Source organism: Strigops habroptila, chromosome 7, assembly GCF_004027225.2.
Source record: "Strigops habroptila isolate Jane chromosome 7, bStrHab1.2.pri, whole genome shotgun sequence".
Taxonomy (NCBI): domain Eukaryota; kingdom Metazoa; phylum Chordata; class Aves; order Psittaciformes; family Psittacidae; genus Strigops; species Strigops habroptila.
In genome coordinates, this window is record NC_044283.2 from 68,836,641 (window position 1) to 68,908,729 (window position 72,089).

General features: G+C 37.3%; 1 long non-coding RNA gene across 3 annotated transcripts; it reads right to left on the reverse strand.

Moving 5' to 3' along the window:
* Window positions 1–23,214: 23,214 nt before the first annotated feature.
* Window positions 23,215–36,792, reverse strand: LOC115610991. 3 transcript variants are annotated; one of them, XR_003992418.1, is made up of 5 exons: window positions 36,233–36,792; window positions 34,223–34,481; window positions 33,953–34,075; window positions 32,534–32,681; window positions 23,215–23,270 (listed from the first exon to the last, which is right to left on the reverse strand). It is a non-coding gene; the product is annotated as an uncharacterized LOC115610991 (long non-coding RNA). The 3 variants fall into 3 exon arrangements; XR_003992417.1 differs by lacking the exon at window positions 23,215–23,270 and adding an exon at window positions 30,168–31,495; XR_003992416.1 differs by lacking the exon at window positions 23,215–23,270 and adding an exon at window positions 31,050–31,495 and having other exon boundaries at window positions 32,420–32,681.
* Between the last annotated feature and the right edge of the window lie 35,297 nt (window positions 36,793–72,089).

Here is a 72,089-nt window from a genome sequence, read left to right on the forward strand (position 1 = left end):
TCTAACACTGCTGCTCAGCCGCATGGCCGGATCGCTCTGCTCTTAGTTAATGGCAGATCCATACCCATCTTCTGGGGTTAAGAGGGCCATTGCTCCTGTGGTGCGCGCTGCCATGGAGGCGCACGCCAGCCCATCTCGCCTGCCCGCGGCTGTGCTTTGTTTGGTGCCGGAGGGGACACCACCAGCCAGTGTCAGCTACTTCACATCTAGGAGACAGCCCCTTCACCCCCCAAACCCTCCATCAAAGCTTTTGTACGCTGTCTTCCTTTGGCTACAATCATCATAGACTGGTTTGGGTTGGAAGGGACCTTAAAGCTCATACAGTTCCAACCCCCTGCCACAGGCAGGGACACCTTCCACTAGAGCAGGTTGCTCCAAGCCCCATCCAACCTGGCCTTAAACACTGCCAGGGATGGGGCAGCCACAGCTTCTACAGGCAACCTGTGCCAGTGTCTCACCACTCTCACAGTAAAGAATTACTCCTAATACGTGACCTGAATCTACTGTCTTACATATTAAATCCATTCCCCTTGTCGTATCCCTACACACCCTTGTAAAAAGTCCCTCACTTTTCTTACAGACCTCCTTTAGGCACTGGAAGCTGCTCCCCAGAGCCTTCCCTCCTCCAGGCTGAAAAAGCCCAGCTCTCTCAGCCTGTCTCCATAGCAGAGGTGCAGCAGCCCTCAGAGCATCTTTGTAGCTTCCTCTGGACTCACTTCAACAGGTCCATGCCCTTTTTATGTTAGAGGCCCCAAAAGCTGGACACAGGACTCCAGGTGCGGTCTCACAAGAGCAGCATGAGAGAGGAAGAACTGCCTCCTTCAACCTGCTGATGTGGCCTAAGGGTCAGCCCCAACAACAGTCCCCCTTCTTTCTCCTCTTTAATTCGTCACAGCACCATATTTGCAAATACCTTCCTTAACTCATGCACAGCTCTGAAATAACTCAGAGGCACAAAGCAGTTTAAGAGGAACCTGCCAACATCCTTGAGCTTCTTGGGGCAACTGAGATGTCCAGGCTCTGCTCCATTCCTGCGGCTGTGTCAGCCCACAAAGAGCAGCTCTGAGTCCCAGGATGTCTGTACATGATTGAACTACAAGCCAAATAGGTGCACAAGCAATGTGTTGGCCAGTAAACAAAGTGACAGGCATGTCAATGCACTGCTCCACAGCAGTTAGGCTGGGGTTTTAATCCTGAAAATAGGATATATTTTGCAGCTTGTTACTAACTCAAGAAGTTATTTCCTTCTAGGAAACAGAGGCAGCTTCTAGGCCTTAGGGAAAATCATGTATAGCCTTTTTTTTTTTTCTTCCCTTCTCTGTTCAAGTATGTTGTTTATGCCTTTTAACAGTGACTCTACATACATACAAGTTGTTAAAGACCCAGCTGAAAGTTGCTAGTCTCTAGGAGCATTTGCTGCAATATGAGTAACTGCTGAACTTTGGGCAGATAATCGTAATGGTTTGTCTTTCATCTACAAGATAACACACAATCTTTGCTGAGTGATGAAAAGTATAGTAAATTAGTATCTTTGAAAGGTTGTTCTAGCATTAACTAAGACATGAGAGAAGTCAGGCTGTTTTGATACCATACAGTTTTAAGATATTAGGAAAGTTAGTGTCTGACAATGCTACAACCCCGGCCAACACGATCATATAAAACACAAAAGTGCCACATAACGAGTATATCTCACTTCAGCAACTCATTCTATGCTGTACTTAGTAACCAATGGGTGTCATTTACAAATGCATACATAAAGCAAATATCAAAGCTGTGAAAGTTTTTTCACAAGTTGTTTCTAAAGCTGTTTTCACACAGTAGGATCTTCACGTGGTCTTAATCTTTACAAGTCAGAGGTTGTGAACACAACTATTTTATTTGGTTGGAACGGTATTCTTATATCAGTAATAAAACATGCTAGTTGTATCTTGCTGAATCCACTGTGAAACATCTAGTATTTCCTGTGTCAAGGTACAGTCATTCATTCTCATGTGAATGTTTAGAAGTATAGGCAGTTTAAAAATAATTTTGGGTAATACCTCCTGGGACTTACTAGTTTAACAATTAGAATTTTACCATTTCGTCGACTAAACTATGTGAATATTCACAAAATGGCTTTGGCCGATGCAGTTAGTCATAATCTACACTATGACGCTGTCTCCCGGAACAATCCTCTACTTTCAAGTACAAGTAAGATTTTGCTCAACTTGGAGACTACCTATTACTTAACTCGTTTCTTTCACTGAAGAATATTACAACATACTATGTAGTTTCAACAGAACATCCGATCTCACTCTGGCACAGCCATTCAGATCTCCCTTCTTTGCACACCTTACACCACTGGTGTCTGTAGGAATACATCCATAATAATGCACCGTACATACATTTGTGGTCCTAGCATCATTAAAAATGTAGTATGATTTCTATGGTTTATATGCAGAATGAAACTGGCACATAAAGAGAATTTCACTGCTGAAAAGAATGGAAAGTCTATACATATTACCTATGTTCTTAGCTAGAGGTAGTGAAAATGTCCCTGAAAAATCTTTCTATTGATTTTCATGACATTTGAATATAACCTTGAACAATATTGTAAAGAAAATCATTTAGGTTGGTAAAGACCTTTAAGATGACCAAGCTCTGCTTCAGTTGCACTGGAGCTGGCAATTTGCTTTATCTGTATCATTAACCTACTTGGTCTGCCCATCTCTACTTCTACATTTCCACTGCTGTCCCTGTCTCAAAGGCAAAAAGATTGTGCACATTTTTGGAAGAGTGAACTGTCTCTTAAAACAAGCATAGAGAGATTCTTTGGAAGTGTGACACTCTATTTTCCAATTCATGTCAAACACAAATTGATTAGTTTGCATTTACTAAGGGTTGAATAATTGTAGCCAAGTCAAAAAGAGGAAGGAGGGAGAATGGCAGAGCAGACTTAAAGTCCACTTTCGATCTGAAGTCCAGATGTCTAACAGCTGATGCCAAGTATATCAGTACAGGCCTGAAGAAGGAGTATCAGTTAGGATAGAAAACAGGAAGAAGAAAGAGGCACAAAAATACAGTGGTGCTGCAAATAGGAAAATGAAGGCAAAGGGGATCGAAGACAATGATTTCCATGCCGGCATCTCATGTATGCGCAGCTAAGACCATCATTTTCAGTGAAGATTTATCCAGAGTGATTTACTGTTCAAGCAGACAGTTTCAGGCTGCTACAGTTCTTATAAGAGATGCAAAAGCAGAGGCCATCTACTAATTTTTTTGTTTATATCCAACATAGTTATAAAAATGCTTTAGATTACCCCACAAAAGTATTTCTGCTTTATCTTGTTACTGATTGCAGTCCATCAAAAAAAATCTAAGCAGAGCAGCTCAACATGCTAGATTTGTATCACAAGTATACAGCTAGCAGAGCATGTAATTTTTACCCTTATTAAAGAAAAGCAACCCAATGGCTAAGATGCCATTTAATCACTAAAGCATATTAAAGAATAATCTTATCAGTAATGTGTTTTTATTTTGCAAAAAAATAGCACTAAGCAGTAGTTATGCTGAACTATGTTTTTTTCATTAAATTATGGCTCTTGTTCCATTAATTACATGAAATATTCTCTAGAAAGATATGTTGTACAGTTTGGTTAACAGTGATGATTTTGATTCAGAAAGTAACACAATTCATCTTGCAGAATATATTTGACCAGGTTAAACATTATCCTGAAGTTAAAATGTGCTTCCCTTTCTCATGTGTAGTGTGACCTATTTGATATTACATTGAAAATGTTTAGACTTCACAAAGGATACAGAATAGGACCCTAAATCAGTACAGTATGCAAAAAAGAAAACAAAAAGTCACACTGCATATTTATCAGGAAAAATTATTTCTTCGCCAGATGAACACGGAATTTGTAAAGGGGATTAGGAGGCGTTATAGGAGAAATATTGCAAATAAATTAATAGAACACAAATTTGCCCTTTACTTCTTGACACTTCATTTGGAAAACACCAGGTAGGTGTTAATTAAGATAACAAGTGACCCATACTTTTCATCTTTTGCTTTAATGACTGATGAGAATTTACGAACTTTAATACTTCTTTACTGATGCAATTAAATATACAGCAAGAGAATAACACACACCTAATTTTAATAGTAAAAAATTAAGTCTCACTTTTGATTTCAACATATGCCTCAAACAAAGGCAAGAATCAAGTCTTCCTTGATTTCATTCCCAGGACATCCTGCTGGGAAGCAGATGACAATTTATCAGCTTTAAAGAGGAATAGTCAGCTGATCGCAGGTTATCGGAAAGGCCGTTCTTACCAAAGGCAGGAATGCTCTGCACTGCATGTAGGAACTAGTACACCTGAGAATATCTGTTGTAAAATGGAGTCTCTATATTTACCTGGCTCAAGTTTCCATTAGAAAGCAGAATCCTGCCTCTCCTCTAAACCAATGAGAAACAAAAATGAACACTTGCTTATTGCCTAAAAAGGACATGCCACCTATTTCTGCATATGGGCTTTATTCCCATGTCATTGGCATGAGCTTATTTATCTCAAAGAAGGGGAATAAATTACCCCTTTGCAATCACAGGGGTTTTGTTTTAGTTTTGCTCTAAAATTTAGTTTTAGTTTTTACACTTCAGTATAAAACATTTAGTTTTGCACTTCCCTTAAAAAAAATATATTCATAACAGGTAATCATTTTTACACAATGTCTATTTCAGAACAACTCCATATCAGATATGCTTAACTCACTGAATGAAAATACCAAGTATTTTTCCAGTGTTTGTACTGTGGTCTTAGCTGTATGTCTGAATACTAGAGTTTCTTGGACTTAACAGAGCTCCATGGTTGTAGAGCTTGCTGAGCTTGAAGGCCAGCAGGCCATTGTGGGAGTGGACCAGCATAAACTGACCCAAAAAATAAGCTTTTGTTTTTTGCATAAAATAGTTTAGTAGCCGTTGGTTTACTGAGAATCATCACTGGCTCCTGAGTAGGTAACTTAAGCGAGTGCTTTTTAGTAGAGCTCTTCACATCAGATGTCACTGTTTTAATTATGTTCCCATTAACCCTATCCCCAAAATACATCCTATTCTGCATTTACCTTTTTCCCCAAAAGAAATGGAACAACATTTGGGTTCTACCTGAGCAATAAAATGTCTGAATATAGTATAGCAACATCCAAAGTTACGTTTAACAGTGCCCAGTAGCAGCAGGAACGTTCGAAACTCCTGCCACGTTTTTTGATGTAGACAATTTCTTTGCAGCTTTCATTTATTGAAGGCATAGGCAGATGAGAAATCAAAAAAAAAAAAAAAAATTAAGAAAGAAAAAAAAAAGTAACACTTTTGTAAACTGCAGTCACGTAACTGGTTGTAGAAATGGCATTTTACCAGTAAGAGACTCTTGTATGCTGCAGAGTACAGAATGGCTGAAGCAAGAGGGCAGCCTTCATCCTGATGCAGTGAACATTAGTAATTCCCATTGTCCTTTTCATAATGTCCACTATCCAGATCAGCTCCAGAAAAACAGTCACATACTGTATTAAACCATCATGGTCTACATTCACAAGTCACTTGGCAAACTTCTGGTCTCCATGGACCTTTGCCTGAATTTCTCCATGATTTGCATATTGCTAATCATTGCATTCAGTAAGGAGTTTTCTTTGTAATTAGTTCTTTAAAGTGATTCAGAGCTTTAGAAGACATTAATTTGACAGTTTTCTAATTGCTTTTTACGTTGTCATCTTTATGGCAAAGGAGCTTTGTGATCTTAAACCTCTAAAACATTTTAATTTTTCCTAAAACTTGATATTAAAGGGCTAAGAGCTTCAGATTAAACAAGTCTAATTTGAAGACACATCAGGTCTTCCCAGTGCATCAGTTCAGGCAGGTGGACATTTTTAACCCTTTCCATGAAATTCTGACTACACAGAAATATGACATCTCACCCTTTCACAGTAAAGATTTGTTTCATATTTATTACTATCTAGACCAGACTAGCTGTTATGATAACAACAATCATCTGGGAATGCTGTAGGAAATTTATTACACATACTAGCAAAATTCATTGTCAAGCAGATTGTTTTCTTTTCATCCATATTAAATGACCTTTTGTTTCATCAGCTGCCTGTGCATATGCCTGACAAGATTCTTTCTTCCCTTTGCAGCATTTGGCTCAGTTATCTGTAGTCTCTTCCCTTCATTAGTACTCAGTGCAGTCATATTTTTCAATCTTAGCAAAAGGCTCCACAAGCCTTTTACTCCAGTAGCACTAATCACTTTTGCCAGTCTACTTTCAACCTTTTTATTAACAAAGGCTGGGTTGACATTAGCCATTCAGCAGAACAGGAGATCAGTAGATCAAAGCAGATGGTGCGAGCGCACTCCATTGCCATCCACTCTTTGAAAATTTCAGAGTTTCACTTCAGACTACATGTCTTCCGGTCTGAGCATCCCAAACACACACTCAGTTCAAGGCTGGCTGAAGGAGCAATGGGTTTGGGCCCTCACATCTCCGTTATGGATCAGAAAGCATTAGGTGAGTTACCAGTCTGACATTCTCCAAAACAGATCTAGTTCATGTGCACTGTATAAATCAAACCTGCCAGGGGATAATGTTTCAAAACACACTGTGTCTCCAAAACAAAATACTAATAAGTGTGCAGGCAAATACTCACACAACAGCAATAAAGTGAAAAACATCCCAGATTGTAAACACCACAAACATACCAGAGATAGACACACTGCTATGACTTTGTTTTGGAAGTTTAATTTTAGGCAATGAACCCTTATTTCCTGATCTCCATGTATGATTCTCTTTTAGTTCAGTCAGTCACCTCAAACTTTGACTATTTTAAATTTCCATATTACTGTCAAATCAAAGTTAGAATGTTGTCTTCTAAGCAAAAGAACAAAGGAGGTCTCAACTGTTTAATAAATTACTGTAGGACGGTAATGCTATTACTGAAGTAATTCTCATCATGAAAGGTGATTTGAGTGTGAAAGCAGTCTTATGTGAAAGCAGGCTTCATGTCCTCTCACTTGGGATATTTTCAGTAAAGTCAAACGTAACCTGAAACAGATCCCCTAGTCAGTACATAAACATATGTTTATTTTCTTTTTCTGATCCATACATGAATGATGCCTTATTTGTATCTCTGAACAAAAAAGTCAACTTAATCCTAGAGTCTTTTATGACTTAGAAATCCATTATTTACTAAAATACAACAAAAACTAACATTGAGGTCTTCAATCAGTGTTAATCAGAATAGTTCCATTGAGGTCCAATTTACGCTAAGAATCCGGACTTAGATTTAATGATCTCATCAGTAATGAAGCAGAAAGATGGGTTTACAAAATCAACAGTGAGGAAATAGAAGAAAAAAAGAAAGAATGAAATATTCTGGCAGCAATCCAGCATTCATAACTGAACTAATGTTCAATTACTGTGAAACGCTTTATGGAAATAAATGTTAGTTCTACATGAATCCCAAATGAGTTTATTACAACCAATGCTATTAAAATGATTAAAGTGTTACTAATATGCCAAACAACTGTGATTGCAATTTCATAAAACTAGTGTTTAATATCCATCAGAGATAAAAACATTCTTTTCCATAATAACTAAACATAATGATGTGCCTAAATCATTTGAAATTATGACATTGATGATAATGTTAATTAGCCTTTTAAAAGGAATTAACATATTGCAATGTGTAAAGTACATTTGAATACCTAAAGGTTACTTAAGTAACACAAAACTACTCTTAGTAGCTGTTTTATATCAGCAGAACAGGAAAATAAAAATCATTGCATCATAAATTCATTTGCTGGTTTTGATTTTTTTTCCTCTAAAATCTATAGTATTTATGAACATATTTTTGCTTAGAAATTTTTGGTTATAAAAAGTACTCAAAGCATTGAATTCAGTCACCATTTTCAGATCCCTAAGTGACAGCTTAAAAATTAAGTGCTTTTACAAATATACACCATTAATAAATAACTGTTCGTCTTAGGGAGAAAAATACGAGATTATGTTCAGTCTGAATATTTCCAAGAGCCTTTTCCAATGGAGAATAGCACATTTTGGTTAGAGCATAATGTGCAATTTTATTAGCAAATATATTTATGAAGCAGCTGTACAGGTGCCACAGTCAGTACTGCAATTTTCCTAATGAAAAGGTTTTACTTAAAACACACACACAACTTAGTGGCAGATTTTAAAGCACATCTATGGAGTTAAGAGGTGAAGCAGAATCAGAAGGATGATACAGGTGGTGCAACTCTTAGCGTATTTTCCAAGATCTGAGTTTCTCAGGAAACCAAATTATTTAACCCAATTAAACATTAGTTTCTTTGCTAATTTCGAACTATGTAAATTTAAATACCATCTTTGCAGTTTGAGTGGAAAATTACCAGCAAGCAATTAGGATACGTATCTATACACTAGTCAGAATTAAATATCTATGTGGACAACCTGAGAAAGAATCATTTTTATAAAAACAGTGATAATGCTGCAGCTAGCTGGCTGCTAGGAAAAGTAACTAAATATTTCATTTGGTGCCTTTTTTGTTTCTTGTTTCAGCTTTACTTAGTATAAATACTCCAAGTTCTGCAACGAAGAAATATATATATATTTCTGCCCTTCACCAGCCACCTGACAGATACATTACCCACAACCTTTTGTGGAACAAAGTGTTTGATAAGCAAGCATGGATCCTCTTTGTTGAATTGATGGTAGTTTTGAAGTCTCTGAAACTCAGATTAACGAATGACTTCACAGCATAACCATACCATTTTTAGACAAGCTCTCTGAAAAGACGGATGTCTTGTAGGAGTCTGCTAAAGTCATAAAACCAAAAGTGACATTAGGCAGATACTGTTCTTCCAACAAAATTCACTTGCCACTCTATAGAGAGATTAAGAGTTCACTTAAAACATGAGGAGAATCCCACATAAGAATTAGATGAGGACAGCAGATGGATGAATGCATCAGAAAGTTCCCACAATCCTTTCATGCCAGGTCAACCAAGTCACGTCTGATTTCATTCCACAGTCAAACATCAAAAGTCACTTAGGAGAGACCAGAAATGACTAAGAAATGAAACACAGTAAGTTATTCCATATGCATGACTAGGACCTAAGTGGCTACAGTACAGAATAGCAACTGAGTGAATTCCCACTATTCCAGCATGTTGATGGAACAGAAACAATGGGGCTTCTGCTTTCTGCTGGCATTGCCACCAACTGCAAAAGGGGTTTCCATATCTACTACCTTCCCTCCCATTTGCACACTTGTCACACGTGCTGGACCAACCAATGGTGAAGGCCGAGCCCATTAGCCACAGTGGTAGCACCTCTGGGAGAACATAGTTGGGGAAGGAAAGAAAAAAAATTGAAAGAAAGAAAAAAAAAAAAAGGAGAAAAATCACAACATTCAGTAATCTCACCAATGCATTCTCCTCCACTTTGAAACGTTCCTCTGACTCAAATTCCAAGACAGGAGGAGGGTGAAATTAATTGACAGATTGGGAACTCCAAGTCAAGTAAGGAAACTGAGGTTTTCCCTCACCAAGCTTTATTTTCCCAGGAAAGGTGGCCAGGCACTGGATGGTTACCCTGCTTCAAACCTACTCACAGAGGCAGAGCCCTGAGATAATATCTCTGTCAAACAAGAAGGTTTCCCTGCCTTCGGTCACGATTCATTCAGGATGTCAGAGACAGGTCATGAGAATAACCAAGAAGATAATTATTAGTACTATGGACTTGGAAAAAAGTTCAGACATCCAACAGCAACAAGCTAACTTTTAGAAACAATATTTCAAACAGTTCTCTTCTTATGAACGGGCTTCAAGACAAAACCAAACAAAAAGACAAGTCAAAACAGCGTACTGGGCTCTTCGGTAAGGTTGATTCCTGTAGAGTAGAAGTTATCTTCTTCTAAGTGATTACTGGTGCACTTAATTGGCCATAGTAGCTGATGCTGCCTGTAGCTTTTTTATCTTAATTGCAGAAACCAGTGACAAATCCTCCAACTAATATGACAAAGAAAGTGTAGGAGATAGTTTACCAACGTGTTTGTCCACAGCCCAGGATTGCGTGTCCTTTCATTAGGTTTTACGTGCTACTTTCTGTAATGACAGAATACAGAAGAGTTCTAAAATTGGGCTAACTGGAACACAGTGCGTCTGAGCCCTATTAGCAGTGCCAATCTGTGCTGGAGCTAAATAATTCTGTTTCCAGACAACATTCAGATCTGACCAATACAAACTATTTTTAAATGCGTAATACACGTAACACTTTTTTCCTCACTCAGTGCTCGAGTTTAAAATTGCCTTATGTGTCAAATGTAAAGTGACTGTATGTGAAAGTGATTGCAAATTACCAGAAGATTCCAAGTACACTTCAAGAACTGTTCGGACATACCAAAAGCTCTGAAAACTGTTTTTCTTAGATCTGTATTTGTACACAAATTTTTTTAAAGTGTATTCTACAATTGTTTCTTCTCTGAGAAATTTACACTACATGTTTTCTAGTTAAAGACATAATTAGCAGTGTGTAAGTACAAAAATTGCTTTGCAAAGGACTGGGATAAGGAAAAGTGGCCTTTCCAACTAGAAAAGGATTTTCATGATTCAAAATATCCTCCAAAAAGAAAAAAAAAAAAAAAAGTCATTGCATAACAGAAACAGGAAAAAATGTATAATTTCAAATGAAAAGCAGTTAGAATAAAGGCAAAATGTCTTGTTCTAGTCTGTAGTGTTGAAGTTCCCCTTTCCCTCTTCCCTCTCCAGAGCTTTTGTTCAAAATTACATTTGGGGAAAATGTTTCATTAAATGAAATTTTATTTTTTTTCCCCCAATCCCAGCAGTCCCACAGTCAACACCAACATTTTTTGAGCTGTGATTTTTATGAGGTTTTAATCACAACCCTGTTACTGAGATGGTTCATAGGAAAGGCCAGTAGAGTATACTAACACCAGAATATACTTTTGTCATTCTGAAAATACCATTGACAAATAAAAAGCCTAAAACCACCCTTCATCCCACAATGGAGCAGATTTAATAGAGTGCACACGCACAAAGAAAGAAAACAGAATGCAAAACACGTATAATTTGGAGACTAAAGATTCAAAACCAGAGTCCAAACAAAGGTCTCTCGCATCTCATGGAATCACTGCCGATGCTGGACTTCAGAATAGGCTGTATCCCAGTAAATAAAGTTTTTGGCATTGCTAGTAAACACACACAGACATTGCACAGAACCAACAGTACCAGATCTCAGGTCCAGGGTGGCATTGCCATGGCGCCAGCTGATTTAGCTGTGATAATAGCTATTAAGCAGGCCAGTGATCATCGCTGCGTCTGCAGGTGCCTGCTCCAGCAGAGCTGGGTGTGGAAGAGGCTGGATACTCTCCAGGCCACCCCTGAGGAACCACCAGCAGTCTCATGGATGCCCAGGGAGATGCTGGGGCAACATACAGATCCCCACAGGCAGTAGGGAGAAGGGTACGTGCTGGAAGGAGGGTACATCCCAGTAAACCCAAGCAAGCCAAGACTGAGGATGGAGGGATCCCCAGCATCCCCACCCCATCATCCTGATGCTGCTCCTTAAAAGGTTAGCAGTATCACCCTTAGGAGAGGGCATCACGATGCTGAGCCAAACATCAGAGAAACAAGGGGTGTTCCCTTTGGCCAGTAATATTTTCAGTGTAACAGTCCCCCCCGACTTTTCTCGTGACCGATGTTTATTTATACTTCAAGAGAGGTTTATTTATTTGAAACTACCAGGTTATTAACTATCAAGGGATTACGAAAATCACCAATAGTTATTAGCAGGGGGGAAAGAAAACAAAAAAAATCATTTTAAGTTTTTCTGATGAAACATCATGTAGCAGAAAAATTTCAACTTCGATCTGATTCCAGTTGTAAATTAAAATTATTTCATAGAATTAGATGACGGTACGTAAAGCAACAGTATCCATACTTTAAGACATTAGACAAAAGTAAAAATTGGCAACAATTATCTGGAGACACATTCAGTTCAGTTTTTTAATTTGTGTCAGCACCCCTACACTTATGAGTGGCCCAACAGCAATATATCAAAATTTTATTGCTAAGAGTAAATAAATCTGTTTAAAAAAAAAATGCTGCAGTGTCAAACTGACAGAAAGTTGTTAGAAAGAATGAAGCTTAAAAAAATTAAATAAATCAATGGGAAACATCCCAAAAAGCCTTTTAAAATGCTAGCAACTTGAATTGTCACACAGCATTAGTAAAATTTTAGTTCATAAACTGAGACAAAACCCACAGAAATATAACCATATAAAGAGTATTTGTGGATGAAAAAATGTTTTCTGGGCTTTCAGAATTGTGGATTTATTTTTTTTTTGTTTTAAAGAAGGAAGTGACAGGCATAAAGTAAGTGTATACAATTGTAATAAGTTTCTCTGCTGTGGAAACTGCTGCTCAGCAGTAAATGGAAGTAAAAATAATTATTTCATGCCAAAATAAATTCAACTTTAAGTTTTATCATTCCAACAGTTTTATTAAAAAGATAGCAGTATTTTGTTCTCAGAACTTTGAAAGCAGAACCATGTGAATTAATAGCTAATTCAGATTTAAAATTAATGAGCTTTGCTGCATTTTTTTCCAGTTTTCTTGAATAGTATTTCCTTTAAATAGTCTTCCACATAATGCACAATCTTATAAGTCCCAATTGAGTAACAATGAAGTCTCGTTAGTCTTTGTCACCTCATAATCATTCATGCTGCATTTTAAACAAGCAACATAAATTGCTGCCTTGGGAAATTATTTTGGAGTTACAGAAGAAATACATGCCAGCTTAAGTTGCAGTTTGTTCTTGTAAAGCATTTTATATTAAAGAAGTTTTAGTGAGTGTACGAGAGTGTTTTCTCATTAAATAACATATTTTGTTCTGCTAAGTGTGGGCTACTTCTCACATGTTAAACCCTAACTGCCTACCTACTCCATAGCAGCTCTATTTAAACCCAACATTTTTCACAGAGGTGATAATGTCAGATTTATTTATTTTAAAGAAACACTTCAAAGGAATTCGAAAAGGGGGAGGAAAGCACAAAGAGAATTTTTCATAAGGAAGGAATTCCACAGGACAAGTGGCTATTTCGAGGGATTTCTTTAATTTTCCCCGTACACCATTGTCAAGTCATCCATTTCTGGCATTTTGACAGCAAATATAATGGAATCAGACCCACGTTTTGTTAACCTACCAATTAAGCAATGTTGACAATTGAATGAAAATCTACCTCTGGGCAGAGGGCCAGCACAAATCTTATGTACCACTTAAGTGTTGTTCATGACTCATTTTGAGACTAGATGAAAGCTAAGTGGTATGTACATCTCACACAGCACAAATTAACCCTTAGTGGATGTTTTCATTTTACACAAAGATTCTTGTTTTACCCTTCAGCAATATTCATTTAGTAATACCTTGTTTCATGTAGTTCACTCTGGTGGCATTAGCGCTATAGGGTCAGAACACGTTTTGCCAAATATAGCCAATCTCCATCACTAAACATGGAAAGAGATCTGTCACTGTGTACAGAATCAAATCACTGTAAACAGGAAAAGTGTTCAGAGTTGGAGGGACAGATGATAGCAAGCAAATTGTACAAAAACGAAGACAGAAGAATAGTTACTTGTTGGTTTACTGCAGAAGTTATGCTATCAGAGAGGAACAAGGTGAAGTGTTGGAAATTTGTGAAGCTTTTGAGCAAAAGCAGCTTTTAATTAAAGCTTCTATGATCTTGTACATCATCTAATACACACTGAGGCTAGTTCAGGTTTAAGCACCCTGAATATATTTATTTCTTGAAAAGAAAGGCTGACAGAGTGCTGTCAGAGTGCTCCCATTAGGGATTAATTTCCCTCCGTTCCTTGAGTACTTCCTTTTCTATCCCTTAGGATGGATGAACAGACCAGCTGGTTAAAAATATGAGGCCTTGGTTCTAAGAGAACAGATCCTTGATCAACCCAAGAAAGATAAAAATACGGAGGGTTAACCCTTACCTTTCTTTGGTCTAAAAAAGAAGAAAGCAATAGGACAAGGATTTCCCCCTCCCCTAGTCCAGCTATACATCTATGTTCATTTATTCCTCTTTAATTTAGATGGAATACTTTTAAGATCTGAACTTTCTAGTTTATCAGTTGACAAAGATAGCAGGCACACATAATAGCCTTGTATCTTGAACTGATCTTTCAGTTCACGCAAGTGTTTAGATGAGGTTTTCACCGAAGTATTTCTTGAAATGGAAATCTCTGTAACCTCACAGAACCATGTTCTCTGACCAGGCAGCATTTAGCCCATACAAAATGCAGCTGCTCTAACATACAACAGAAAGACTCCAGTACTCTAAACCTGATAATTAGCTTATTCCTGCAGAAACGGTTAGATACCAGTCAAGTTCTTCATGCTCTACATCCAGCATCCTAAGAGTGCTGAAAGGATTCTGTCTCTGGTGGGAAACAGTTGCTTTAGGTACACAGTTTTCAGACAGGAATCTGAATAATGAATCTTGAGTGGAAGGACGTACCTTCCTGTAGCCTAAAAGTACAGGGTCTGACATTTTTTCCTCACAGAATTTGCTTTGTGGAGGCTAGGTAGATCCCATCTCAATATGCAGACTTTTGGACATTTCAGTCTTCAGCAGCTAACTCCAAACACATGTCACCACCTGAAACTCCCTGAAACAACAGGAAATTGGTATTCCATGAAAAGCCAGGAAATTTGTTATTTACTGACCGAAAGACTACTTAGATATCTAAACCCCTTTACCAGTCTGAAGTATTAAATAAAATAGGGGGGGGGGGGGGGGGGGGGGGGGAATTGGCATTCGATGCTTTAATGGCTGCTGAGAATCTGAAAAAAGAAAAAAGTAATGGAACATTAAAGCGTGTCAAAGTGGATTACATTCTGAGTTCTGTCACTAAAGTTTACACAAAGGTCATCTTCTATGCCAGGAAATATAGAAATTTTCTGTTCTGGTTAACTTTTCATTTAAGAAACAAATATGCTGGTTTTTCTCATGCATTCAGGTACTTGGCACAAGAACATAAAACAGAACTAAAGATATTTCCCAAAGCAGCTCAGGAAGGGAACTGATGCTTCACACCATCATGAGAAGAAAACCTTCTGTTGTACTTCAGCCACACACAGCATGAGAACAAGCTCCAGCTACAGGACAGTGACACCAACATGCATGAAAACTGACTAGGAGGGAGTTTTCCCTGCAGAAAACTTCGATATTCTGATGCCCCCTACCCCTAAAGGGACAAAAAAAAAAAAAAAAAAGAAAAAAAAAGAAAAAAAAAGAAAAAAAAAAGTCCCTTTCGCATGTTTTTTTTCCAGCAGAAAACACGTGAGAATAGTTAGGAAGCCATTGAGATACATATAGAGAGTTGGTGTGTTTTAAAGAATTGTGGCTTTGCAAGGCATTTTAACTAAAAGAAATAAAAAAAGGTATTTCACAACAAAAATCTTGTTTTGCTGGACAATTCCCTAACTAGCTGTAGTCTAAAGAATCTGTTCCTGACCAAAGTTTCATTGGTTATGTCATTCCATATACTTAAAACAGTTGCAGAAGGATTTTTTCAAACAGCGAAGACTCCTTATTGAAATGTCTTGTGAAACAGAAAAAACAACATCTTTATACAAGAGTTTGGAATTATTCATTGGCTTCGCTTTTAATTACTTAATGATCCAATTCAGCTGTGATCAAAGCACAACAGCTAGATAATTCAGAACAGAAAACAGAGTTAATTTACTCACATATGATACTACTTTCCTAATGACTTTATTTCAATGGAGTTTCAATTAGTTATTAGGATATTTTAGTCATTAGTCCAACAAGATATCTGCAGGCAATTAACATGTCACTCCTTGTGACAACAGAACATATATTTTTTCCAGAGGGATGTCTTTAAGATTTATATTACTGAGATTTTTTAAAAGTTTATGGAAAACCTAATTAAATATTGAACCTCAATGAATTAGCCATTTATTTTTGTTTATTTAGGAGGCTGAATGATTGTAATTTAAAAATATATATATATACAATTAGTAAGAGCCATATATTGATACACAATTTAGTTTTCAGTTCTGCTTGACAGACAAGGATTTCCCCTCACCTAGTAAAGCACAGACCATAAACACTGCAAGACTGGACCACTAATCAAGACATTCCATTTTTGTGATAAACACATTGCCTCCAACAGCTAAACCATATCCCTGAGCAGTGATAAACCCCTATGTTTAAAAAAAAACCAAAAAACCAAAAAAAACCCCCAAAAACCCAAACAATTTTAGCAATTGCTAAATCAGAATTTGTCAGAGGGTTAAAGTCAATAGACACTTCATAGTCTAATATAAGGGAAAAAAGGTCTGTCTTTAATCAGTAATAACTTCATAGCTAATGAGTAAAGACTTCCCTCCATCCAAAGCTCAGTATTTAACTTATTCATTACAAATAATTTTACTTTTCAAATTTACTACATAGTACCATATATTCTACTAATAATATCAAGAATGATTGAATAAGGAGTCTGTTTCACAGCTACAAGCCTAAATCAGTCAAAAAACAAACAAACAACAAAAAAAAAAACCCTCCACAAAAACAAACAAACAAACAAAAAAGCTGGCTTACTGATGTTTTTCCTGGGCACGTACTTTCGGAAGAGAGCTCCAGCATATCACTTTTTACTCCATGCCTTTTCTTAAAAACATGGAAGTACAAACATTTTTTACTTTCTTCTTTCCCAGAGACTCATGCTCTCTAAGTGCATTTCTCTGCTAGTGACTAGAGGAAAATATTTCCTTTCTCAGTTTAATACAGCCGAAAAGCCAGAAATAAAAACCCAAACCCAGTAATTCATGTAGGTTTGGCCAAAATGAACAGCATTTGACTTTGAGCAGCTTCAAAAATCTGACCTTCGTTCCTTCACTGTAGGTGTTTAGCACTGATCCCTAATCACACAGCATGCGAGGTAATGCTAACCTTCTCCAATTGCTATACTCATGTGTAGTAATTATATGCATATTAAAATCTCACTTCCACACCAACTTGTGTTAACAAGCTGAGACTGCAAGTCCCTCTCCTCAAACCTACAGACCATATGAACCACTATGGAGGGCTGGGGTTTTTTTTTCTTATTATTTTTAACCAAGGACAACAGTAGGTCTTCTAGCTGCCTTTTCTTGATTCAGCTGTTCTCAGTGGTTCCTAGGCTCTTAAGTACTCACCACTCACAACAAAATACAGTGGTACAAAGTAGGCTAAGTAGGGAAAGAGATGGGTTTCAGCTGTGGTCTTGCAAACCTTCCTGCTTACAGGATAAATAGTTTAGACAACCCAGACATAGGGACCCTGGAGAAGTCAGGCAGAACTGCTTATTAGAGAGAAGCAGAATTAACTTATCCTTCTAAATGTATTTCCCAAGAGACAAGATCCCACAAACTTCATCAGCCTAGCAAAAGTGCACGAGAATGGGTCAAACCAACTTGGAGGAAGAATAATGAGCTTGACAGCAGCACTGCTGGGAAAGGCACACAGACAGCTGTGGAGACAGCCAGGCTGACAGGCTTTTTTATTGTTTTGTTTTTAATGGTAGTCTGATAAAATAGGACGATCAAACAGAAATGCATGTTTATAAAGTCATTCTCTGACTCACTGAACCCTCTTCTCCATTATTTATGGTGAGATAGGAGGTCAAATCAGAGACGGTTTAGTTGAAGAAAAGCTTTAGGAAGGATTTGCTTAATTCCAAGAAAGGGCAAGTTTTTCTCCATAAAGAAAATTAATTGGCACATCCTTCTTAAGAACTAAGAAGTTCCCAACAAATCTGATTTCCAAATGTAATTTTTCATAGGCTTTTTTTTTTTTTTTTCTCCTCTCTAACTCAGAGTATCTGACTTTTTATTTTTGGAGGAATCCTATGCTTTTAGCCCAAATAGTAATGCTGACCTTGAAGAATTCTTAGATTTATTTCTCCAACAGCAGACTCCTGGTAGTATGGCCCACCTGCAGAAACAATACTTCAGAAGAATTTCAGAAGTTTTCAGAAAAGTGAACTCAATTTGATGCTCTTTTGGGTATTGCAAGACTAAACTTCCTCCCTTGGGTGCCAAGTTCAGGCACAACTGCCATATGACCATAGCAGTAAGAAATTAGGAGATGCTAATCCCCATTTACAGGATTGGATTAGTCAGTTTAACTTTCTCCTGTGAAATTCTTAATGGCTATGTGACCAAATCAATGTTTAACATCATCATCACTCTGTCATCACCCTTTACTGTGTGAAGCACTTGACATATTGTTCAAACATCACTTTGTGTCTTATAGGACAAAAGGGAAATTTTAGGCTTTGGGATGAGAAGAAATTGAGTTCAAATGACCAGTTGGGGAAAAAAACCCAAAGTGTAACTAAATGGGGAAAAAAAAAAAAATTAAAAAAAAACCAAATCTAATACCCTAAGGGTTTAATCACCATGGGGAAAAATCCATAGATGATTCCTTGCTGTCCTAAATACTTCTCTAGGAACTTTAAGCTTTTATGAACAGAAGGTGCATTTCTTTCCCTGACATTTAGGCTCAGCAGTCCTGTACCAAGTGCTTAGGTTCTCTATCGCACAAACCAAGTATCATATTCCCATTTTTTTCACGTCACACCACTGATTCTGTCATTCCACAAACATTTCTTCTGTGAGCAGAGTTTATAATTGTATTCGCATCACCCTCTCAACTAGCCCCATACAACCAGTAAGGGCAAATGGTCAGTTAGGGAATAATGCTAGCTGAAAGTAAAAGGTGGGGAGCAAGCTGTTTCAATGCTGTGCTGAAACTGATTTACTTGTACTCACATACTTTCTCCATCTCAACAACACTTACATTGGCCCTCTGGATTCTCTAAAGATATGGAGACAGAAGTAGGCTCCTTGAACCTGGGCCCTCCCAAACATTAATGTATTAGCAATTTCCCCCTCAAGCTAAGGACAGTCAGATCTAAATCTTTCTCTGCCTAGAAGAATACCTTATCCATCCTGCTACAGCTGCTTTGAGGAAATTCAGTCAAGCAGTCCTTACACTTTGGAGTATTAAAGTATTTTATTTTAAAGAGGTACTAAACAAGTACATACAATGTCCCTATAAAATCCAAATCAAGTTGGAAGTGGCTGTCTCCACAAAGGTATCAGGTAACACCACGCTTACCTGTCAAGACTAGGTAATGAATGAAGCATTCTCTATTCAGCACTTGCCTCTGAGCGATTTTCTGAACAGCATATGGTGTTATGAATACGGTAAACAAAAAAGCCTTAAGAAGAAAATGAGTTCCAATATTAAAAGCCCCATCATTATGAACTCTGTGGAAAACACGGAGAGCAAAAGGCTATCCTTGGTTCTTTTTTTCATGGAAAAAAACCCAACTGTTACCAGCAAGAGGTAATACAGCCAGCAGCATTATTTTGGACAGTTTCTAGTTCTGCAGTGCTTGATATGCTTAATAGCTTTCAGTTAACACAGGCAGAGGAAACTAATTATGAAATTACTACAGAAAATACAATACAGCACTCCATCCAAAAACGAAATATATGGATATATTTGCAAATGCTGAGCATTAAAAAGGGACATAGAAATGGATAAACCAAAGCTAAGCCAACTGTGTTTTAGGGGAGAAAAAGAAAAGGCTATGTTTCAAGATAAGATCAGACTGAATTTGGCACCTCAGACAAAACTTGTCATAGTAAGACAGTTAACACTGACACAGCAGTTGAAATTGATAAGCAACTTTAGCTCGTCCTGAAAGTTCTGGATGGTAGATAAAATTCCCTGATCATTACAGGAAGCAGAGAAAGGGGAAAAAAAAAAAATTATAAAAAACCCCGACTAGAAAACCATGAACACTGAGCAGTTAAACAACTTCCAGTTCTTAAAAGCACACAAAAATAGTACATTTCTGACCATAAGTTCTCATGGAGTGAAGAAGCATCAGGGTGGCCCCATGCTTCTTTCTGTTCTATTCTCAGCTCTCTACGTTACATTCATATTTCATGACTGCATAGAGAGGCAATATACTAAGACTGTCCCAAGTTAGTAACAGAGCCCTGGCTTTTTTTCTTGCTCAGGTTTGCTTTTGAGAAAAGTTTATTCAAGTTCGGAGAAACAGTCATTGTGAAAAGCTGCATGAATATCTCTAGCAATATTGAAGCCCCCAGCAAGTAGAAAGGTGCAAGTAATTCAATGAACTGATTACCAAATTCATCTGCCATTTATTAACCTTCTCTAATTAATGTTCTGTCAAATGATAAAATACAGACCAAAGTCACCTTAGTGAAGTGCTACAAAACAACCGGTGGAGGGACTATATCAGGAGTCAAAATAAAAAGCTGCATGTTACAAAGTGAATCTCTGTTGTAAATGCACACCTGGGTTAAGTAGTTAATATCATATTGGTTGCATGTCACTTAGTCACAGCAGCAGCTTTATTGGCCATCACAGAAGTCATGGTTTGTGGCTTCATTTTGCAATAATTTCCAAGTTAATTGGAAGTGAGTAATTATCCACAGCTACTGAAAACTTGTAGACTTTCTCATGCTTTCCCTTATGTATATCAATTTTCTCACTGATCGGAAAAAGCTTTTTTATTTCTAGGATATATTTTTGTGTGACAACAGTGAAACTCAAAATATTGTTCTAAACTAAGTTAGGGAAAGCATACTGTGCTATTAAGAGACTGCTGCTTAGTTGCTACAATAGCAGAGACAGGCAATGAAAAGCATGCCTCTGCTTTTGCCAAGCAGGACCTAGAACTGAACTGGGCTCAGTCACACTGGGAGCAAACCTCAAAGCTGTATTTGGTCACACAGTTTCCTTCTTTCATGGGATGGGGGTAGAAAATAGTATGAACAGGAGCAAAAAAGCTCATGAGTTCAAAAAGACAGGGAAATTGCCAATTACTGTCGCGGGCTAAATGGACTCAGAGAAACTAATTTATTGCAACTTATAATGAAAATTTAGCTCCTGATGTGGGTAGTGGTAAACAAACAAAAAAAACCAAAAACCAAAGCCAAACATTTATACACTTTGAAAAAACAAACACCTTTCCACCCCCTTCCCCAGGCTCAGCTTCAATCCACAGGCATACTTGTTCTGTGTGAGCTTATCCACAGGCTGTACAGTTCCTTTGGGAATATACCTGCTTTCGGTATCCACTGCCTGCAGTTGCTTCATGTAGGTGGTGGAGGAGGAAGAGGTTGAGGTTGGGGTTGGTGTTGCCGTTGCCACCTCCACCACTATTTCTCATCTCCCTACCTTGTGTGATCCACCCTTTCTTGAATGCATTTCTGGAGGTGCACCACCACCTCTGCTTATGGGCTCAGCTGTGTCCTCAGGTGGGTTCACTTTTAGAGTTGGCTGGAACCAGCTGTGTTCAGCACCCGGCAGCCCCAGCCTCTCTGAGGCAAACTCTGTAGCCCCTCTGCCCCTCTCCTCAACGTTGCTACATAAACCCAATTCAGATACCAGTGTTCGCCATTAAAACAGCATTTTTAGTATCATTTTTTCCAGGAGGGGGAAGAAAAAAAAAATAAAATATCAAATTTGATGAAAATTGTGCAGACTAGCTTAAGTTTAGCAAATGGGGAACAGGAAATCCATAGGGGTTTAGACTCAAAAGCTTTGGAAAATACTCAACACCCTGTGAAAATATTTTCCCTTGGTCACAAAGTGTAAAATAATGCAGCAACTAATTTCTAAATGATGAACCAATATACAACATTCATACTCTCACTGCCTATGAAACCCACAGTTAATCATCGCACTTCCCCATTTCTGGTGGAAAGCCTAGGATAAGGATACAAGGTAAAAGTTGTTTCTGCCAAATGCAGCCATTTTTCAGATTTCCACTGCAGAGCAATTCTTACTCCAGAGATAACTCAGCTTCACAGCAAACAATGAATATTTGCTTAACCTTCATTAGGGAAAAAATTCAAGATACAAATTCTAACTGCACAGGCTTAAGTCAGAAAAATCTTTCATTCACATCTCTGCACATTTTCCAGATTTTTCTCAGGTTTTATTATTCAACAATATTTATTCTATATTTTAATAATGCTTCCTTCATACCTCAAAGTCAGCAGCTACTATATTACAGGAAGCATTAGGGGTTTGCTTATAACATCAAAAGAATGAAAGTTGGGAAGCTAGGGGAAAAAAAAGCAGCTCATTTTTTGTCATTGCTCTGAGCCGGTCACAGATTTCAGTGAGAAACTCCACAAGCAAAATGGTTCCCTCTGCTCACTCCAGTTGCAGGATTAGAACCTCATTTCTCATCACTGAAACCTTATGAATAAAAATGAAGCTGAGCCTCTACCCTTTATCCTCTACAAAGACAGCTATGAAACTCTTTTATCCTGTTCAACCCATCAAAGGTACGCTCAGAACATTTGACTAAATCTGCCAACAAACCAAGTTCCATAATGAAATATAAATCTAGTTACTTTAAAATAAGGGATCACAAGCCTTCAAAGGAAAATCATTAAGCTGCCTTATGAAAAAATAAAACATTTAAGGTTAGTGATAGCAAAATTCCAACCATAACTGAGAAAAATCACAAGTTTCTTTACAACAACAGTTGCTTCCAAACATAAGTTGTGGAATAATACAGTTACAATGGGAGGGTAAACTACAGCAAATAAGCCAATAGCTCTGAAGTTATACTGTCTTTAAAAAGCTAAGTGTTCTGAAAGTAGATTTATATGCATGCATGGCAGACAAGAAATAAGAAACCACAAAACAGGTATAATGCAGCAGTCTGTATGCTATTCATTCCCACTCTCACACTCCCTTCTCTTTTTAACAACCATCTTGCATTTTGTTGTTTAAACTTACCTGAATTTAGTAGCTCTCTGAGGAGGTAGCTGTATTCACTAGGAGGCTAGATACAAACTGGCACACCAGAGTACTTCTCAATTAAACCCTACCCAGAAAAACTAATTTCATTAATTAAAGTGTAGGACAAAGTAAAGTTTCTGGTCAGGTGCCTCCAGCTGTGATTACAGATATTTTTAATGCCTTAGGGGGAGGAGAAGAAAAACAAAAAAAAAAGGAAAAAGAAAACAAAGCAAAAAACCACCACACACCTGAGAAAGCACCAGATTCTTCTCTCACTCTGATTATTAAAGTGACCTTCACGTATGCCCTGCAAATGTAGACTTCTTTATCCAGCTGGTCTCAATTTTCTGGGAAAGAAACATGTAGATTTTTGTACTAAAACACAAACTTTATTAAGCTTAAGAATAATGCCAGTGCATTAGATATGTCTGTGCTTTACTAAATCTTATGACATGTAGGAGGTGATTAACTATTTGTAAGTCTTAGTCTAACTAGGGAGATGGAAGAAGTGAAAGAACTGCTGAGTAGGGTTCCACAAGAGACCTGACAGTGGGTTGTATTGAAATGCAAAGCATTGGGCAGAAAGTAGATTAATAGTGGAGTTTCTCCAGGCTCAGTCTGGTGAACCAATCCCACGTAAAATTTTCATCAGTAACTCAAGCACAAATAACAGGAGAATGGTGATGAAAATGAAACGATGATTCAAAACTGTCAAGACATAAGGCGGCTGAATATCACCCCCAGAAAAAGATGGTATGGCATGAGAAGTGCTGCATCAGTTTTAACAGTACAAAGTGCTTTGTGGAAGTACTACTAGAATAGGAATAGGTGCCCTAATGTATGAGAAGAGACTGAGAAAGCTTGACATGCTTAGCATCACAGTCTGAAAGTTAAATGAATATTGTTGCTTTCTCTATGTACATCAGGAGCAAAGGTGTTGCAATGTTTCACCTACTGAAAGACATTAGTCGGTGAATGAACGGTTATATACTTTACATGAGTACATTTAGGCTGAAAATTAGATACATTCCAAATATCAGAGCATTGAGTTTCTGTGTTAGCCTTCCTATCACAAATAGTAGGTGCAGAAAAAATTGCTGGCTTTAAGCTGGCACTTGTTGACATCTGCTTTGTGAAGCAAATTGCCAACAACAGAAGGCGGCTTGCTTGGGACTACAGGACACCAAGGCAAATTAGAGTATCTTTCTAGATTAGTCGCTAGTCATAGGCTGGAGTACACACAATTAACAGCTGTCTTCATGCTTCCATCTTAACAGAGGTAAGCATGCTAGAGCTGATCTTTAAATCTTGAGAAAATTATAAATAAGTACATATTAGAGAAAGAGGGCATTAAAAAGACCTTCAGTAAGGCAAGTATGAGAACATAATAGAACATAGCCTAGAGCTGTGCCACTGCATTTGGTTTTAGATCAACCTACATCCTTCACTTAGCACCAGTTTGCTAAAATGCTATAAATTTTGAAGAATTGGCCCTAAAAAGCAAAATGGCTTTTGAATAGCTTTTACTTTTGTTATGCATGATTAAAGCTTGTTTAGAGTAAACGTGCATTTTCAGTACATTCCTACTTCTGCCCTGCCACTTACTCTTCTAGAAAAAAAGAACTTTCATACTGCAGGAGTGCCTAACGGCTCTCTAGGAAGGCTTCCTAAATTACCTCTTCCAATAAAGAAACATGTTAATGTCACATTTTAGCTACAGGCAGTTCCTATTCCAGATTTTAAATGCTATATCTGTATAACTCTATTGTAACTATCCCCTCCATCTCAGCTCAGTTCTTTTGCTAGGGCACAAGATAGAGTATTATCCTTTTAAAAATTACTGCCCAGCTTTAAATTTCAGGGCTGTCATATGCAATATCTTGAAGGCAGGGATTAGTAATGGTTCCCAGTGAGTTTCAGAGACAATACCATACAATTTTTATCAACAAATATTTAACACAGTGTTTGGAATCTTTCTTAAACTTGCCTTCAAATAAATATACTGGGGTTTTCTCACCTATCAGAGGTAAAGTGAGGAGACGGTATTTTTCTAAATTGGGCTCCCACACAACATTAAAATGTTACTATGCTTTAATACACAGCAGTAAACATCCTTGCTTCTCATCTTTTTTTCAGAGATGATTTATCATTCTCTCTAGTGTGGCCCTAAAAGATATTGAATTCTCCAGCATTTGACAAGAACAATTGCTTCTCCAGGCTTTTCTACTCTGAAAAGTTGGCACAGAATCAGCTAGAGCAGGGCTTTACAGAGCACTTCCTAACTGTCCACATGGACTTTGTTAAGGCAAAATAAAACCACCCAGAGCTCGTTTAGAATAGCTGGTGATTTTTAAATTTGCACCACAGCTGGCTGCACTAAGTTGCCCAGGAAATGACACATAGTCATTAGTTCTTCCCACAAAGGGAAAATATTTCCATAGCATGCAGAATAAGGCTTTCAGCTAGCAATAGTCCAGTATGGGGGCTGGAACCTGGCTGGAACAAACTTTTGGCAAGAGGGCAAAGGCAGTCTGTATTCAAATCCAGCTCTTGCATTAAGAAGAGCACACGACACTGCCTTTCACTTTGAGACTTTAACATCTCCTCATCTCAGACAGTCACGCTGCTTGGACAGCCTGTTTCTTTCTAGAGGTTTTCTGTGCAGCTTTGGAAACCACTGCTAAGCACAGGGAATTGCCTGGTTTTTCCCTTGGGTCGTTTTTCATCTTTACTACTCTGTTCTTCTGAGTCTCTGTATTTTATACAGAATAATTTTTTTTTTTTTTTAGCCCTTCTGTTGGAGCTTAGAAATTAGATGGTGCAACACACAGCACAGATTACAAGACTGAGGGCTGCTCCCCCTTCTTTACTTTGTCTTTAGAGGGCAAACACAGGCCTCAAATTAAGGTTCTTCCATTCTGTGATACAAATGCAACTTCAGGCATTAAGCAGATGGCACTACACACTCGGTGTTTACATGACAGCTGCATCTCATGAGATAAAGGCAGCTTCTTCCCTTAGCTACTCACTAGCTCCTTTTTCTTCCTTGTGTAGGAAGCATCTGGATCTGACTGCTTGATGAGCTTCACCTTTCTGACTCTAACAATTAACTCTTTTCTACCAGGCATCTTAAATATGCCAAGACCCCTAGAAAGGAGAGGATTTTAAATTTTATGTCTTTAGGCTCTTCAAAGATTCTAAGTTTGGAAACAAAAGTTTTGCTTCTCATTGCAAAGGCAAATTTAGACTTTTTAATTAGTCACTAGTGCTGATGATAGTTGAAACACTCAAGCATGGAGGTGAGCTGTTTACAGAGGTTACATGAAATTACATTTATCAGCCAAGTCATGATAAATGGGAGAGGCTGAAATGTAGATTTCAGGCAGGCAGAAAAATGCCATCTCTTCAAATATATGCTTTCAAATTATTTTCTAAGAACTTTTCTCTCATTCATATAAAAATACATTTTAAATGACAGGGGATTCATAAGAACATCACTTAGGCAGATAGCAAAACATTTCTCAACAGAAGATTTCTGGTTTTGAATATTCCTATAGTTTTGCATGTATTGTACTATTTTGCTGTCTCTGGGCAATATTAGATTAGTACTCCAAAAGTGTATGAGAAAAGCACCTTAAATAATTTGTAGTTGACAATGAAATATAATTTTACTGAAATATATCATGGCAACCTGGTAATTGAATCTTCTAAAATGGAATTCTTCTGCATGTGAGTAAGAAGAACTGTTGAGAACACCAGAAAAGACTGACTGATGTGCAGTTCAAATTCATGAAAGTTGGATGAATTTCAAGGAAAACTACTACAATAGCAGATATTCACGTTCACTTATCCTCAGAGCAGAGGTCTGAAAGGGTTAGAAAAGGTATGCAAGATAGCTGCAGGCTGTGTTACTGGTCATTGTTCAAGGCAATGATTACACACTACACCATTTAAAATTTTTGTTAATATTGACCAACAATTGTTATTCCAATCTAATTGCTTTTGACACATGATATAGAACGTAAAATACTCTAATAATGTGCTGTTTTCAGACATGCCAATGGGAAGCTTAACTGAATTTGATGAAGCTCGTACAGTTGGCATAACTTTCTCGGGTAAGGGGTAGTTTGAAAGGAGAAACAAGTCACCTTGCTAGTCTTACATCTAGGGTGATTTCTATCTCAGTCTACTGACAGAATCAGAGATGGTCTACCTTAAACAAATATAACAACACAGTCACAGTATCACAAAACCAAAAGATTTTGATTTCCTATTTGATGGAGCTTCCCACCCTGATAGATAATGGACAGATAATTAGAACAGAAGATATCCCAGCACCAGTTGCTAAAGCAGTCCCAAGGAACATGACCATGAAAGGGATGCTGCTCTTAGATACACAATTTTAGCAGGATGCTTCAGCCAATGTTTAGCTCTAAGCACAGCTTTACATCCATCCCTATGCAGCAAAGCCTTTAAGCATATCTCTGTGTTTGAATATGTTCTTGAATCAGAGCCACAGCCAACTATCAGAAAGCATCTGTTCTTTGATGCTGCCTCAACCCTGTCTAGCTCCCAGATTTTCTGTTTAGCATAGGAAATTTAAGTCTATGCCAAGACTTGTTTTCTGGAGTTATTTGTTACCAGGCTGCAGATGGCTAATGCTGCAATTCATAACTCATACAAGCAACATTCCACCCACTGCATTTCTTGAACTGTGTGCTCTTTAGATCAGGAATATATGCTTGTTACCTAGGCCAGGAGAGCTTTGATCCTGACTGGGGCTGCAGAAAACTCCTACAGACTGAAAAGTAAATAGTAATAGGAAAAAAGACATTTATACTGCTAGCATCCTACTATGATATGTGTGTTGACAACCTATTCATCAAGAAATCATAAGAGCACTTGGGAACTTGACAAGTTTGGGGTTTCAGTTACATAAATAATGTCAACTAAATAAAATTGTTTATTTGTTATTTATGAAATAAGAAGTCAATGTTGATAAGAAGAATTCTGAGAGGCAAATTTCTGAGACTGTAATGATGGATTAAAGATACAGGGTCAGGTTGGCAGATGATATAAATTGTTGTGGAAGTCACTGGAGCTATGACAATTTCCTCTGCTGAGAATTTGTCCCATAGATTATAAGTTCCTGATTATAAGATCAAAAGAAGTAAAAGAACTATTAGGCTTAATTTTAAATCTTAGCAGCAAATGTTATGATATTCCATGTATGGATCAAGTAGCTGTCCTCCATACAGACCTTTTTATATCTTAAAAATTTTATGCATTATATGCAGATAAGTATTGCCAGAAGCACTTTATTTTACTAGGTAATACTGTAATAGAAGATAGGGATAGAATTTGGAGGGAGACATTCACCATATTTTTTTCTTGAATTAGTTAATAAAAATTCTTTTAATGTACCACTGAATACCAAGAAAGTTAAGCTTTTACATTAGCAGTATTGGTGCTTTATATCAGGACCTGTTTAAAAAAAGGTATTATTTCTCTTCATAAGTATTTCATATTAATATTGCTAATATCATTGTACAGTATTTTAACAGAAGTTTCCTTGATCAATTTTAACAGTAGGAATGAAACTGCAGGCTAAAGTTGTTCTTTAGAGCTAGCTCTTATTTGAAGTGGAAATGAGGGATTTTCTCTGACCCCATTCCCTTTGTTCTTTTAGTGGTGGGTAGTCACATCTGGGGAGTGCATGAAATACAGTCATTGCTTTTGGCCCAATACCACTATCTGTACATTGATAGTATTCATTTGCACAATTAATTACACCGAAGTGCTGGGATTTCTAACAGAAACAAGGTGACAATGAAAGGCTCAAAGAATTAAGACCTGCTGAGCTTTCAAGTAGCAAGGAGTCTAAGTCCCTGAGCTTACTCAAGAAAGCCTTTCGAACATGCTTAAGCCCCATTAAAGTCAGCTGCTAGCCACAGTCCCTTTCTTTCAGAAGCTGTAACATTTTGAAGTTTAAACTGAAATCTTAATGGCAAGATTTAGGAACCGTATGATTAGGAAATACACAGGTGAAGCAGCCCCGTATCTAAAACAGCAAAGAAAGCGCTTTGTCCTGTGTATGTCTTTCCCTGAAACTGGTAAGATACATTAGCAAACTACAAAAATGCTGGTACCTAGACTTCTAAAAAGCTTCCTGTAGGTCAGGAGGCCAAAGAAGCTCTGTAAGACATTTCCTTTTAGATTTTTTTTTTTTTTTTAAGAACTTTATTTGTCTGAAGTTACAAATAGAAACAAGCATTCTTGTTCTTTGCACATAGCTAAAACTATTGAACTTTTTAGGGTTATCCAACTCAAAGTCTTGAGAAACAAGCCAGAGAAGCAACACTCATGTTCCTATACTTTCCTATTAATTATTCCTTCATTACTAATAATTAATTCGTGCAGTAAGTTAGCTTTAGCCACATCTCCTTGTAACCCAACTAATTATCCTATTTCTGTATCTCTGTATTTTTTTAAGAGTGTACGTCACTGCCATAACCAATACTGGTGATCTGAGTGGTCCAGATTGTACACATTATCCTTTACTGTATATGACCAGTGCAGTTCTGGAGGTAAAACTAGAGTTAACCTATTTACATTAACAAGAAACAAATTGCTCAAGAAAATCTTCCGTTCAAATCAGTTGGAGTACTGCCCAAATAATGACTTTTATTTCAAATTTAAACTTAAATTTTCCCTTGAGCTGCTGTTTCATATATTTCTAGCACCAGAGGTATTTCAAGTCTTCCATGTAATCTTAGTTTCTAGTTTATAGTAGTATAGCAATGGCTGAATGTGTTTGCCACCAAGTCCAAATCAGTCAATTGTTCTCAACACAGTCTAGCTGATTAAAATTTCTTACTGTCTACCACACTGCTCATTATCTAATCCAAATGAGAACTGGGGGGAACATTTGTGATGATATATTAATATATCAATAACAAAAAATGCCACTGCTATACATTAATGTTTTTAAGCTGTTACCATATGTCAATGAGCTTATCAAGTTTATCTCGTTCAACAAATGTTGATTATAAATTGTGATCATTGGTACAAAATTAAAAGGGTCATTATAAATGCCTATAATTTCTTTTTATTATGGAATGATACATATTTCCATATTACTAATAATTCCTCCTTAATGCATGAGTTCTTTGCTTTCAGAGATATGGGAGAAAGCAGGCCCTTATTATCAAGGTATTAATGACTACATCACAAGTGCAAAAGGAAGCTTTAAACAGATTTTTATTTTACTTTTTCACAGGAAACAAAAACTACATTAATATATTAATGTTCAAAAAACACAACTCAAAATTGGGAAATACCATGACTAAAGCTCTCTGTTTAATCATAACTTGTCTTTCTTTTCTATGGGCATTACAATAAGCTCTTTAATTACATGATCCTAACCTGCATTTTTATGTTCAGATAGTGAACAAGATGGCCAATGCCCAGAAAATACTTGTGGGTGTCTACTTAGTCATATTATCTTCAAGCTTTCATCTTACTTTTTCAAATATTTGAAGCTATAAAATTAATAAATGTGGGACTCGAGAGAGCTAAAAGGCCAAACTAGATACAATTATTGGGTAGAACTGCTTTGCGTGAAAGTTGTTTATTTGGCAAAAAATATTTCTTGTAAGGTCATTAACTTTATGGAAGACTTGGATGATAAATTCAGAGAGTACTTTTTCCTTCTGATGTAGTTGAAATCTTTTGTTCTGAGCTGCTCGGCAATTTGTCATGCAAGTTTATAATTTCAGTTTTATACCAAGACTGAAACAGCAATCTGTTTTTCAATGGGCTTTATTCCTACAGTTAAGGGAATGTAATGCCAACTTAGAAAATGTATTTTATATCATCATCTGTCACAAGATTACCTTGTGATTCAAAGCAAGTCACTTAAACGAGGCTTTTGAGAGGAAAGATGTTCCTCATTTTCTGAGTGCTTATCTTGTCACAGCAAAGTTTTCATTTGCAAAGGTGCAGCATAGTCACAGCTTCAACTGAGACTAAGAAAAGTTGGGCTGTGAAAAAAATAAAGCAATAGCCTATGAAAATCTGTATGTAGATAACTGAAATTGGGCAAAGGCAATCTTAAATCTGGCTTTTTCTGAAGTTTGAATTTTCTAAATGCAGTTATACTTAACAAATAGGTTTTATTTAAAAACAAATAAAATAGAAAATGCAAATATCCTCATTTTGAACCACTGGAAAAAAACATTAAAAAAAATGTTTGGAATGCCAGCAATCAAGGGAAAATTACATTCAAATTACTCTTCATGTCTGAATGATTTGTGGCTAATTCCTAGCAGGAAAATCAGTCTCTGGTGATTTGCCTGAGGTTTAAAAGGAGTGCATATGGTAGCGTTCAGAACTTTCCACCCATTTCATGTACTAAGCTCTTCTTTTCTGCTGTGATGGTCTGTTCAATACCAGTCACATCCCACATCAAAAGTAAAAATACCAGATCGAAGTATTTATCTTCCTGTTGCACTTCTTGCCTCCAGGATGAAGTAAATACTTAATATTTCTGAGGAATGCAGAAACACCAAAGCTGCAAAAATGTATAAGATACTGCTGAGTTCAATCTTGAAACCTCTATTTACTCACCTAGGTAAGAGAACCACATAGGGCCATCTCTTTCTGAGCTGTGGCCATCTGGAAGCGATTAGTGTTTGCCTCTGTTATTCTTCTGTCCATTCTAGATAGACATTTTGATATGGGAGAAATTGTGCAGTAAAGGTTCTGCCCCCTTCACTGCCTGAGAAGAAATCTAGATGACTAGCTTAGATTAGTTGCCTAAACTGTGAACAGCAAAGTAATATCATGTGAATATCAAACAGCTCCCATTACCATCTATCTAGGAGTGGAGGGATAAAGGAAGAATTTTTTCCTATACAGAATGAGTGATGTGATTTCCCATACTATTTTGGCACAGGAACTTGATTACTCAGCAACCAATTTGCATTTCTTCCTGTGAATAGTACTTTTAGGGCATTAAGGCATTTTATGCAAGGGCAAATCTTCAATGTTCTTTTGCCTCTGATACTTCTCAGGATCCGCTATTTTCCCAATTTTTCCCATTCTGCTACAGCCCTAGTAGTTTACCCACTTGTTATATTGCAATGAGAGAGGAGAAGCTAGAGGCCATGTCACTGATGCCTGCTCACATGATTTAAGAGAGATGAGGGAAGAGGAGTATCTCTCTTTTTGTAACCCGTCCCTTTAAAAAAATAGTAACAATCTGATCATCTTTACTAAATTACAGGACTTCTAACCAGTGTTTCCAACTATTTTGGTGTGTGGATTTGCTCCTTAAGCACTGGAGTGAGCTGAAACAGTGACTTACAGGCTGCTCACATTCCACCTGTAAGCACCGGTTTCAACAATTGTGTCAGCCAAAATTAGAAGGAAAAAAGAAAAAAAAAGATGAAAAGTTGTCATTAATAATATCATCACTTTCTAACTTTGTTCTTACCTGTTGTCGATTACTTTGAGGCCTTAGTACACCTGTTTTTTCAGCAACAAAGTAGTAAAATGTTTGTGGATAAGATGTGGGGTTTTTTTGTTCTTTTGCAGCTTTACAATTTACCTAGTTGCTGTAGGTGCTTCTTGCCTGGAAGCACCATCCGCAGTCCCGTTCATGCCCTGTTGTCCCACAAGTTCCAGCTCTCTGTTCTGAGCAGTTGGAGTACTCCTTTTCAGTAATAGGAATGGAGAGTAAATGGTCAAAGAAAGCCCTAAAACAAAAAGGGAACAACCTGTTTTGGACTTGATGCCCACAGAGCCTTAACAGGTTTTCATGAAGTGGCCTTAAGTAGCTGAGATATTTAGGCTCTTTCAAAAGCCATCTATGGCATTTTAAACTCCTTCCTACTAGCTAAGCCCTATGAAGGGTTTTGGTTATTTTTTCTGTCCTCTCTGATACACAAGGTTTTATGAGGAAAAAAAAAAAAAAAGACACAAAAGAGTAGTTATTTTAAGAGTTTTCTGTACAGTAACAGTAATCAGCCATTATAGGAGACTGTAGGTTTTGCTTCTCCTTTATGTCTGAAGATTTCTCCTTGTAAATAACTGACCATGGCAATAATTAAACAAACAAGCAAACGAACTCTTCTACCAAAGAAACATTCCTGAGGAGTTTTGTCAATAAGTTTTTTTCTTATTGTCCACCACATGTCTGAGCGGCCAGCACCAAGCTATTAAAAGTAACAGCCATCTGAATTATGCTGCATGTTAAACCAAAAATACATAAACCAAAAAAAAAAAAAAAGGCTGGTAATCTGAGCCTGAATTTCCAATGTTTTTTGATGCCCGCCATGAAAATCATTTATGCAAATAAGTAGCACACAAGCAGTAAACATGATCAGCAGGAACTCATCCTCCTGCTTTTATTCATATAAAAGGCTGTTCCCCTATTTCATCTGTCTGTTGCTTATGTTATCACTCTCCACTATTCAACAACTGTGTGATAAAGTGCCCTTTCCTGCAAAACCAGGCTACGGGGCAGCTAAACAGCTTTGCTTCAGTTACTCTTTCACTGAAAATAATGGGATGAATTAAAGGCCTTTTATATTATATACTTAATAGCAAGGACACTGAAATTCAGCTAGATTATCTGATATCTACAGAGATCTCCATAAGGCAAAAGACAAGAACAGCAGGAAGAGAACTTATTTGTTGCAATATCTTTTTCTACAATGGTTAAGCTACCCGCCTTCAAGCTTTTTCACAGAGCCTGGGCCTCTGGTTGCTTGTTTCAACTGAATCTGGCAGCTGTTAGCTTTCCTTAGCAGGGCCTGAAAGTTTGTTAAATGTGAAGCAATTATACTCTATTCCTGGAGGAAATGGAGACATCATAACGTGAGGTGGCTGATCAATGACAAGTAAAAACAATAGAGAAACTGCTTTAACATCATATATGCATACATAAATATGAAAATAAAAAAAAGTGTGAAGAATGGAAGCAAATGTCTTGCGCTGATATAGCCAAGTCTTCTACTTTCCTTACCAATGTCACATGGAAGTGGTTCGCTTCTACTGCTGGGTTAGTTTTCTGATAGTTTGGTGATCTGACTCAAAGGCTCAGCTGTGCAATCCAGCCAGTTTGAGGAGTGAAGACAGAATCGTAGAGCTGAAAGCAGGAAAAGAGGAAAAAAAGAGTAAAGGAAGGGGGACATTAGGATTTTCCCTTTTACTGGAAGTGCTGTTAAATCAGATCAGCTTTCCTGTCAGACTAAAATTAAGAAAATGTATTACCTGAAAGATGTGAAGAGCTCACCTTAAGGTCAAGTGGAAGATAACTAGACGTTTCACTGCTTCATTTGTCAGCCTTTATCTTCAGAGACAATAGCTGTGCTCTTAAGCCTTGCATTTCCTTGTTAAAAACTTCTTTGCTTTTGCCATAAGGTTTGCCAAGAGCTGAGAAACATCTTAGCAGAGAATTCACTGAAGGCTTTTATTTCGCTCACATTGCTGGTGCTGAACTCTGGAATAAGGGCATCGGCCTCTGGGAATGTTGCTGCTTCTGCTCTGCAAAGCTACAGAGGCACACCTGTAGGTCAGTAACACCATGTACTGACTGAAAACAGAGTCAGAGTTAGCACACAGGTAAACTGCTTGGTGGCCATCAGGGCAGTGATGAGAAGACCTGAGACACACATGAACCCTTTAGGATTGTGACAGTGGTGGTACAAACACTGCAGATAGTCTTGCAGTTGAAGGAGAGTTATATTAGAGAAAGATCATGTAAGTAAGTCAGAAGTAAGTAAGAGAAGAGGCCAAGAAATTTGAAGGAAATGGGTCAAGGGTTTTAAATAAAAGTGAGGTAAAAATTAATTGGTGTGTATGATACTTGAACTGAAAAGGAAGGTAGTTTTTTTGAGGTCCAGTAATATTTTTTCGTGTGCAGTGTTTCTTGACAAGAAGCTGCAGATATGTTTAAATTTTGCCATTTACTGGAAAGCACACAACGTTTTTTCCAGAGCAAATGCTTTCTCAGCAATATGAACCATCACTTTCATGCTCTCAGAGAGGCAAATTTAATCCAGTGTTCTGAGACTGATTGTTTTCTAACATTGTGTTCATAGTGAAAGCAAGTGATTATTAAGAAAACTGATTAATCAATTGGTATGAGTTTGTGAGAAGACTCATTTAACTTGGCACTCTGGGGATGCTGTACTGTAGCTGTACTGCAGGTTTCAGAGCTCAGGGATCAATATACACACCAAAGAAGAGAATGAAGCAGTTTGTTTGCTTGTGTCCACAGTAAAATAACTTCATCAAGAATAATTAATAGAACTTCAAAAATAATAATCTTAAAATAAGACTTTCCAGCCATAGAAGTCATTAATTTTCTGCTAAGGGAAGAGTATTTGTGACAAAAAGCCTGACACATGATTACATTCCTCCAGCACTGTGGTTTCCATCATTTCTTTGAAATCCATACCTTTCATGTACAGTTCATTAACACTGATCAAAGCACATATCTTTCTAATAAAATCAAATTTTCCTTGTAACCTTTTGTAGATGTTTCACTTCATGTAATATTTTGAATGTTTTTTATCCTGAAGTCTCATTTTTAATGTGTGGCTATGGTCAGAGTATATATATATGGACAGTATATAAATGATGTGTTGGTTTACTGTATTTAATTGTCTCTCAGTGATGTCCATACCAAGATTTTTATAACTGCCAATGCCATACCTTTAAACTGGTGCCAACAAAATTAGCTAGTTGTCTCATGGCAATGTCTGTGCTAAAACACAGCATTTCTTCATGGTACCTAAGATTAACTTTAAAAGGAATTTCTAAACTTGCGATCAAGATATTGTATGTACAAATCTCGGTAATGACTGAAGAGTTGCACTGCTCACTAAGCAGCAAGGTATATATGGTGGTCTGAATTTTACATAGCAATATCTACTTCGTACATTTGAAAGACTGAAACCTGGCTGTTCAGCCCCTGCATCTGGCTCTGATTCGTTTCTGGTTCCTGATGAATCGGTTAAGTATATCCCCATCTTCTATGTGGGATTTCATCGGGGTTTGAGGATGTGCTGAATGTCATCATATGAACCGACAAATCTAGTATTGGAAAGTAAAGAAGTACTTGAACTGGGTAAGATGAGGTCAAAAGTGACAGCAGAATTAGCAAATAACACTCTGGAGGTTAAGTGGGTGATGATAAAGAAAAATATGTTGGGAAAAAATAAAGACAACTGGTAAATGTGTACTCAGATGGGTATTCCTGCTCTGCCAAAAATTTCTTTGCTAAGACTAGTTTTATTACCTTCTCTGGTAGGGATTGATCTTGATCTCCTTGTTCCACAAATTTTCTATTGATTCCAAGTAGCACCGCCAGTAAGTGTAAGACTGCAGCTCTGCATTAGAAAAGCATAGTCTTGATTCTTTCTCCCTTCTGTTTTCATTAAGAAAGAAGGAAAAAAAACCCAAAACCAATCTTTCCAGGCAGAGACTGAAAGACAAAACAGATTTTGTGAGTACAAAATTCAATAATTGTTTACTAGATGTAGAAGAACAATATTTGCCATTTTGAAAATGCAACATTTGCTGATACAGGTTACTATAAGTTATTTCTTGGTGCTTGCTGAAGAGTCTGGTTTTATGTTTTCAGTAGGGCTCCTTTTGTTATGCTTTACATACATTAACAACAGCCTTAGCAGACAACCAACAGTTTTATGTGTACTAATAAACTTCCTAGTTCCAGATGCTTATTCTGTTGTTAAATTATATACCATATCTTTGAAAGGCATTACAGAGAGTTTCTGTTTAATATTGTTGTAAATAATGGTGTTCATGTGTCAGCTTAGCATGAAACTTAAATCTTCTGCTTTGTCAGTGATAAAAACATAAAAATTTCTTGAGAGGTTGTTTAACATTTAATATTTCCAACTACACCTTTAAAATTGTGCACTTGTGAAAAAGTATGATAAAAAGAGAGTTATTTTAGTATGCAGTGAGGTACAATAACTCATGGAAGAGCTTGTCAATTTAAAAATGTAGAATATGCAAAAGGTATATATAACATACATATTTGTATGACTAAAGAATTGTTATGTTTTATAAGCCCGTGGATATGAAGAAGTACAAAGACAGATACAATAGTAAGATGTACTGAATAGCGCTAATAATGAAAGGGCTGAAAATATTTCAGTCATATTCCTGTTTTACCGTGCTAAGAACTTTCTAAATGTTTATCATAAAGATTTTCAGTGCATGTTTTCTGTCTGAAGAGATGTGTTATTAATTCTTATTACCATTTGCTTGAAAAAATAAATGTAATAAAATTGGTCTTCTGTAAGGTTAAGTGTGAAAAAAGATAGCCTCTGTTCTTCAAAAAAAAATAAAAATTCAATCCGATTTTCAAATCAGGTTTCAAAAACAAATGGCTGAAATTTGAAACTTTATAACTGAGCTGAACATAATCTTAGTTAGGGACAGGAAATAGCAAGTCAACCAGATCAACATAATGATTCCAGAAGCACATATAGGTTGGGCTAGCATAATTTGAGGTTTTTAGAGACTGACCAAGTGGTATTTAACCAGCCATCATCCCAACACTAGAGATTCTTCCATCCCTGCTCCCATTTTGAGTAGGGGCTCTTGAATCCTTCATATCAACAACTGGATACCTCAGCAAGGAATATACTTCTCTCACTCGTGCCATTCCCCTTAAATTCAAAGGAATGGAGACACAGAATAGCCCAGACTCAAAAATTACAGGTATCATGGTATCTACATATCCGGGCACTTGATTTATGCCTCCAGAGACTGGTGGAGTTTACTGTAGCTGTATCCTGACTTTTTGTTTGTTGACAGACCAATCTGTTGTAACAAATAGAGGTGACACTTTAGACGGCTGGGCAGCTTTCTTTTTTCCATCAGTGACTCCCTGCACGGTCAAGCAAGAACAATATCATGCTTTGCTGGAAGCCCATTCTAGGTTTCCTGCACTGAAAGAAGGTCTACACATGCTGATCTTCCAGCAAAAATGGAAATATGAAAACCAGACTGATCATCAATCCATGACTGAAGAGCCTGCAGTACAATCAGAAAAAGGAAAATACCACAGGCTGATTTTTTAAAACCGTGTTTCTATTTTCTCTGTTTCTGATGCAGTGACACATACAGTTCTTGACAGCACATTAATCCAATATGCAGAAGGATGCTTTCCATTTTAAGTTGTTTTTTCCTTCTGAATTTGGTAGGCAGCTTCGCCTCCTATGTCCAGCATAGGAGAAATCCACACCAGTAGATAATTTCTGCAGGTGAAGCAGTGAATTCCCAATATCACAAGCAGTAAACTGTGCAAACTCAAGCCAAATAAAGGCATAATTGCTCACTGGGTAGGACAGATGGCCGTGGCTACTGGCTGTCCCTCATCTGCAGGGTGCATTTTTTTGAAATCACAGTACCTCTTTATAACCTGGGTTCTACTTGGTTTTAGGTCAGCTGCCACATGGGGAGGTGTGGTATGTGCATGTGAGAAAAATGTCCCTTGTAAAGTACCGGGTATATGCTTGGAAGCTTTTAAACATTAGAATGTAGTATAGAGTCCAGGCTCATTTATGCTTTTGTAAGACTATATTCACTTCAATAAAGCCAGTGTTATTCTATATCACACAACTGCTATGCCCAAACAAACACTTAGAAGATAAAAAGACCGCACACTTGAGAAAATAATCAGTCTCAGAGATCCTGACAGTGCATGTAATGTAAAATAACAATTTCACTGAGAACTTAGAAGGGCCCCTAGGATGCCGTAGCTAATTCTGCCTTCCAGATTTCCCTGGAGTGGAAACCTGTCCCCCTTGATGTATGACGCAGACTAGGAGCTTTCAGTAGTTCCTACTCAACATGGAAATGACAGATGTGAGTTTTAACCTCGAGATAATAAAACCAAGACAGAAACATAGCTGCATGCAGAACCTCATTCGCAAATCCTGCCCTGAAAACAGAGACGTAAAGATGAGTCCCAGCCCTGTCAGCAATGCCTGGACTGGTAGGCCACATCATCAGGCAGAAGAAAAGAAGCTCTAACCCTGGACATCTGCTGGGCTTTTCTATTGTTATGGTGTATGTCTTTCCAGAGACCCAGGACACCCAGTCAGAGCACTGAAGCCCACTGAATGCCAAGTACATCAGACATACCCACATCTCCTTTTTCACACGGTTTGTAGGAACAGTTGGGAAAAGAAGTGGGTGTGAGTTTGGTTACTAGTCCAGCTGGCTTGTAGAGCAGTAAATATAATTTAATTATAACTAGAAATGTACAGACAAATGCTGAAAAGTAAAATAAGGGTATCAGCATTTATTTTCAGCCTTTCTGTTCAATATACTGAGTGCCATCACACAGTATCTTTTATTATACACACAAGTCTCTTTAGAACACTGTTTCTCTATTTCTTGCAAATGGGAGACAGCTCCTTCCAGGTTATTATTTTAGTGATATAGTGCCATAAATACACACAGCAAATGTCCATAAAGTGTTGTTTCAATAGATCTTTTCTACTGTGTGCTTTTTCTCAGGTGGTTCCCTCAAGTCAAGCTTACCTAATCATATTTCCTTTGATAATTAAGGCACTTAAGTACTATGTATTTAACTTGTGTCTTTTGTTCTTGAAAAATACCTCTTTCAAGATGCCTTGAAGAAAACTAAGTGTTCATTCATCTACTGCACTGCTGTTTATTGAGTCCTCACCCACTCAGTTCAATCAAAGTTTGTGCACAGTCTTAATAAGAAATCAAAGGAGGAACTCCTTCCAAGAAAAGAAAGAGTTGCTGTTTGCAGAATCCTTTGTACTCTTAAATATTTTATAATGCGAAATAAATAGGCTCATGAGGAGGACAGTGTACTTTGGCATTCTGCATATCACAGTCCAGTCAAAGCAAATATAAACTACTTGTCGAGTCATTACACAACGTGGTTTCATAACCATGATGATCTAAATACTTGACCCATCAGGCAATAAAAGTGGCCTCTTGAAGCAACAGGACTGTTTAAGCAGCATCATGACATAAGCAAAAGCAATCGCGGTTTCCAGAGCTTCTAAGTATGGCTCAATAACCTAAAGCCTTCAGCTTGTGAGGAAGACCAGAAGGTAGGTTGGAAAGCATCTGTCAATAATCTAAGTAAGAAAGCTGCACAAAAGAAAGCACAAAACAATTCAAACTGTGTGAGAATAAGTAAGTTGTTATATAGAATTCATATTAATAACATACCATTAGAAAATTAATTATTAAGATTCCATAATAAGAACAGGAATAAAGTTCTTAAACATGCTAATTAATCTACCATTGAAAGGGTATTTTGGTCGGTGGATTTGGCATATTTGTAGCATGTGAGACGGATTTCCCTGTTTCCTGCAGAAACAAATTTTATGTTCTATCATGCTGTCAATACGTTTTTGTTCATGTGCATGTCAGTCTGTTTGTTGTCTCAGAATGTGATATAAAGATTAAAGTCCTAAAAAAAATTAAACTTCTACAAAACTCAGGAAAATAGCCAGCCTGCAAAAGAAAAGTTTGATAAGATCCCCAACTCGGGTTACAGCTTTCGCTTGCACCTTACTAAACACTAAACATCATGAAATCCACACAGGGCAGAGCACATATAAAAGTGTCCAAACAATACAGAAAAATTTCAACTGGAGATCACCAGGCTTGTCACACCAAAGCCAGTCAAGAAAAAGGCACAAACGCACCATCTTCCTCGCAGAACTACATATTTAGTCTACTTCCCCTATGGCCTTTGCAATCTGGTCTTAAAAACATACCTTTCAGCATCTTAGAAAGATGAACCATAGATAACAGCTGAAGTTATATTTCTGAAGCACCATTTCCTGTAAGTAGCAACATGCAGAAAATACTCCTTGACACTTTGCTTGTCTGTCGTCACTCTCTGTAGAGGTTCCCTGTACCAAAGGTGGTCTCTACCTGTAGTTCTGAAGTGCTGTGCTGGGTGTGGTTCCTCTTCTGTCCTGTCTTAGAATGTTTTGACCTGTCTTCTAGCTTTTATTCTTTTTGCTTCTCATTCAAGTTGCAACATCTTCCTTTCCTAGAGGAACAGCTAGCGGTCTCCATTGTACTAACAACTTCACAGGGTGTGTAGAAAACAGCAAAAAACAAATTAAAATCTAGTCTGTCTACTGGTAGGATCTTTGAATACACTCAACATCTATTAAAACCACTGTAATAGCAATAGCTACAGAAGGATCCATCTATAACTGTTGCTATACTCCTTTTCATCCTCAATTAATCTCTTCCAAATACTTTCCTTGTGTCAGCATTTTGTATTAAAATCTTTATGAGAGACTAGAGAGGCAGCATAGCTCAAAGTGAGTTGGGGATGGAGAAAGACACTCAAAACTTGATTGAAACATTAGATGGTGTCCATGATGCCCTATCTAAACTGAAAGTGCTGTATAAGTGTAACAGAAAACTGAATTACACTTCAGCTGTAGTGGAAAACTGGATCTCACCTACTGCTTTCCTTAGAAGAATATTTTATTTTGTTTTGCTTCGGCCTAATGCTTTGACCATTGGACAAGCTTAGTGTGGCACATGGTAAATACAGCTATTGTACTTCACACCTAAGTAAGAGAAAATTCATACACAATAGAGCATAAATTCACATCCCTTATGACTTAAAATTCAATTTGAGGAAGAACAGCGCTGAGATAAAAAATTGCGTGGCCTGTTTTCACTAATTTTGTGGTTTCTGACTATGAAAAAGAGAAGACATTAGATAGTACCACGCAATAGCAAAAAGTACTAACAAATAGCAGTAAAACATACCTCCCAATCACACAGCATGCCTTTGTTTTATTTCTTTGAACTCAGGTGTTCTTCATACCTGTGTGTCCAACAGATGGGGAAGGAGGGATCAGGAGAAAAAATAATGGGTTCTAGAGAAACGCTGCAGCTGGCAGGCTGAGAGTGACTGAGACACAGCCCACCCAGACCCCACCACACACGTATAACACCACCTTATTCCTTTCAAATTCAGTCCTACGTATCCTGTTATGAAACTGAAAGCTAAGGATCTGCTTTCCCTATTCCTTTTTATCTCTTGGTGTTTTCTCCAGATTTGACAGAAAAACAGACTGAGATTTATTTGATACAGTGGGAGACTGAGGTACTGTGACTCTTGTGTAGTATTCGTGGTGCCTGTGTTAGCTCCAAGTTTTCATTCTAGGCGTAATACATAGGGCTTTTAACTAAGCTTTCCAGAAAAGGGATTCCCTATTCTTTTGTCCTCACCTGTCTGAGGAATCAACCCTCATTGTAATACCTCAGTGGATCTCAGAAAGTTGTAAAAGGTATTTGGTAAATACAAAATGTATTTGGTAAATACATTTACCAAAACACCCTAATACTCTTGTGCACTGCATAGTCATCAGCTCATAGCCAGAAAATATTTGCTCTGAGCCCTCGCTCATTAGTGCTGCCATTAAACTGCCTCATTCTGATGAGCTTTGGTGTGGAACGAACAGCAAAAGGCTACGGATGAACTACATTGGTATTCGAAGAAAACATGGGAATTCCTGCCTAGGCAGAGGCTGAGATGAACAGAATAGTTTTCACCTATTCCCTTTATGCTCCAGCTCTAAATCTTCCATGGTCTCTGAAGAATAATCTCTCCAATATCTCTCAATTGCTGAAAATGGCTGCTGTGAATTCTCTGAGAAGCCTCATAATTTCGTAGTGTGTTTGTTACTTTTCCCACAACTCTTTGTTTTAATGTCTAATAACGAAATAATGTCATCAGGTATATGGACATAGCTCCCACTGGCTTCGAAAGCAAATAAAGAAGGGAAATTTACTTCATCTATGTAAATGAGGCCTTATCATGCTATGCAATACCGCAGACACTAAGGAAGTTATGTTAGCAAAACTCTTTACAGAAGGCATTTCTGCTTAATGCAAGAAAGAAAAATGGCAGAAATTGTGAGTAAGGGAATAGGAGTGCACATTTACCCCTTTAAAAGGTTGCAGCCATAAAACCAGTGCTTAATTCATAGGCTAGATACTAAGAGCAGTAAGCTGAATATTAAAATAGAATTTATTTGGCAGTAAACTGATGAACTTTGAGAGTGCAGTGAACTGAGTGCCTTGTACACACATATTAAGAAAAAAAAATAATTTGGTCAAACTAATGTTCAAGGTACAATTCGGAGACACAAAGGCAAGAAAATTCCCAGGATAGGCCAGAATTAATGATTTTTGGGTACTAAAAATTTTTTTAATGACATTACATATTGTTTCTAAACTTAGTACCAATAGTGTCAGCTAAGGACTCTAAGGAAAACAGCTTGACTGGTGAGAGAAACCTTCCATTAAAGACATTATATTATAAAGACATTTACCATAAATCTGGTATTTTTAAAGCTTAGAAAGAGTGCAGTCACTAAAGTAGCATTCCCACAATAAGGTTTTGATTTCAGACCACCAGCTGTCTGAGCAGGTTGAAAAAGGATGTTTATCATAACCTTCATGCTTGCCAGAGACTAAAAACCTCTGCTTGCTTTTAGTTTATCAAAAGACAAAAGAAATGATGACATTTATTATGTATTTTCCTTCTTGTCTTCTCCCCCCTGCCCACTCCTCCCCGCCTTGTTCCTAGATACTTAAATATATTGTTTCACATACTCTTCCATGGTTTCCTGTAATCTCAGCCAGAGAAAGGCTGCCAGAGTAGATGTCTCTTCGATTTATGTCAATTTGGCCTTTCATATGTTCTTATGAGCACATAAGCATTAAATGAAGGTGTTAATGCCATTTACATGCCTAGTTCTCATTGTGGATTAAGCTTTCCTTGCTTCTGGAAAGAAGTAGACATAGTACTGACATGTCTTAGGCAAATTTGCATCTTGCTCTCCTGTCTTTCTTACACAGTAACAATCTATCACAATTAGATAAACAATCAGGAATGTTTTCCTCTGATGGACAGGAATCCTGCCATTTTCTCTTTAAAATACTAAGAGAGATTTATTCTTAGAGACATCTTTGTGCGCAAATGTACTTAACTGGCAGTTGTAACCGACTAATTTACGAGTGTTCAGAAGTAGCGATACATGTGGATAAGCATTCGCCTCAAAGGTCATGTCAACTGACACACAAATATCTTCAATGGTAACGATTTGCCTGAAAGCATTTGCAATTAATTGCTTCTTCTTGATACTTGTTGCACTTTCCTGAAAAGTTTCTAGATTGGATGTCTTAATTGAGAATTCAGAGGGGATTTTAATGTGGGATCTACATTACTGAGATATCGGACAGTAATTTAAACACCAGTAAACATGGGAACAGTCAGCAACTACTAAATATATGTCTAATTATATGGTGTTAAGAAGTAGTTTGAAAGAAATTTTAGATTACTTCCTTATTATTCTTTATTTTTTAATCTTCTGTGCCTGTAAGAGGAATACTCTAACTTGATTCTTCATCTCAAGTTTAAAAGAATCAGTCCTGATGTCACTTCTAAGTTTGGGGGGGGGGGGGGGAGGGAAATCATAAAATTGTCATTTTTCTGATAAGTTTTTAAAAAAACATTTCTTTTGGAGGGGGAGGATAAGGCATCTTTTTGTGTAGAATTTTCAATGTTTGGAATTTCTACTCATATAGGGAAAAATCAGCACATTTCCTACATATAAAGCATATATCAGTTGTTATGCCCCAAAGCTCCTTCATGGATTGTGTTCTCCAAGTCAATATTTCAAATAATGTACTGTTGTTACGGAATCCCAAAACATGCTGTAATCCAAGGAAGGCTAAGTACAGAGAAAAATAGCTTAGCTGGCAAATTAGTCTCTGGAGAAAATGGCAGAAGGACACACCTGAACTACAAATCCCAAGGGAAACTCTTGTAGTGATTCTGTGTTTAAAAATAGCCTATCAAAGCTGAATAAACAACTTCCAACCACTATAATTTACTTTCACAGGAAAGCTGTCTCTTGTACGAGTAAATCATCTTTTCTAATAAACTCTACGTGTCACCCAGATAATGGGTTCCAAAAAAAGAAGTGATTGTTTTTCAGTGCAGGCACTCGTAGGTTTTATTGGGTCCTGACATTTTCAAGTATGCTTTAACTTCAAATCTCATTCTTTGTACCGTATCCCCATTAAAGCTTTGACAGTCATGATTTTCCTTCACATTTTTAGTTCCCTCAGTCTAAACAATCATAGGTCCTCATAAACTGAAATGACAGAATCCTAAAACTAGCTCTAATTAGAGTAATCTTGTTCATTTACTAATTTGAAAGTCCAAACAGCAGTCTATCATCTTATGCAAATTACGTCATGTATAGAAAAAACTTGGTATTAAGAGGCCCTGTCATTATTATATCAAGACAGTCACAAATTAACAGCATTTTCTACCAGATAACAGCAGAAAAATTCCAGTATAAAACTCAAAATTATAAACAAGTACATAGCTTTTCATATACTCGCTCTAGCAGTCATGCGCCCATCCACTACAAAATGCAAAACTATTAATAAAATGAAAACTACATTTATTAAAATACTGTTTAATTTAAAATAGCTCCACATGCAAGCTGTACAAAGGAAAATCTCATTTATACCTTGCTTTGATGAATCTGGCCTATGATCTTGTGAGCTTCTAAAGATGATCAAATTGAGCAGAGAACCCCATGAATCCTAACACAGTACTCTGAGTGGTATCCTTAATGAACACAGTATGAGGTATTTAGGCCATCTTGAGGACAACTGCTTCCATCTAGGTACTCATATCTTCAAACAGCTATTTAGTCAAGATACACTGCGGGTCAGCTATTTAAGCACTCATCTAGTAACATCCCCTTCTATGAAGCAAATTAAATTTGCATATTTTGCCATGTCTGAGAGTATTTCTGTCACTAACAAGGTTTTGCTTTGGTTTGGTTAATTTGTTTTTAAATTATTTTATTTTACTATTTTCCCATTTCTTCTTTATTTTATTTATTATTACTATTATTAGGATAGTTTTATGGAGAACTGAAGGGAAAAAAAGAAGCAACAAAGTAAAAATTACAGGCTTTGTGAAAATAATATTTATAGTACTTTTGTCCATATTTCTATTGCAAAAGATAAAATTATTAGTTTCACCTGAGCATTATTTTTTAACAGAATAACATGGGTACCCAGTGTAATACACACAAGCTGAGAGGCCCTAGGCAATGTGTGCTTGCTAGGAAGTGTTTTCAGCCTTGCACAGAACTTGCACCTTGTCGCTACCTCTGCAAACAGGACCTGCAGAGGCTAGACTACGGTGAAAATGTTAACTACTGCCTTTACACTGATCAGATTTTGTTCCAGCTGCCACCAGCAGTGGTGATGCAGCTGAGTTTATGCTGTCCAAGGGGCAGTCCATCTTCTTGCCTGGCTGTTTCTGCAACAGGGCTCATTCAAAGCCCCATGAGCTGCTCACCTAAGCTATTCGCCTGGCAGCAGGAGCTTGCAGCTATGGCAGGGGCTTGGCAGGGGGCATGTGCTGTAGTTTAGGTCTTATTGCTGAATATTCTGTGAAAGGGCTTTGGTCCAGTAGGTTCACCTATTTAATTATTTCTTTCCCAAGATGGTGCTGCTGGTGGGCAGGCAAAACAGGCCACTTCAGGGGGTTACGCCAGCACAGGCAGAGCATGGGGCAGCTGTGTTTCACTTAGGTGCTGCTGGGACTGGAGTATTTCCTACTGCAGGGCACTTTGTAGGATCTCTTAATTTAGGTAAGTGAATGTAACTTTGAGTCAACCCACCCCTACTAGTTCTATTTCATGAGATGCCCTCTGCAGTTTTGACTGTTTTGACTCTGACCTCCAGAGTTTTGACTGTTCAGGGTTTAAGTAACACTATTGCTTCAGCAGAGTACTACAGTCAGTTGAAGATCACTATCATATTAGAGGAAGTTTTGTACTGACATGGAGTTTCATATATGCAACTGAATTTCCTTTCTTGCGAAGCTACTATGGCACATTATGGGTATTCATTATCTAATTTAACATGTTCAGTAAAATAGCCTGTTTTGGTTTTTTTCTCTTTGTGATGTCTCCCTTTTCATAATGCCACCTTTTTGTTCTTTTTCACCAGAGAGAAAAATATTCAGCCCTGCTTTTAATGAGTCCAGAGAGAAAGTTTTGCATCTATCCAGAACAGAAGTATGCAAAACCACTTGCAGAATCTATACAGATATGACACTGTCACTTACTGTGTAAGACCTGTTCATTAAACTATGAAACAAGTACAACAGGTGATATATACTCTGGCGTATTATTTTCTGTTGAAGCACACATGTACCTTCAGACAGGTCAAGCTGTTAACAGTCACTGCTACTATGTCCTGGGTTCAGCTGTAACAGTTATTTTTCTCCTTCCTAGTAGCTGTTGCAGTGCTGTGTTTCTTTCAGCTTTAGTCTGAGAACAATGCTGGTAACATACCAATGCTTTAGTTGTTGCTTACTTTGATCAAGGACTTTTCAGTCTCTCATGCTCTGCCAGTGAGGAGGGGCACAAGAAGCTGGGAAGAAGCAGAGACAGGACACGGGACCCAAACTAGCCAAAGGGGTATTCCATACCACAGCACGTTATGCCCAGTATATAAACAGGAGAGCTACCTGGAAGGCCCAGATCACTGCTTGGGTTGGGCTGGGTATTGGCCGGTGAGTGGTGAGCAATTCTATTATGCATCACTTGTGTTTATTGGGTTTTTTTCCACTTCTCTTTTTAGTTTTATATTCTCTCCCCTTGTTATTTACCTTACCATTATTATTAGTAGTAGTAGTTTTATATTATACTTTAGTTATTGGACTGTTCTTATCTCAGCCCATAGGGTTTACATTCTTTTGATTCTCCTCACCAACCCACCTGAAAGGCGGGGAGTGAGCAAGTGGCTGCATGGTTCTGAGTTACCTGCTGGGCCCAAACCACGATGTACTCGAACCGTGAAGTAGTAAGATTGGAAAGAGAAGAGTAAGGATGGTAACCCACAGAATGCAGTTGGTAGAAGATGTCCACAGAGACATGGTCCATTGTATTACCTCAATGCCAGATTTGGTTCATCTTCTAGCAAGCTGAAAACTTAAAGCAGCTGCAGACTTTTTCTGTGGAGAGAAATGTAAATGTAGAATTATAATGTAGGCTGTATTATTTGTTTAAAAGTGGTGCTTGCAATCAATAAATAATAAAATATGGTATTGTATATGCCCTCTCAAATAATTTCTTGGTTATCATAATTGAATTTTACTGATAGCTCTTGGCAAGCTTATAAGTTATGTATTGGGCACTGTAATGCAATTTAGCCTTTGTGCTGCTTGCTTTTTTGGGATGGAGAGGTCACAGAAAACTTGGTTAGATTTAAGACATACTGGAGTTCACTCTAGGAGTACTTGTAAGAGAGACTTACAGATCTAAGTAGCTATTAAGATATATTTCAGGGCAGGATATAATGCTTATTAGCAAGAACTTAAAATGCCACTGTCACCTGTTGCTACTATATTTCTTGTTAGAAGGAAGAGATCATAAACAGCACTCTGGTGCATTTCACTTTAGTTAGTGTATTTCAAGAGTCTAATGCTTATCTAGACACTTTATTTTCCAGAATAAGTGTTTATCTTTCAATAGATCAGTTAAATAAATATGCATACAGCTCTATTCCTTGCAATTTTATCATATTGCGTAGTGTCCGCATTGGCTTCAGTGATGTCACTTGAAGAGTTCAGTTATATACACTGTGAGTGAAGAATATCAGTTTTAATCAATTGTTTATTTATAATTATTATATAATGGTTACCAGTGTAGGCTACTGTGAAAACTTGAAAGGGGAACAAGTCTGTAGATGCCTACTTACTCCTTTCAGACTTACTTGATTGATTATGGCAGCTACATTAGGATCAATAAATCCTGTAGTCTGAAGTATTCTTGACATTCATGCCTCTAGGTAGATGGAGAGCAGCTGACTAATCCTCACTGTGTATAAATTGTCTACGTGGATATCAGCTCAGATTTTTATACAGTGTATTTCATACTTGAAGATCAGTGCCTGTGAAAAACAGCATTAAACACATTCTAAATAGAAGTGTATGAATACCTGGCAAAGATCAGCAGTCTATCAGCAACTTGATTTCAAGACAAAATTAAAGGATAGTATGAGGTCTTCTCCAATGCTGTTACCCTTCTTAAAGACTGTGAGGCGATGTCAACTGGGCACTTGAAGAAGTTGAGTTGTGAAGAGCTGCCATGCCAAGCTAGCATCGGCACAGCCTGCAGCGAGGCAGTATGGTGTGGCCACCAGCTCTGTGTAAAGCAAACAGCACTGGCCCCAGGATTCGTCAGGTTTTGTCTGGACTCTCTTTGCCTGCCTGCATCTTTGTTTCATTTTGTTTAGCTGTTGCAGAAATTGTCTAATGAACAGGTGGCTACTATCTGAGTTAAGATTTTGCTTAGCTTTGTACAACTCTGTGATGTAATGCCTAGTGTTTTATATTCTTGTGTGATTTAATGCTTAATCTTATACATTCTTGAGCATGAATATTCCGTAGCATGGGCCCAGGTGAGTACCCTGAGGTATGCCTGTGAGGGGCTAGATGGGGGACAATCACAGAGTTTACTGCAGACACACACCACGCAAGCTTGAGAGGAAGGCACAGCTCCTTCTCTGGGTCACACGTGGACTGATAGGTAGCAAGGAATTAGTGGAGGGAAGTGATAGATACTGCAGAAAAAAGAGCATGACTGCCTTGTACCTACACACTCATTTATACTTTCAAAGAGAAAGCAATGCACAAGTTTAGCAGACCATTGTACACAGCCACTTCTTGTGCAAGGCAGTGGCAAATCAACTCTGAGATGGTGCTGTTTGGCCTTCATCTCTACTATTTCCTTGATTTCCCTTCCTCAGTCCCTAAATCTTGAGGTTTTTTTGCTATAAGCTCCTTACAACACACTCAGGCTATTTCATGCAAGCCACTGTTATGCAAAAAAGGTGCTCCCTCATAAAGGAGTACCAGTGCAGGGAGGTTGCAAAAGATCATCTACAGTATACATGACTTAAATGAATGCTTATATCTGTTCAAAATGGAAAGATATGGATGTGTTTAAAGGATCCAACTTATTTTAAAGCCTCATAAATGGTATCACTTATTATCACTATCTACTTATCAATATTTTCAGACTAAATAAAATCATTAGTTATAAAATAGCAGCCTTCTTCAAGTATAATTTGAGGTGTATGCTAAGGACAATCCTGCAAATTATACCTTGTTAAAAGGGACTGCATCTTACCTTCGGGCTCTTCAGCCAAAGAATTAGCATGTACCAATGAAAACCTATATACTTAACTGCATTTCTTTTTGGCCACAGAAATTCAGCTGATCTTTACATCCTTTAAAAAAATGTATAAAAAACACTTCAGCCAGATGTTGTTCTAAAATATTTGTGTTGAATATTATTTTACCCGAACATAAAGCCACTGTCTTCTCAGTTTTCCTCCTTTCCACAAAAAGAGTAGAAACCATATATAAGCCCAAGGCATCTTCAGCGATTTTCCAGCTCACCTGTTCAAAACCAGCAAAATATACTGTACTCAAACCATGTTATAATGAAAGGAGAAAGAAAAGACTTGATCGCAGCACAGCAAGACTATCAAGAACTGTTGAAAAGATTTACAAATGAGAGGATATACAATGAAAATGGAACTAAGTATCTGCTGAATTATTGCTGAGAGTACTTAAAATTATATAAATTTGATTCTATTTTTTGTGGAAGCAGGAGCATTTTACCTTAGAAATAGCTACATTGTTCCCACCCATAAGCCTCTTCTAATGTAACTCTGCTCAGCACTATGGAGCATTATTAAAACAACAGACTTTGACTTCTTGCTGGAGAGAGGTGAAGATGATGAAAAAGGAGAATTGCAAGGGACGCTCATGATAATAAGGTAAAATAAAAGTGTGTTTCTACATGTCAGCTGATCTTGCAGCAATACCTTTTGCTTTATTTAGGACTGCTGGGAGGAGATGTTCTTCAAGATCGGTATATATTTTATATCTATATATCTTTATGTATGCATAGGTAGATATACGTACATCTAGTACCTAAGATGAACAGCCGAGAACTTTTATATAGGATTGATATAACTTATTGTTACTTACACAACCTACTCTCTTAATGGGACAATCAATAAAAATAAATAGAGAAAATAAGAAGGCATATTTTATGATGAATAAAAATAGTGAACTTTTGAGCATACATTCATATGTAATGGAAATAAGTAATAATGCATCAACAAATGAGATGTTACATTTCTGGCTTTAGGCTTTTTCCTCCCAAGAACATCTTGTAGCTTTGGATACCCACAAGGGGTGTATGTGATGATATATATATGCACATATGCTGCCCATCCCTTACTGCATTATATGAATTATGTGGCTTTTATGTTATGCAAGAGCTTGTTCTGCCAAGAGCTCTATATGCATATTTCGTATGTGCAATGAATTACATAGACTATTTTGCCATTGTTGAACTGCTCAGGGGAAAAAAGTGATAAATGTTAATGAAAAACTCAATACTACTGAATTCAAGGGGAATTCTGTCATACTCTTCATAGGGACTAAGATTTCAGCTCTACTCTTTATCATGGACAGAGACAAGGAAGAGTAAAGATGCTTCGTTATTCTCTAATTCACCCAAAGTCTTCTTTTCCTTCTATACTGTAGGAATACTGATACCCAGAGTTTAAAGAAACTAATCCTCATAACTTGCAAATACTTCTCTCCTACTGAATTCAATTGCAAAGCTCTGAGCTGAGTTAAAAAAAAAAAAGTGACCCTTTCCTCATAAAAGAGATTTTCTCATAAAAAGGAGAGTGGTTGTGCATTAGAGCACACGTCACATTATTTCGTTTCTGTATATCTTTTATTCTACTAGGTTGAGGAGAGGTTATTCCTAGAGAAACTGTAGGATGATATATTAGTTCCTGAAAGAAATTTACAAAGTAGCTGTGCATCCCTTAAGCCTTCTTCTTTTTAAACTGCATGCACCAGGCTCTTTCGGGATCCCTGCAAATTTTTTAACTTTTAATCCTTTCATCATTCTTGTTGCCTGTCTTTAGAGCTTTCACAAGCAGTGAAAAACAGTATGCAAAATACTGGTTTCACCAGAGATTGGCAAAGTTCCTAGCTTTACCAAAAAAACCTCTTAAACCACTTAAGGCCTGATCCAAAGCTGTTCAAGTCAGCTGGAAGAGTCCCATTTGGTACCGTGGGTTTCATATCAAACTCTGTGGAGACATCAGAATGCATTTTATACTGGATTTCTTTTTTTCCTGTGGCAGTATCTAATTGCAACCTCCTCTCTAAAAGCCACGTGCCTGACATCCCTAAAATAAACATTTCCTCATTTATCGACTAGTATTTATTTATCTTTGTACTAGTACTTAGTTATCTTTGGAGACTAATTGCATTGCTCAAATTTAAAGTCTTTATTCTCTGCTTAGAAAGAGTGTTGACATACTTGAAAGAGTTCAGAAAAAAGTCATGAGTACTACCCAAGATCTGGAACACCCATTTTAAACTGATTCTTTTGGTTAACACAGAGAAGGAATCCAGATCTGCAGGGCTCTAAATGGGGCAATTTTTTAATATTAACAGGCTCCATAGTATAATAAAATTTAGTGACTGGAAGTTTAAAAATAAAAAACATAGGTGCTTTTACCAGAAGAGGCAAGAAACCCTTGAACTATTTGCTCAAGAACATGCACATTCTTAATTTCTAAGAATTTAAATCAAGGGATAATCCGTAGTCTGTGCCGAGTTGTTGTCCTGTTGCAGGACTCATTTGATGAAAATACTACGACCTGTATATGAAGGAAATCCAACTGGGTTTTCTTGCCTTTTTTTTTTTTTTTTGTTAAGCATGTCAACCTTTTAAAACTACTTGCACCTTTTTCTACAATTTTTATTCATAACCATGTTAAAATCAGTACATGTTTTATTTAGGTTTCACTTTTATCAATTTCACATTTTAATAACACCCTGTGTATGTGAAATCTTTATTCAGGAAATCAGGTCAGGATCAGTCCCAAATTTTGGACAGAAAGTGCATCTTCTTATTCGAAGCACAGAAAGTGAGTCAGTTTTATGACCTGTCAATAACAGTGTTATTCACAGTGCAACCTCTTTTTTGAAACATATTATGGAGAAAACCATTTGTTAAATGTCTCCTTTTAATCAAGTGGCATATAGACACTGCTATTAATTCCATTTATTCCAGATGATAGATATTAATTTCTTCCCAAATGTTTATCTGCTCTAGGATCTTCCTCATATGTATTATTGAATAGCTATGTTGAATTACCATGCTTCATGTGTGCCTGAATATGTTCAGCTGTGGTAGATATGTTGCATGCCTCTCACTTGCAGCTAAGAGTACATTCAATCTACAGCATAAACAGATATAGGCAGACTATAAACAAATTATTCTTTAAATGTTTGATATTTTTAAGGATATATGCAAATCAGTATAAATAAAAAAATAAAGGCAAGACCATAGCTAAAACTCTTTGACTAGTCCTCCTTTTGCCACAGCTTCCATGCAGAGTGTAGCATGAACTAGAGATCTTTAGCCCATATGCCTTTTAGGATGAAAATAATCAGAGTAAAACAAATAGCTGCTCCTACAATCAAAAGAAAGCAAAGAATGAGCAAATCCTACTTGATACTGTCTTGTATCTTCACTCTTGGAAGTCGCGCAGATCTGGACTTGGAGTTCAAGAAATGGCCAAAACATCTTCCAAGCTTTTTTCACTTTGACCAATAAACCCCTTCAATAGAAGGAGGCTCAAAGGAGATGGGCAAGGGCATTGTGCCAATGAAAATCAGGAAATAATGTAGGGTGTGACTAACGACAGACATTGCAAAGAAAACTGACCTGATCTCAATACAAAGGGGACCAGAGGGTGGTCTTTGTTTTTGGGTAAACAGCAATCAGCGGTTGAGTGGACAACTGGTGGTGTAAATGTTTCTCCCTGAGTTCATCAGGAATGCATACCTATCCCTGAGTTAGCCAGACCAACACGGAGTGTATATGTGGCTCAGTCCCACACAGTATAAAACTGAATAACTTAAGAATTTCAAAGCAAGCAATGGGCTTGAGCTGCTTCAACCCGCATTTTCCTTCCCAGTGAGCATGTTACAGAGACTGGCAATGGAGATCACTTTGGTATTGCAATTGACCTGTGCATTGCAATTGCTGTGTTTTGCTAAGTGTAACTTACATTTGTATTGTGATTTCAGTGTGTTTTGTATCATTCTGATAAATCAAAAATCCCATGTAATATCAAACATCTTCAAATGAGTAAATTTGATATTAAACATTACACTCCACATGTGGAATATCTAAAAGAACCTGGTCAGAGAGTACTGGACTCTAGAAGACTTACATGAACTTTATACATACCTCTGTCTATCCACCTGTGTGTGTGTGCAGGAGTAGTAGTAGGGGTTTTTTTCCTAAATTTCTTGTGCAAGAAGAGATCTCTTCTCATAATATGAAGTTTCTCCAACTGACTGAAGACTGAAGAAGCAAGGAGACTACAAAAATAAAGGCAAAGGAAAAGGATCCTTATTCTACAGTTTTTTGTATTGTTTTCTTTAATTGAGCAGTGTAATTTTCATTAATTCTGAGTAGTGTCAGCTTCATTTTTTTCATTTCTTCACTCAATGGCTTTAGACACATAATAACACAAAAGCAGAGTTTTATGCTAACTCAATTTTTTATTCCATGCGAGAGTACATGGATTTTCTTTTCCCATTACAAACTTAATTGAAAACCCCAAATGTACAAATCTTCCATTAAAATATATTAGAAAAAGAATGTTTCAGGACAACGAAACATTCTTGTTAGATAAAACTGAAACTTTTTTTTTCGAATTTAAGTTTTGTGCACTTTTTACTTGTATTTGAATTACTTTTATTTTCAGAAAACATTTTAAAAAGAAAAAACTCATTGATTCAAATATACCATATTAGAATGTTACAAGACTGTCGAAACACTTTATATGTTAGGCAGATTTTATATTATCCTCTATGTCTGTCAATTAGGCAGTAATGGCATTTCCCGTTGAAACTTTTTTAGTAAAAGATTCTAACTGGATCTCCCTAGGGCGGGTCATTCAACTCCAAGTAATACACTTATGCTTTCCCTCTATAACATCACTTCTGTTCCAACAAGATAATTTCTGATTAATAGACAAGACCTCACCAAGTACTTAAAAAAAACCCCACAATGCAGGGGGAGATTCTGTAGAACCAAATGTATGGGAGTGAGGATGTATGCATCCACAGCATTGTTATAAGATACTCTTTTGCAATATATTTACTTGCTTAAATAGAAATATGTTAAGTATATGCTGAGTAGGATCTAAATGAATGCGTGGACTGTGCCTCATTTGGCTCTCATTAATACCCTAAAGCATGCCCTGTGTGTTTTATCATGGTGTGACATTGCTAGCATGCATTATGAAAGACATCAAACACTACAATAGCCGTCTTCGATTTCAAACACAATGGCCTTGAACTAAGGAAAAACGTAATTTAATTTGCACAGATACTAATTTCAGATAATGTTTTTCATATCTCCATAGAACAACACTTTAGTGAGAGATTCTGCAGGATACTCTCAAAGCAGCGTGCTTGCACTACACTTTGTAACTCTGTGTGTCATCCTTATGCTATCTATCTGGCACATCCTTTTTTTCCATTTTGTTGAATAGCTGGGGGGCTACTTGCAATATAAGCATTATTCAACATGAGAAAGAAGAGAGAAAATAGGGCTCTTGTGTGCAAAGTTAAGCACAATTCTGGCCCACCGCTTGTAAGAGTTTTCTGTCTTCCTACATAATATTCTCCACTTTTATAATTTCCCTTTCTATTGAAAATTAAGAAAAAGTAGTTTTGAACATTTTTCATCCATCTTGGATTCTTCACTTATACAGTCCCTTTGTTATTTTTCAGTGGTCTCTTTCTATTCTCTCTAGATATTTCTAGAACTCCTTTGTATTTCTTTTACTCGCCTAGTTAGCACTGTTACATTTGATTTTGATTTCTTTGCTTCCCTTAATTTCCCTGTGCCTTATTTGCCAGCTAGATTCCATCTAGTCCTTTCAATCTATTCATATGTTGGTTTTGGGGGGTTTGGTGTGGGGTTTTTTTTTTTTTCCCAGGGTGAAATGAATAATGCAAATTACTTTGCTGCTACCTGACAAAAAGAACTATGTAGCTTTAGGTTTAATTCTTTATTGCTCTACTTGCCTCCCTGCAGTGAGTGGTGTCTTTTGATCGACTTTCATCAGTCTTTGCTTTAGCTTAACAGCTGAATTTAATTGACTGCAGTATTTTATTAAAACATACCTTGATTTCATCAAATAACAAAATAGAAAACACAGTCTCTAGCAATCATACCTCTGTTTTGTCAAGAAAATGGCTTATGTATTTTAGAGTAAGAAAAGGATTTGCATGTTACTGCAGACATAGATAAAAGCTATTCAAATTCTTATATAGTCTTGTATTTCCATTTTCTTTCAAATACCGTAGCTTTAGCTAAGGAAATATATATAAAAGCAGAGAAAACATTATAAATAACGTACAGTAAATGCTGAATTGCTGTACACGCATTATACAACACATCTGGCATGAATGCCAGATCTGAAAGCAATACCTCCTGTGATTAAAACCTCTTGATACATCATATTACTAATATGCTACTCCACAACCCTGTCTTTCAACTAAAAAACCTCAGAGTGCTTTATGAATAGAAACATAAAGCATAACCTGGCTCCAAATAATATTGCCATTTAGAATTTAATGAACTGATGTAGTAGATGGTGAAGTATCTCACTCAGGACAAGGCACCCACCCAAATATATTTTTCGCTTATGTGGATTCTACCCCTCTGACATTGCCAAAACAGATGTCACATTTTCAAATTCACTCTTGGGAGCTCACATTTGGATTATTTCATTTACAATGCATTCACAAGCTCTTTCCTCTGTCCTATATCCATTATATCTGGCAGTGTTCCCATAACCAATCTCTCAGCATACTGAAAAGTATTAAAATGCCACAGTCAAAACTTTGTGATACTTGTGCATCATTCTGGGATTTCTGAATGGATGTAAAATCCCTTATGTAAATGTTTACATAGGGATTGAAGTAATGCCTTAGAAGACTCTATTCAGACTACAATAAGGAAATCCTTATTAAAGAGGAAGAGAGAACTGTAACATTCCTGACATTGAGGAACAAATAATAGCTCTCTAAATTACTGGTAGGTGAACGTATTGTGAAGAGATTTGGGTCAATGTTTTGCAATGCAATTTGTTCAGGAATTCCTGTTTGTCTGGGGGTTTGTTTGCTTGTTTTTAATGAAGCTAGCTAGTGCATGCTCTGTAACATTTTAATTCTATTTTGAAATAATTCACAGCAAGCTTTGGGGTTTTATGCTAGAAACAGGAATGTAAGCAGGTTTATTCCTTTAACAGATCTGTAGTTCTGCAGCATACAGCAGAGGCATATTTGTGAACACACAGCATGTATTGACTTGAACATTAATATCAGAATGAGATCATTTGCAAGTAATGGGGATTTCAGTTCTGAACTATGATCACCTTCACTAAGAGAATCCTTCATAGGCTTGACTCTCTATGTTTGGTGTCACACTCAGGAATGAATGCAAAATACATCATCTCATGCACTGCAGGAATCAATATTTGATTATTAACATGGCTGAATTCTAAATTTCTGCCTAAAAAAGGGTAGTGTAATTGAGATGATGTGTTTGAGTAAAGTAATTGAGATGTCATATGTATACAGGTAGGGTGTCAGTAAAAGACAAATAAGCTAACATGGAATGAAACAGACATCTTACAGACAGATATATCAGCCAAGTCAAAAACTCCTTGGTTCAGTGAAAGCTCCTGGCAACACCATTTAACAAGAATTTTAAAAACATGACAGAAAAATGTCTTAGAATACTTTATAGAATCTGCTGGATAGTGAGGTATTAGATCTTATTTGATTGATTTTTGTTTAGATTAGGAGCATACTGGGTTGCAAAAGGAAAACTGGAATACATACTAAAATAATTTATATAGGCTGTATATTGAGAGCAGTTTTATCCATTGTAGAAATAAATCTTCTCCTCTGAAACTATCAATTAAAATGGTAGTCATTATTCATGAAAATAAATACATAGTGTGTTATTCATGACAGGAGAATGTATCATGTATAAGTGGTCAATAAATCATTTTAGGGACAAAGTGATAAGGAAAATGGTGGCACTTAAGCTTTCAATTTTCATTAAAATTGTAACTGCAAGAAGCTGTTCCCCAGAGATTCAGTCTCTGCCACACAAACCCATGTGAGTACTCCTTGTTCAGAAGTTTGCAAAACTTCTACCCCTTTGTCCTGTACCTCACTCTGCTGACATCCAAAACCTACCCCTGCAAAGGGACAAGGCAGGGCCATGCACTCATATAGCATGTACTCACCTCCTGCTTTGTTTTGAAACCTAGGTGGCTTTGACTGTGAATCCACTATGTGCGCCATATTTGCCAAGAGGAGCATGTAATATTTGCTGGTGAAGCCAATGCTATTAGTAAAGTAGCGCAATAGGAAAAAGTCTGCTTTACAGCTAATTTTACTACATTTTCTTATTTTCCTTGTTTACTTTTCTTCTTGCTTTGTCAAAATATGACCTTAATCTGCTATCAGTACCTAACTGTGCTTTTTTTTTTTCCTCCAAGTCCTTAGGTCCCATCTCACTGATAGTGCAGAGCAATCGAGACTCTATTAAGTGGTGGTGTCAACTGCAGAACTCTCTCCTTCCATCTTCACTTTGGGAGGCACAGGTAAGCTCCATTGTCTCCATTTCACCTGCTGTTAAACACTGCAGAAAGCATTTCTCAACAGGACTTAAAAATCAGTTTTAAATCTTCAACATAGTTGAAGAGAAAGAAGGGGAGAGGAGGGAGAAGGAAGGCGGACTAAATACCTTCTAGATTTCAGACTGAAATGGAAGAACTGATTTAGTCAGAGTTTTCAAAAGAGTTGGGCCCTGAATGTATGAGTTAATGTTTTATGGCAGCATACGGTAGCCTCCCTCTGTAGCTAGTTATCAATTTGCAAGTACAGCTTAATTTTATTCATTGGCTTAATATTTTTTTTCAGGTTTACGTTTTCTATCTGACAAATATTTTCTTGAACTTTCATTTTCAGAGTTTTAAGGGTTTTTTAAGACAAGTTTTTTTAGTCTGTGGGGTTTTTTTACCTCTTACAGTAACAATGAAACTGCTGCTGCTGCTAAGCAGAATGGTGTCAGGGTTTTACATGCTGTACTGGCAGTAGAGCATCACGAAATCCTCCACTGCAGTTTACCTATTGTGAAAGCTATTGGCTTTTATTTACAACATGCTCATAGCACACTGTCATAAACTTGTTCCGTGCTGACCTTCTGGCTCAATGAAACTGGTTTGTTGGGAGAAATTAGACTACCAGTTATGGTAGTGCAAGTTCATTCTCTGTGATATTTGTTCAGCTGCTACAGAAGCAAATAAAACTCTGAGTGAATTTGATTTGTGTAGGCTGTATATTGCTATCTAACTGATGGGCAGTGTAGCTCTTCTCTAGAACAACTCACATGATCCATCAGGTGTTTTCAAAATACTGCAGCAGGTTACCCCCTCCCAGGAAGAAAGCAAAGCTTCAGGAAGAAAAGGTTGCCCTGACAGTTTGCAAAAGATACACCATCAGTGGTTCACATGTCCACACAAATGTAAGTGCTTGTACTTCATATTCAATATTCTGCATAGCCCAGAAGTTTCATATCTATAAACATATGTATATATGCATATACATGTATATGCATATGTATATATATGCATTTCCATTATTTTCTCCTCCTTGATAATATCCAGAAAACATGCAGTCTTAAGTTCATTTTCCTTCTTTAGTGTGGTAAGTTGAACATATGTAGAATTATAATTATATACTAGTAATCTTTAAAAAAAAACCCCAAACCCCTGCAATTCAAAATCACTACAAGTTCCAATGTGTTGATTAATCAAGGCAAAAGTTCCTCCAAGTTACTCCAGGTCTTGCTATTTCCCAGCAGTTCTCTGACTTCCCTTCAACAGTAGTCCTTGCAGTTTTCAGGTTATGCGAAGCCCTGTTTTGAAGTATTGATTCTTTTTAAAGTGATCTCATTTTTCTGGAATGTGAGTTACGTGTGTGTGAAAACACGGCAAATTGGCATATGCAACTATTGCAAAGAGGAGTGTGTTGTGGGCTAAAGCCAATTTGGCATGTAAGGGGTTATTTGCCTGGTAATGGCATTTTTGATGGGGTTGTGAAAGGAATGGGAAGGCTGATACAAAAGAAAATCTCATAAGATGAGGTTGTATGCAGTCTTCTCCCAGCTGGCTGAGGCTGGAAGGGCCTCGGGTGATTATTACTGAGCAGTTTGAGTTGATTTGTTCTGGTTTAGAGTTTGTGGGTTTGGAAATAAAGCAAGCCCTGAGGAAGGGGATGGAAAGAGAAGATGTGTGGTTAGGGACTTCACTTTTCCTTGTACGGCTGGTGAGCCTGCACAGTGACTTACAATTAGCAATAAAGTCCAGACAGTCCTTTACAAATCATGAGCTAGTCCTTTACCATCACAAGAACTGAATGCCTTTAAAGAAAAAAACCTTTCAATGAATACCTATTGAAATTTAAATCTTAGTTTATTCCAGCTATGCTTGGGCCTCTTTTAGATGTTCTTTTTGTGAACATTCAAGAAAGCAATCATTATAGAAACCAAAATGTAACTACACAGCTTCCATATTCATATCAGATTAGGTATATTTTTCTATGGAATGGGAAACTAATTGAAATGGCAAGAGATAGGAGGCGAAATGTTCCAGGAAAACCTTATCAGGAGACCTACAACAGGAACAACTGAGTACCCACCAAAAAACCCCCTCGTTTTTATAAAGAGAATCCTATGTGTAGACATCCTGTGTGACATCAAGGAAACCAAAGTACATATACTTCATATATGCAAATATGTCCTATACATTATAAATGTTAATACCTATATATAAATCTGTATAAATGACATCTACATTCTGCAACTCTGCTTGTTATTTTAAAGCTGACCTATAAACTTTTGCTTGTTTAGTTTCTGGATTTTTTTTCTCAAAAACTTGCTGCAAATAAAAGCCAGTATTAACAACCAATTGTACACATACATGAGCAAGGCTGTCAAGGTAATTATAGAGGCCTGCAAAGAAGAATTTTAAAATAGTATCATAGAATCACAGAATGGTTAGGGTTGGAAAGGACCTTAAGATCATCTAGTTCCAACCCCCAAATAGTTCCATATTCAGCGCATATGTTGAATTAGCACCCCCAAAGGCAACTTCACAGACCAGCAAACCATATGGTGATTCATTTGAATGTAGAAAATGTCAGAGGAGACACTACAGCTCAAGCCTCATTATTCAAAGGTAGATAACTCATATAACTGCTTGCTACAAAGTAATGCCTATTTACTTTAGACACTCATCAGACACTGGTTCTTATTCTCAAAGAACTCAAGCAAAAATAATAAACAAAAAGGCAAGGAGACCCTGAGAGATCTAATCCACTATAACAAAAAAAGTGGAATATAATAATAAAGCAGCACACCTTTCTGTGATTCCTCTTCTTCCTAACAAGGTGTGGAGTTTGCAATCTAGGTGTCCTATATACTATGTGACTACTTACACTCTGGACCATGCAGCATGCTGCTCTCTTTCCCTCCTGTCTAGTGATATAGGCATCTCTGAGGGTACCAGCAATGATGAGCTTGTACTCAGCAATAACAGCCTAAGGAATAATCTTGCGCTTTTTACCATCTTGTCACAAGATAGGTCTGCTGAAGAAGCTCAGGGATAGTGTGCTGGATGGGTACTCTATTATCTCCTGATGATACAAGTCTAAATCCAAGACCACCTTACCTCCTACATGCATGTGTGCACATCAAGCTTGAATGATCAGGTGATGGAGATCCATTTCCTTCTCACTGCTTCCATACAGGAGGTGTCACACAGCTGAAAATAGTAGCAATGCTTCAACATAACAGATGACACGTCGATTCTCCTGTTATTTTCCTCAAACTTCTCAGTAGTGGGTAAAGAACCAGGATTGTGCTGGCAGTGCAAACTCTTTCTCCAGCAAAAAGAATTGCAGCTGGGTCCTCCATTATCATGCAGAAAGAAGCAGGAGAGGGCTATGATTTGACATATGCATTCTAGGGCTTGAGTCTGTGCATTTACAAGCATTACTTTCACAGCCTGCTAATTCTAGTGGCAGTAGGCAATGCCTCGCACTCCACAGGAAGTTGAGCCCTTATTTACACTAATATCAGCTTTTATGTTTTAACATAACATTTATGCCTGTGCAATCGCAGATGAGATTTTCAAACCTGAAATTTCTGGACTGAAGATGAATTACTGTAATTACATTTCTCTAAAGCACTGACAAAATACTTCCTTAGCTATGAAGAAAAAAGCTGTAAAGAGTAATGGTTTTTTTCCATACCTGAAAATGAATCATACTTGTGAATGCATTCCCCGGACTCAGTCGAATTCTGAAACATCATGCGTAGGCAGTACTCATGACTAAGAAAAGGACAATAAACAGTGTAGATACCCAGGCAACCCTTCCTTTAACCCAGTAAATTGCTAGTCTGGGAACTTATTCCGCTTAACAGGGGTGACCTGATGAACACAGTCATTAAGATTCAAGAAAATGCCAGGCATGCTGTGACTTCTTACTGTATTGGCTTTTATTTAAACAGTAAAACTGAAATCCCTTGTAAATTTTAATAGTAGCTAAAAGAAATACCTGCATATGTGTGTGTGTGCTAAGAAGAAAATAATTCTTCCTATTTACTCGATTTTTATATGGAGAAAAAAAACTATAGGATTTGAAAGCATATTTGTTGGGGAAAAATTTGCTCAAGACAGAAAACGTCGTGGGGCTTTTCTCCAAATTCCCTTGCTGATAAGTGAGCACTAATGCTTAAGCCCTTCTAATGAAGACAAGTTTACCATGGAATAAAGTCGTCAGTGATGAGCAGAAAATAGAGCATTTGTAAATACAATGTAACATAGAATGATAAAGCACATCCAATTTATGCAAAGATGTGCTTGCAGCAGTACGATAAATAATATCCGCATAATCAATTACTGGAAGAAAGACAGACTGAATAAATTGTTTTCTGGCAATTTATGGAAAACAAGCCTAGGACAGATTTTTCTTTAGTCTTTTAACAAGATTGTCTGATGAGCACTAAACCTAAACTTACTAATGATTCAAAAGACACAGTATTTATAGCTGTCTATTTTCATTAGCAATAGAAAATTCGAAGCAGGGCAAGAGCGAAATACCTTTTTTTTCCAGCCAGAAGGCAGGATATACAATGCAGTAATAGAAATATATTTGCTCTTCCCTGTACCTGAAATTCTTTGGTTTAAAACACATGGAGAATGAGAAGGGTGGGAGAGAGAGCTAGAGAAGAATTTATTCAAGGCTCATCAATAACTAATAATAATGAGATACTATATGTATTTGAATTCACTGTAGTGAGTCTACATTTAACGGTTGGATGCTCCACCCACTAGTCTCAGTAGGAAAGTTTTTCTTAAGCTGGGTGTGCAAGCCTTTAAAGAAATTCTGAAACTACTTTAAAACTGAATTGGAAAAGTTGCAAATTATATCAGCATTTGTTTTCAGAGCCATTTACTTTATATGATGCTAAGTATCTCTATGATGCATGTAGTGGTTCTAGAAAGCTTCAGTAACTGTTTAGTATACCAAGAAAACGAGAATGAGTGAAAATCCATTTGGTATCTAGACATTAGCTTTGGAAGAAACTGTTAGCTGAATAGAAACAGCTTTCCAACCTCCAGCCTTCCACCAGTCACAATAAAACAAAAACTAAAATGAAAATATTTGGGAGCTGACAGTACATATAACTTTTGCTTGTAAGGATATTCAAATGTTTGTTATAATCTGCATAAAAAAAGTTAGATAACTGACTTAGAAAACTTATAGCAGTTTATGAGCTTCAGTCTATGCAGGACATTAAAATTCACATAACATCCAGATTCACCTTCCTTATAAAACATTCAATGATTCCTGTAGCACTGCTTGCTCTATTAGTAAATAAAACACTGCTTTTATTTCAGTGTCATTCCAGCCTTATCAAAACTTCTCTCTTCATTTACCCATGGAAAAGGTACAGCCATGTTTCAGCAGGCTAAAGTTTGTCATTTGTCCTACTCACATGACGCAGCCCTAATTTCATCAGCTAAGCAGATGAAAAAACAAAATCAATAGTCAGTGGATATGATGCTGACTGTGATCTTTGATTGTGACTGAGAAGACAGAATGTGAAATGTGTCTCCTTAAAATTTGCTACTGACTTTGAGATTTGGCTAGGGATTTGAACCTACACACATGACACTATCCCTTTTTTTGGGGACGCCATATCAAATTTTCATCTATTGCTGTAAAATTTGCATGTTTCAAGGTAATCATACCTTGATTAGCCATGATCTGATTAATGGAAGCACTTGATTGTTCAGAGATCTAACATCTCCCCAGAGGTTTCACTTCAGCCATAAGTCTTCAGACACTGGTCAGGCTTCGCTGCCTAAGTGCGTACGGAGTTACCTCCTGAAGTCTTTATGCCTATTTCAGGACATTAAGACTTCACTGCAGAAAGATTTATGTGCTAAACTTGGACCTCACATAAAGTCTTATGTACTAAAATCCTGAAAAGCAGTTGCTGCTACCTCTTCTTGATCCAGGCAGCCATTACACACAGAGATAGGGGTTAGAACGGGCCTAAGTGCAGACCTCAAAGCAAGCTGAGCAAGCATCCAGTATCAGTCCCCAGAGAGCCTTTTAGAAAGGCTAGAAAGTGTGTGTTGAGGTGCTTGTACACATGGGCTTTATGCTGGAGAATCTACACTTACATAAAGTGGGTGCATGAGAGGCTAAAGATTTCCTACAGGTTAGAAGTGGCCATGATGATGAGTCGAGGTGTATGCACCTTAGGTTATTCCTGCTTCAGGTAAAGGCAAACCCACTTGTGGGGTTGCTTTTGCTCATGGACCTGGATATACTTGGTGGGTAATGCGGGAAGATGGAGAAGTCCGATGTGTACCTCAAGGGGATTTAATTTTGGGGGAAAACAGCCAATGAACTCAATTGTATGCTGTTGCCTGCTCTATAACACTTTTATAGCCCACCAGCTAGATATCTTCAGGTCGCCAGCAATTGACCCTGACTTCCCTTTGATCATCACCTCAACAAAGAATGAATTTTGGGGAAACCAGACGAGCTCAGCAGTGACCAGACGAGTTTGGTGGTGTCATCAGCAGGCAACAACCCAACACTACACATTGTCCCTACTGCCCTGAAAGACTATTACAGGAGATGGAGCATGACGTCACGGACTGGATGAATTCAGCAATTTTATAGGGATTGGTCCATGGACTAGGGAATGATATCTGTCTCTTTGTGTGTGGGTGGGGGTGTATATATATGTGTACATAAGGGACAGGGGCGATGTTGTGTTGAGAGATGTGGGATCTAAGCATGACAGGAATGGTATGGAATAAGGGGTGGATACTGTCCTGGGTTCAGCTATAGCAGTCATTTTTTCTCATTCTTAGTAGCTGGTGCAGGGCTGTGTTTTTTAACTTTCAGCCTGGGAACAACACTGATAACACTGATGTTTTTAGTTGTTGCTAAGTAATGTTTACTCTGACCAAGGACTTTCTCAGTCTCATGCTCTGCCAGGGAGGAGGGGAAGCCGGGAGGAAGCAGAGACAGGACACCTGACCCAAACCAGCCAAAGGGGTATTCCATACCACAGCACGTCATGCCCAGTATATAAACCTGGGAGAGTTACCTGGAAGGCCCAGATCACTGCTCGGTCGGGCTGGGAATCGGTTGGCAGGTGGTGAGCAATTGTATCCTCTCCCCTTGTTATTTTCCTTATCATTATTATTATTGGTGGTAGCAGCAGTAGTTTTGTATGGTACTTTAGTTACTGGACTGCTCTTATCTCAACCCGTGGGAGTTACATTCTTCCGATTCTCCTCCCCATCCCGCCAGGAGTGGGGGGAAGAAGAAGGGGGGGAGTGAGCGAGCGGCTGCGTGGTCCCGAGTTACCGGCTGGGCTCAAACCACGACAACTACACACACAGCATATCTCTGAAATGGTAGAGCTTCAGCTGTCACTTGAGAGCAATGTGACCTTAAAACACACTAGCAATAAACTGTAAAAAATTCACATTCTGAACATAATAGACTGAAGTATAAAATCACAGAAGTTATTTTCTGAAACAAAATAGTAATGGATAGTTCATAATGTTGCAATACTGCTTTGGATTTGATTCTGCAATATTGATAGGAAAACCACTTTCAGCTTCAATGGAAACCTTACTGGGCTCTCCCAGGTGCTCCAATTCTTGCTCAGATTGATCCGGCATCAAGGCTGGGAAAGTCAAATGGCTGATGCAGAACAACAGGATCAAGCCCTTAGTGAAGCATTCATTTCCAGTGAAAGTACCTATCCTCAGCATTTTAAGCACTATTTTGAGATATAGCGTGCTACACTGCAGTGAACCTGTACTTCAGGTGGAAGACAAAGGCACATGGATGTTTCTGGTGTTTGGTTCATGAAAGACTTAGGATCAGAATCTCCTGCTTCATTGGAGAAAATGCAAAACTAAATCTAGGCAGACTTCCAGCCCTCTGACCCCATCCACTTACCCCCAGCAGAGCTACCTAAGCAAAATATTAAAAGAAATAGTCCAGTTTGAGGGCTTAACAGAGCCATGAAAAAGGTGAGAAATAAGTTATCATTAGCAACCAAATAAATTCACCAATATTGGTAGATGGGATTTTTTTTTTTTCTTTTTTTTTCTAGGTAAGGTGTATAACTCACCTGACAGCAGATTACACTGAGCCTCTGAGACTACAACACATGAAGAATGGAAATAGTTCTGACTCTAATATGTTCACCTGTGAAATACCACGTGTATGCATTTTGCTAGTTCCTGTGAGCTTCCTTTGAACAAATCAACCACACAATTACTCTGGAGGAGGAGAAGAGGGAAAAAAACAGGGGGGGGTAAGGCATATATTTTGTCATGTGCAAAAGACAGCATTAGTGTTCTAATAAAACTTTTTTTAAAGGTAATACCAAAGCCTAACAAAAGCATATTAAACATAAGACATGAGGAAATAAATGAAAATAAGTGGAGAAGCTAAACATCGATCTCCTTTTATGTAATTCTGGTGATGAGCATTATTTCATTGTGGTTTACCTCTAAAGATATGCGTGACCTAATCATTCACAGCCCTATGCTGCTGTGAAGACAGTTTGAAGCTAAACTACCTGTGAAAACTTGTGCCAGAGGCAGCATTAAACAAAATATAAGAAATCACTCAATAGCATGAAGTAGCCAGAATAGCAAGAGCGTTGATTAATTTTGCTCACTAACATGATTTCTTGAGACCATGGATATGTCCAGTGAAGTTACTCGCACAATATAAACTAAGAGAGCTGATCATCCTAAAATAGAGGCAGGAAAAAGTTCACCACTCATCTTTCAGCTGCAATGACACTAACTGCAATTAGCAGTGGCCATATTTTAGTTTTCTGGGTTCCCCCATCCTATATGGAAAAGCAGCTTGGTAAGAAATGCTGAAAGACATCCTTGAATACCCTTCACCTGAGTTGCTTTGTGTGTTCCCTACCAGCAGCTGATGATCTGGGCCATTAAGTTCAAAAGATATAACCTACTCCAACTTTAACATTCCATTTAATGTCAATTTATAGTTGAAATCTTATGGAACTACAAAAGCTTTACTATCTTTATTAAAACCGAGTACATTTATTACAATCTAAAACTGCAGCAAGGAGATTCTGGGTTGAATATTTCATTAATGTAATTTTTCTTTTTTATTTTAAAAGAAAAATCTCGGGGAAATTTAGTGAAGGAAAGGTCTTTATGGTCCACTTCAAGAAGGTACCCAAATACTACGAATAGAAAATCATGACATTAGAGAGACACTGAATGTAGCCTGAGGTAAACGTCTACACAGGTTCCTTGTCAGAGCCTAAACTTAAGAAAGACATCTTTCATAGTTTGAGAAAACGCTGTATAAAAATATTCCTCTACATACCTTGTCATATATTCCACTGTAGCATATTCTAGCATCCTTGCTGTTTTTTGAATTGACTTGCTCACACAAGAGATAATGATGTGATTAGCTATGTTTTCATTTACGTCTTATGTCTTAGGAGGTGGTAGGTCTGGCCCATTAGCACGAGGTTCTTGTCTCTGCTGCAATTTACGTGTACTTAAGAAAAAAAAGATTTCATGTTAATATTACGGCTAACAAGATATGAAAATTTTTAAAGCAATTGATATGAAAAAATAAAATCTTTGACACTTCAAAGCAGGAAAGCTTTCTGCAAAAGAAGAATCTGTAATGCATGCAGAAAACTAAAGGGATACTGTGGGGGTAGCACCAAAAGATTTTGAAGCATTGCTATGGACTGTAGGAACAACTGAGTGTTGTCTGACAGGGGGACCAGAGCTATCAGCTATGCAGTTTTTCTCACCTCTTGGCATTTTTTCTTACTTTATAATTCTGAAAAGTAAAACAGATATTTATTTTGACTATCCTGAAGGGAACTGTGGTTTTTATAAATGAAACAATCCAGAGCTCAGGAAATTTCGCTTAGTACTTGTAGACTTTTTTAACATACGGGAAAAAAACCCAAGGTCTGGAATGTTTTGGTAGTTTGTAAAGCAGAACAGCATATATTTTCTGGAAAATGAAAACCGAAAAGGAGTATTACCCCTCTTTCAGCAATGGGGAGAATGGAAAAGATATTAGGGTAGGTACAACCCCAAAAAGCCATGCACAAAAATGAAAGTTATTTTGAAAAGCATCATCTGAAACTAGATATAAGGAAGAAACTTTTTATGATAAGGGCGGTGAGACACTGGCACAGGTTGCCCAGAGAAGCGGTACATGCCCCATACCTTGAAACATTGAAGGTCAGGCTGGATGGGGCTCTGATCAACCTGATCTAGTTGAAGATGCCCCTTCTCATTGCAGGGGGGTTGGACTAGATGTCCTTTAAAGGTCCCTTCCAACACAAACCATTCTATGATTCTATGATCTCCTTGCTTTTCTCAATGCATGGAGATTTCGCTATAGGCGTAAGTTACTCTATGGGAAGAAGGGATAAACTTGCATGAGTTAGCTGAAGATTTCATAGTCCACAGCTATTCCGAAGAATATTTATATAGCCAGATATTACATGGCCTTACAAAACGAGTCAGCTTGTTTCTATGTATGAAATCTCAAAGCAAGAGAGAATTTATTAAATGTAAAACCAAGTTCTTTCTAAACAAGCAGGGGAAATGAAGAGCTCTTTCTCTTCCTTCTAAACAGTTTTGAAGTGTTTTCCTACAGAACTCATGCAGAGTGTGAGAACTTCTGCACAGAGCACACCTAAGTGAGACAGAAACATGACTGAGATTAATTATTTTAGAGGTGGAAACAGCCATTTGCAGAAAATCTAGCACAGTGCTCACTCTATGTAGTCACGAATATATGAAAGTCAGTGCCACTTCTCATTACACTGGAAAAATTTTCTGTTCTTTGTACATGTCGCTCCAACACAGCAGGGCCTGATAATAAGCACAGCTCCTAGGAGCAACTGTAATACAATAACAACAAGAGCATGCGCCTTATTGCAACTCTAAGAACCCTAACCATGTCCAGAGCTTCTTTTTTAATTGGCATGGTTTTGCTACTTTTATTGAAGCTGTGGCAATTTAAACCAGCTGAGAATCTGACCCAGCATCCTGAGTCCTTCCATTGTGTGAAATAAAACTGTTGAAAGTTATAGCATCACAAAATTTGATGGTATGAATGTATATCAGTTTTTAATGTAATGTTCCTAAAACAATTAGAAAGGACTTAATTAAAAAAACCCTAGATAATGGCATTTTTCTCTTATTACATATTACATATTAAATTATTAATGTTCCCAGACGGTTAAAAATACTTCTTTTCTCACAGTTGCCCTCCCCAAGTTTCTGGTTTGTATAAATCATACAGAAGCAATGGAGGTTTTGAAAAAGTAATAGTTTGAAAATAGATAAAACAGACTGAAAGGTGACAACCTGAACACAAAACCTGAGATCATATTTATGTGGCTAGACCCCTACACAGATATATTTATAGGGCTGTGTCCTTTTTAATATGTTTATTGAGAAATAAGCATTTCTAAGGTTAGGATCAGAATGTCACTGATTTCCCACAGTCCCCTCTCTGGCAGTTTTGTTTTACCATTGTTTGGAGGCTTCTTGTTTATGTAGTATCCAATCCTTTTCCCTGCCTCCTAATAACCACAATGGGTATTATTGATATTACCTCCTAGCCCCTACCTCAGCTGGCTGTTGGCTCTGAAACTTTTGATTTCTCATAATATTACAAGTAAAAACTGAACTTGCCCCATGAATTTCAATGGTCTTAAAACGTTTATTTTCTTTTTTCTTTTACTACTTGGGCTTCCAGGGTTTTTGCTGTTTGATGTTGAGAAGTATGGACATGTAAAGAAAAGATCAAAGTACACTCCTGGTTAATAAAACTCAGCAAAAGTTACTGCACAAAACGCTGGTAAAATTAGATTTCATCAAAGAATCGTGGATGGCTAAGGATCAAGGGGAAACATTAAAAATCAGGGTAGAAATACTTTTTAAAAAGCAGAAGGAAGAAAAATTTGAGTTTGGAAGGGCGGCAGGGAAAGATGCTGCATATCATTATCTAATTTTATACTTTTATTTTCACACTGGTTTATAGATAAAGTGCTAGAAGGTAGATTAGAAAGTCCATTGCTTAATAGTATTGGTAGTAGTCAATGAGCATATCTTCTGAATGAAGACACAATATTTACATTTGATATCATAATATTTCATAGTCAGGTTAGATTACAAAATATGGAAAAGTCTTGTTTTCAAGAACAATAGCAAAAGGAATTTTACAAAAGAAGACCTTTAGGTATAAACATTTATTTAAAATGCCTTATTTTTTATTTAGAAAAAAAGGAACTACTTTAATGTAGCTCATTTTTTCCTTTGAAAGAAGCTTGTTAGGCAGGTTATGTATAAGAAAGCAACTCTATATTCCATATCACACTATTGCTACTTTCAATCTCTTCTCTAGCGTTGTCCATACCATCTGTTTCAAGTAGTGAGCATTCTTGTAACAGAGATACTATTGAAAAATTGAGAATAACTACTAAAGACATAACTCATTCCATACAAAGAGTGTCTATCCCTCATGGCTAAGACTGTATGCCCTATATGATCAATTGCAAATCATAATGTATGTTACTGTCAGTTACCTTGATATTTCTATAAATGACCAATCTCTCTCAAGAATACTGTTAATATTTTCTGACAGTGAGTTTCACACTCATGGTGTGTGAAACACACATAGTGAATTATCTATGTTGTGTAAGGTGTGGTTCCTCTTACATATTTATAGTGTCACTTTTAATTTTAATGTCTTCTTGCATCAAAAATGAATGAGTACTTGCGTTATGCTTCCCATGCTTTTCTTTACTCCAACAAATCCAGTCCTCTAAACATAACTACGTTTGTCTTTTTCTCCAGTAATACAGAATGCTACAAATAATTTTTGTCACCCTTCTGTATGCCATCTGGGTATCCAAATAGGACAGGGAGTTCAAGGTGAAAACACTGCTGATTTTATAAAATCCTTCTATTCCAATGTTGACTGACTGTGCTTTCTCCAGTTCTTCACATGCACTGAACTCTACTGGCTTGGCTGTTACTGGACAGTGAACAGGTGTTTCATTACACTTGTCCCAAAAGATGTAATTTATTTCCTCTAGATAAGCAAGACACTGACAAGTGGAATAGATTGCATCTGACAGGTGGGAACTTTATTAAACTAATCCCAAAGGAAAAGTAGAGAAATGTGGAAT